The sequence below is a fragment of the Helianthus annuus genome, chromosome 10 (genome assembly GCF_002127325.2).
Source record: "Helianthus annuus cultivar XRQ/B chromosome 10, HanXRQr2.0-SUNRISE, whole genome shotgun sequence".
Classification (NCBI taxonomy): domain Eukaryota; kingdom Viridiplantae; phylum Streptophyta; class Magnoliopsida; order Asterales; family Asteraceae; genus Helianthus; species Helianthus annuus.
The window spans coordinates 83,927,611-83,999,699 of record NC_035442.2 but is presented as its reverse complement, the minus strand read 5'-3'; the positions used below and the strand labels follow the sequence as shown (position 1 = coordinate 83,999,699).

Below are 72,089 nucleotides of genomic sequence, written 5' to 3'. Positions count from 1 at the left end.
AATCAGAATGTCGTCGATGAAAACTATGACGAACTTGTCTAGATAGGGTTTGCACACCCTGTTCATAAGATCCATAAATACGGCAGGCGCATTCGTTAGTCCGAACGGCATGACTAGAAACTCGTAGTGACCATAACGAGTTCTGAAAGCGGTTTTGGAGACATCCTCATCCCGGACTCTCAGCTGATGATATCCTGACCTCAAGTCTATCTTGGAGTAGAAACTCGACCCCTGCAACTGGTCGAATAGGTCGTCTATACGCGGAAGAGGATAACGGTTCTTCACCGTCACCTTGTTGAGTTCACGGTAGTCAATGCACATCCTGAACGTACCATCTTTCTTTTTCACAAATAACACTGGAGCTCCCCATGGCGATGAGCTTGGACGTATGAAGCCCTTTTCCAAGAGCTCTTGTAGCTGCTTTGACAATTCTTCCAACTCTGACGGAGCTAGACGGTATGGTGCGCGAGCTATGGGTGCTGCTCCAGGAGCTAGTTCAATCTGAAACTCGACTTGGCGATGAGGCGGTAACCCAGGCAAATCTTCAGGAAACACCTGAGGGTAATCGCATACAACTGGAATATCCTCCAGCTTCTTTTCCTTTGCTGCTGCGTCAGTAACGAGTGCCAAGATAGCAGTGTGCCCCTTTCGTAAACATTTCTGCGCTTTTAAGAAAGAGATGATGCCAACCACAGCACCACTCCTGTCGCCTCGAACTTCAAGAGTTTCTCTACCAGATCGTGGAATACGAATAACCTTTTCCTTGCACAAAATCTCTGCGTGATGTTGGGACAACCAATCCATACCGATGACGACGTCGAAACTACCCAAAACTATGGGTATAAGATCAATCGAGAAGGTCTGACCAGCTAGAACGATGTTACAACCCTTGATTACATGTGCCGCTTCTACACTTTTACCATTTGCTAGTTCTACGACGTGTTTAGTGTTTAGGGGTGTTGATGTGCGTTTTAACAATTTACTCATTTTCAATGACATATAACTTGTATCAGCACCCGAATCAAATAAGACAGTAACATTGGGATCATTCACTGCGTCACCCCGACCTAGCACAAAAGCACGACCCCGAGCTTCGTTGCCATTGTTGTTGTTGTTTCCCCCGTTATTGTTGTTATTGTTCCCGTTGCCCTGATTGTTGTTGTTGTTGTTCTGGTTCCTGTTTAGCTGAGGGCAGTGTCTCTTGATGTGACCTTCAGCACCACAATTATAGCACCCCTTGTTGCCCTGTTGCTGATTCTGCTGTGCCGGTGGCTGCTGCTGATTCTGATTCGCAGGACGAGGGCTTCTACAGTCTTTGGCCTCGTGACCCATCTTGAGGCATCTTTGACAACGGCCCCTGTTACACTGGCCGCTGTGGTGCCTGTTGCAGTTGTTACACTTTGGGAGGTTCCCACGATATCCGCCCTGCCTGTGACTACCTGAAGAATGCTGGCTGGGACTCTGATAACTGTCAGTCTTTCGCTGCTGGGCCTGAGACTGAACTGAAGCTGATCCCTTGCTGGAATCCCCATCCCATTTTCTCTTGCTGTCACTGGGAGTAGTAGGAGTAGCTGAAGTAGTAGCGGTGGTAGTAGCGCTGATACGTTTAGGCAGTTTGTTCTGATCCACTGCCTGGTCTGTGATGCGGTGAGCGAGGCGTTGAATATCCTGGATGTTATCAAGGTTAGCCGAAGTAACATGGCTCTGGATCTCTGGCGCCAACCCTTTGAGATACAACTCAATGCGCTTAATTGGAGGGTCCACCATGGTTGGACACAGCACGGCCAGTTCGTTTGACCTTTTGGTGTAAGCTTCGATTTCCGATCCAGTCATCTTCAGATGGTACAACTCATCTTCCAACTTATGAATGTCTTCCCGAGTGCAGTACTCTCTCTTGATCAATTCCTTGAAATCATTCCAGGGTGTGGCGTTAGCAGCTGCCAACCCTAAGATCTGAACTTGGGCGTTCCACCAAGTTAGTGCTATTCCTTCTAGCGTGCCAGTGGCGTATTTCACCCTGCGGGCCTCAGGGCATTCACACATCTCGAACACAGACTCGAGCTTTTCAAACCAATGAAGGAGTCCCACTGCCCCCTCGGTGCCACTGAAAGTACTTGGACGACAGTCCATGAAGTTCTTGAAAGTGCAGACAGGTTGCTGCGCGTGTTGACCTATTGTGTACGAATAGGAGAAAGTTAAATACGAGAGTTATCGTAGGATCAAAAGATCCTAGTGTGAGTCTATACTGCAGGGTATACTACCTGCTTGAGCAGCTGCAAGTGCCGCAGCAACTTGAGCTTGAACGAGAGCCTCTAGCTGGGCTTGAGTCATGTTAATTCGTCCAGACATGATCTTCATAGCAAATGCAACATGAGTTAGAAAGGTTTGAGAATAGAGCGATGACAGAAGAGTGTAAGCACATAGGGGTTCTCATGTAACGACGTATAATAAGCAATGTAATCTAGCATACTACGAGCAAGGTTCTAAGCAGTTCTAGCAAGCAGGTAATAAACATAAACCTTATTACCTAGGAGGTCGAGTCTTGCACGTGGAGCGAAGCGTCGTTGTAGATCGTTGAGAGCACTGTTCTGGTTATAGTCTGGTTTTAATAAAAACGTTTTTCCATATTAAAACCAAGTTCTCTATAACCAATGGCTCTGATACCAATCTGTCACACCCCCAAAATTCACACGCGGAGTACCACCGCATGGAGGCGTGACTGACCAGGAGCAAGCCATCAATCATATTGAACATAGCATAATTTAAATAAATAAAATAATTCGTTAAAACCCAACTCAATATAATTGATGTTCTAAACCAAACATAGTATCAATAGCGGAAGCATAATAATGTAATCCCAAGGTAAATCATAAGTTCAAATATTCGAAACGTTAAACATAATATTCGCGATCCATTGCCCACAACGACCCGCTCCTCCAGTGCAAGCTCCAAATGTACCTAAGGTCCTGCAAGGCATGTAGCAGAAGAATCAACAAAATGGTTGAGCGAGTTCACAGTACGTAAATGTATAACAGTATATATATCAGGTAATTCTACTGGGCCGATAGCAAGTTCTATTAGCGGGGGCTTCCCATGTTAGTGAACCACTAGACTATCGGTACTATCCCTGTTCTTCACATCCGAGAACAGTAGCGCGTATGGGGTGTACGTAGGTTTTACGTACGTATCCTTCAAAACCGAGGATAGGAGACGCGGGTGTGTACGCGGGTTTCGCGCACGTATCCTTCGAACCGAGGATAGAAGTAAGCAATGCGTACACGTAGGTTTTACGTGCGTGCCTGACATCCGAGGCAATAATTGGCATAAGTCCACGTAGGTTATACGGAAGTGTCCTGACATCCGAGGACCATGGTAGATAGTCTAGGAAAGCATAGTATGAGTACGTTTTTAGTCATCATCAATCCTTTATCCCATTCCCACCACCCGGGAATCCCATGCCTTAGTAAAAGTGTGAACTCACCTTGGGTTTGCTCGGTATGCTAAGTATGTGCTCAAAGTAAATCAATCACGTCCTAGGGTATGCACGTATACACAATCAGTTTACATCCAAGTTGTTCACATATAGGCATCATTACAGAAGTACTAGCATGTATTCGTTATCACATAAATCATGCACCTCACTTAACAACTGTGAAATAATCCAGTTAGCATTTAACAGAGTTAAGTCATGTTACTGTGCAAAAATAACTAAGTTGGCGAAACAAGGATTTTTTTGGCGAAACACAGGTTGACGAAACACAATGTGTTTCGTCAACTACCCTTTGACGAATCATAACCCTATTTCGTTAAAGACCCTTGGCGAAACACATTTCCCATTTCGTCAACCTCTCCTTGGCGAAACACACTTTCTATTTCGCCAAGACTTCTATTTCGTCAAAGCTCAGTTACGTCAAATGTCAGTTACGTAAGTCATGGGTCAGTTACAACAGAAACCCTAGTTGCCGTCATTCAACATTAGACACAGAATCAAACAGAAATCGTACAGCAATCATCGGATCATCATCTAATCATTATGCATTCGTAATACTAACACCTATCATGATTCTTAGCTTACGCGTATACAAAGCCGATTAACATAGTATATCACATTATCGAACCCTATTAGCATGCCATCGACATTCTGATCTCACTAACAACATTCTAATCGGTTTGACAACATCAACCATTCCGATTAAACACCAAGCACGTTGTTAACATCATTATCATTAATCATAAATCACTAAACCCTAATCATACAAGTTATGCAATCACAGACTATCATGGTATTCACTAGCAAAACATAGGTAATTAAGTACTAGTAACAACTAACCAAGAGTTAAACGAGCAATACGAACGTAACGAGTGGACTCTTGAATGATGAGTTAATCGCTAAAGGGTCTCGGGAACACACACAGTTGCCGTCGCACACAAGGTTGGAGTAGGTCTCTAGGGTTTTCAGATTGCATAAAAATGTGAAACTGAAACCGCTTCACGTTACATAATACAAAACAGTGCATTGGGCCCTAACTGGGCTTCCGGCGAGACTGGGCCGGCGAATCAGGTCTATTTCGTCGAAATTAGGTTTGGCGAAACACACTTGTGTTTCGTCGAGTCCTTGTTGGCGAATCACAACTCTGATTCGTCGAGCTGGTCTGATGGCAAATGAGTCTAAGTGTTTTATATCGATCCATGTTATATACACAACAACAATAAATCACATAAGTGCAAAATCGTATCACGTTTCATTATAACATAACATGTATGGTTGCAATTCAAACAAGCCAACTACTAAACAGTCAAAGTCAATGGTCAAGGTCAACGTGCATTTAAAGCCGAAAGGTCGAGTTGTCACAGTAACGAATCTCGCAATCGTAATCGCTCAAGAGTTCAACCCAGCGTCGTTGCCTCATGTTCAACTCCTTCTGATTAAGAATATGCTGGAGACTTTTGTGGTCTGTGAAAACCACACACTTCGTGCCATAGAGGTAGTGTCTCCAGATTTGAGAGCAAAAACTACAGCACCTAACTCAAGATCATGAGTTGTGTAGTTCTTCTCGTGAACTTTCAATTGTCTAGACGCATATGCTATAACTTTGCCTCGTTGCATGAGAACACAACCAAGCCCTAAGTTGGACGCGTCGCAGTAGACAACGAAATCATCGCTTCCCTCAGGCAAAGATAGAACAGGAGCGTTACACAGCTTCTGTTTCAGCGTTTGGAACGCTTCTTCTTGCTTGGGTCCCCACTCAAAAGGCTTATTCTTCTGTGTCAAAGCAGTGAGTGGAACCACAATCTTAGAGAAGTTCGCAATGAAACAACGATAATATCCAGCGAGACCAAGAAAAGAATGAACTTCTGTGGGTGTCGTAGGTGTATTCCAATCCTTAATAGCTACTATTTTGGATGGATCCACATGGATACCCTGCTTGTTGACTATATGTCCCAAGAACTGAACTTCTTTAAGCCAGAATTCACACTTGGAGAATTTAGCAAAAAGTTGTTCCTTCTTTAGGAGTTCCAGAGTCAAACGAAGGTGTTGCTCGTGATCGGCTCGAGACTTTGAATAAATAAGAATATCGTCGATGAACACAATGATGAACTTGTCTAAATAAGGTTTACAGACCCTATTCATTAAGTCCATGAAAATAGCTGGAGCATTTGTCAAACCAAAGGGCATGACAGTGAACTCATAGTGTCCATATCTTGTGCGGAAAGCAGTTTTGGGAATATCTTCTTCGAATACACGAAGCTGATGATACCCAGAACGCAGGTCGATCTTGGAAAAACAGGTAGCACCTTGCAGCTGATCAAAGAGATCATCGATTCGGGGTAGGGGATATCGATTCTTGATGGTAAGCTTATTAAGCTCATGATAATCGATACACATTCGAAAAGATCCATCTTTCTTTTTCACAAAGAGGACAGGAGCTCCCCAAGGTGAATAACTCGGACGGATGAATCCTTTATCCGATAACTCTTGAAGCTGTTTCGATAGCTCTTGCATCTCAGACGGTGCAAGACGATAAGGTGCTTTCGCAATCGGGTTAGCATTGGGTACAAGGTCTATATGAAACTCGACTTGACGAACTGGAGGCAAACAAGGCAGTTCATCAGGATACACCTCTGGATAATCCCGAACAACCGGAATATCATGAATACTCTTGTTCTTGCCTTTCTCCTCGGTGACATGTGCTAGGAAAGCAACATATCCTTTTCGTAGATAGCTTTGAGCTTTCGTACACGACATGAGTTTCAAACCAGCAGACGGTTTCTTGCCACGAACTTCTAAGACGTCGCCCGAAGAAAGAGGAATACGGACGATCTTATCGAAACAAACCACCTCAGCATGGTGTTTGGTTAACCAATCCATCCCTACGATGATGTCAAAACTCCCAAGTTGCATCGGTGTGAGGTCGATAGGGAAAAGATAGTTATCGAGGTTCAATTGACAACCATGAAGAACAGAATCGAGTACGAGTGGTTTACCAGTAGCAACTTCGACAGATAAGGGCTTCCTCAGTTTAGTTCTAGGTATTGCAAGTAAAGGCTCAAAGGATAACGAAACAAAACTCCTATCAGCACCAGAATCGAAAAGAACAGATGCAAGTTGATTGTTAACAAGGAACGTACCGTTAACAACCTCGTTGTCCGCCCTCGCCTCGTTCGCGTTTAAATTGAATGCTCGTCCACGAGCGAGATTCACATTCGCGTTCGCGTTGACATTCGGATTCGCATTCGCATTCGCGTTTACCAATCTCGGGCAATTGTTGCGGAAATGACCCATTTCTCCGCAATTAAAACATGAACCGGGTGGGAATCTCGCAGCATTCCCTTGAGCTTGTGCTGGAACCTGGGCAGCCTGATTTTGACCAAAACGACAAATGTTGGCCAAATGCCCAAGTCTACCACACGTAGCACACTGTTTACAGGCCTATTGGGCAACATGGTGACCATTACATCGAGTGCAGTGAGGTGCGGTACTAGCATATGCTTTCTTTGCAGGAGGTTGAGTCGGTGGGTTCTGAGCAGTTTGATTGGTGACAACAAAGTTTTGGGAAGCCTTGCGCTTCGTTGACTTTTTCGAAGACTCACCTTGCTTCTTACCCTTACCCTTTTCCTTATCAAAATCAGTTGACTTCTTTATATCACCCTTGCGGGTGAGTTTACCCTTCCTGACTTGAGACTCAGTCAGGGTAGCAGACAACTCGATTACTTAACGAAGGGTAGTAGGATTAACACCGGTCATAATGTCCTGTATGGAATCGGGTAAACCATCGATATACCTCTCAATTGCCTTATCCAACGGGGTAACCATCGTGGGACACAACAAACTGAGCTCCTCAAATCGATCCGTATAAGCACGGTGTTCTCCCCCGACTTGTTTCAAATCATCGAATTCTCGTTCCAAAGCTCGAATCTCGTGACGGGGACAGAACTCTCTCATCATGAGAGCTCGGAGCTCTTCCCAAGTTTGTGCTAGTGCCACTTCGGCACCCCTATCAACCATCACTCCGTTCCACCATGTAAGAGCTCACTTCTCGAACACACTAGATGCAAACTCAACCTTACGCTCAATCAGACACGACACGTGTCTGAATGTGCTCTCGATACTTTCAAACCATTGCAGAAGCGCAGTTGCTCCTTGCGACCCAGAAAACTTAAGAGGCTTCGCAGAATTGAAATTCTTGAAATTACACTGAGCATTATTGTTGTTATTATTGTTGTTATTGTATAACTCGTGGATTTGGGTCACAATTCCTGGAAGCACAGCAGCCATTTGCTGAGAGACAAGGGCTGCGACTTCCTCAGCAGTAAAGGTTTGAGCATCACGTCGAGGAGGCATTGTCTAAAAAGGAAACATGGGAAACGAGTGAGGTCGACAATTGGAGAAACAAAAGAGGTATTGAAAACATCGACAAAACACAAGGAAGGCGATCATTCGTTCGCTACCTCGAACAAACAAACGACACGCGGTGACTAATCAAAGTAAATGGGTCACTATAATGTATCGCGAAGACATGCTCGCCTATAAGTGAACACTCACCCCAAGAGTTCCCAGGTAAGAGTGACTGGTCCGATACTGTGGATTTGTACGAACACTCTAGCCTTAGACAGAAAACTCAGGGTACAGGCATTCACCCTTCCAGTTTGCACGTGTTCACATTATTTAGACCCAAACTTTGACGAGAGTTTGAAAACTTAGAGGGTTCAAAACCTTATAACAAAGGGTTCAAAACCATATAATAGAGGGTTCAAAACCTAGTAATCAATCATCCAAGGATAGATGATTAATTTTCGAAGCGGATTCGTTATTGTGTTCTCGTTGTGGTTATCACCTAAGGATAGGTGACGGTATTGTTTTTAAAAATCTAAACACAAGTAAACTTGTGTTAGGGTCCTAGAAAGTTATAGTCTAGGTCAAAGCATTGCTAATAACCTAATTCCCTATAACCATTGGCTCCGATACTAACTCTTCTGTCACACCCCGACCACGTTAAAACAACAAACTGTGGCGGAAACGTCGGGGAGTGTTGCAACTGAATTATTGTTCCACAACCATGGTAGTTAAAAGTTTCGTTTTATTGAAATATTATGCATTGTACATTGTCTTAAAACCAAACAAACAAACTACACATTGTTTATATCTGTTTTTAAGTCACTAAAGCCTCGTCCGAGTCCTAAGTGACACAAGCTCCCTAGCAAGCAACATCAAGCAATACCATCTGAAACATATGTAAAACTAGAGTCAACAAAGAAATGCTGGCGAGTACATAGGTTTTATGAGAGTATCGGATTCATGGCTCGTTTATATGTTGCAGTACCTCGTTAGACTAAAAGAGTAAAAATACAAACCTCATTTTGAAAAGTGTGTTGCAACATAAATAACCAACTCAAATCAAATTGGTTATAGTTTATAAAATCTCGTAGCCATGATTCTTAACTCAAAAACATTTGTTTTAGTAAAATAACTCGTAAACATCACATAAAAACTTGTTAATAAAACTTGTATGGTTTATATCGTTTCGAAAACCTCGTTGTGTGACATCGTTTCAAAGTCGTTTCCCTAGTGAACTAAATAATGACACGCAATGTAATACGATAGAAGCACTTATATATAAGATGTACCAGTGGCGTATCTACCATGGTTCTATCATACTACACCCGTCCCATTATCTAATCACTACCCAAAACCAATCGTTTAACTCGTTTATCTCGTTTCAAATCGTATTCGTTTTAATAGTGAAACTACTTTTTTGGTCGTCTCGCTAACAACATTCAAACCTTCGTGACTCATCTAACTCGTTTCTCGTATTAACAAACCACCAAAGGGTAAGTTAACAATCATCAGATTCGGTCGTTACCTACATAATCCCCACACATAACCATGGGTGTAGTCTGATAACGGGATTTGTCAGATCCTATGGTACCATAACCTAATACTGGTCGGCTTGATCAATGCTAATGAATGTCATTCGTATGTAATTACAACCAACAAGTCTTGTTCACCTTATTGAAATCGTTATTAGTTTAGTATAAACCATCTTAATCGTTTTTGAAATCATCGTTTAAACCTTGAAATTGTTTTGTACATATGAATCACCCCAAAACAATTGAAAACAGTAAAATAGGGGAACTATGTACTCACATTGAAGTGGAAAGTATCCTCAATCTAGAGAACTCAATAAGCTCAATCAAACCAAGGAAACTCAAGCAGCACCTAATAATCGAATCGCTAGTCAAACAATAGACGCCTAAATCGGAAGATCGGAACGAGTGAGGTCTGGTAAACCAAATGAGTGTAGGAACTCATGTGATATGGTTTAACAAAGCCTACATTCTAAATTGGAACCTAACCTAAGTGCTTACGACCCATCGCGACCCATTAAGGTAGCTTATGCTACTTTAACGCATCGTGCGCGCAAACGCGCGTTCGAGACGTCTAACTAGTCCTATGACAAGTATTATATGCCTAAACATGTTTAAATAGGTTGCATAATCAGCTTAGGTGATAAAAGTTAGGTTACATATGCTTAAAGTCCAATTATGCATGAAAAGGGCGTTTTGGTAATTTACCTAAGGCATATAATCCACCTATCATACAACTACTTAAACTCGGTGACCATAAGGTATAACCTTGGAAGGTTATTCCCTATGCAACTATGGTCACTAAACATGCTTGGTCGGATCCTAAAGATCGACCAAACGTGTCGAGTTCGAAAGTCTAAGCGGTGATTTAGACCGCTTGACTTACGACTCTAAACAAGCACTAACTAAAAGTGACGAGTTAAACATGTCAAAACATGTTTAACCTACTGATTTGGTATCAAAACAAAGTGTTTTGATACCTAATAGTAGTTCCGTTGCAAAATGCGTGCTAAAATGCATTTTGACCGAAACTTTGAGTCGTCACTACACCTAGTCAACGTGGTAATCAGTGGGTATAGTCACTAAGGACTATAACCAACGTGATTACGCTCACGTTGCGAAGTTCAAATGAACTTCTCGTTGACCATCTCGTGGTCAAAGCTGAAAGTCAAACTATATTTGACTTTCAAACTAAGAAAGCAATAAAAAGAATGAAAGAATGCTCACTAAGGGTCCTTGCTATCTTTTCTACAAGAAAACAAACTCCCAAATCAGATGAGAATGCTCCCAAAGCATATTGTAGAGAAGAGAGGAGAGAAATGAGCAATGAAACAATGAAATGGATGGGCTATATATAGTTTTCCGCAAACCGTTAGGATCATTCCTTGGAGAAGAGGGCATGATCCAAGCCCTACAAGTGTTAAGGACTGATTAGGGGACTTGTTCCCCACACAAACCAGCCCCTAGCATTGAAAACTAGAGATCAAAACCAGCAAAAACAAGCTAAATGACCAAATTCAATGTGTGACAACTCGAGTTTCCGAGATTCTACTTTCGTCTAGCTGTTTGCTTACTTGCCTTGTAATTGTACACACTGAATTATATGCGGAGATGTTTGTTTGATATGTTATGTATGATTAGACTGTTTGGTTGCATGAATATTTTTAAACTGTTTAAGAATTGAACAACCCGACGAAACAGAATTGTATCGCCATAAACACACTCGACGAAACAAGTGTGTTTCGCCATAAGCCATTTAGACGAAACAAGAGTTTGTTTCGTCATCCATACCACGACGAAACGGGCGTTTCGCCGAGCCCAGTTTCGCCAAAGCCCAGTTAGGGCCTACGTTACGTAACTATATACCGAGCATTCTGTTTCATTCGTAACACCTTTGGCAAAAAGTTGGAAACCCTAGAGCTCTCTCACTGTTGACGGCAAACCTTGGATCCTTGAAGCCCTCTAGAGTTATTTTCCCCATCCATTACGGTTAGGGTTTAATCCTTGCATGATTGTTAGTTTGGATCTTGCTATATGCTAACCGAAAAACATGATTCATTATGTTATGCAATGCTCGATCTTATGTTTTGAATTCCTTGATTGGTTGTTGATAATGATCATTGTGAACGGTAATGAAACCGGTAATCATGGTCCGAATGATAATGATGAAAAGGATAATCCGTTAGCACATAGGGTTCTCGTTGTTAAATTGAATGGGGTTATAATTCATTGACATAGATTGATTGATAGGGTGGATTCGTGTTCTCATATGCTCGTTATATGAATAAATTGTTAAGAATAATGTTTGGCTCTGTTTGATTGATTGAATATCCATGAATTTCTGATAATGATGATCGATGATGATTGATGACGGCTGTTAGTATAATTAGGGTTTTCCTGCGATGATTGTGTAACTGTTAGAATATGCGACGTAACTGACGTTCTGGACGGAACGCAGCTCTCGGCGAAACAAGTCATGGTGAATCAGATGTGTTTCGCCGAGAGAAACCTCGACGAATCAGATGCGGCGAAACAAGTGTGTTTCGCCGGGGATGTCACGACGAAACAAAGGGGTGTTTCGCCGAAGTAATATAACGACGAAACAGGGTGTTTCGTCAAGGGTTAATCTACACAGTAACTAAGTTAATTCTGTTAGGGGTTAACGGGGTTAGTTAACTGTTGATAAATGATTGGTATGACTTGCATGAACTTGAATATGTGCTATGTGTTATCTGGTAATCACTGATTTAATATCCATTATGATTGTGCTATTACGTGAACTTCGTGAATGTAAACTGATTATGTACACGTGCGTACTCTAGGACTTGACTGATTAACTGTGAGCACATACCTTAGCATACCGAGCAAACCAAGGTGAGTTCACACTCTTACCAAGGCATGGGATTCCCGGGGTAGGGAATGGGATTGCAAGATTATCTGTACTTACGTTTGTTATTGGGAATTATGAATTACTGACCTCGTTAGGGAAAGGTCATCTATAGATACTGCTAGACTAGTGATACATGGGGAAGCCCCTACTACTCTTCGCACACATGCCTGTAATGGCCGCGATACTGAAACTGATCTTCGCACACATGCCTGTAATGGTCGCGATACTGATACTGATCTTCGCACACATGCCTGGAATGGCCGCGATACTGATACTAAACTTCGCACACATGCCTGGAGGGCCGCAATACAAATAAAACTAGTCTACAATACATGGGAAACCCCCACTAATCTTCGCAAACATGCCTGAAGGGCCGCGATGTAATTATAAAAGATACATGGGTTACTAAACAAACAGACGTTTTACGAAATGAACGCTATTACTAAACAACCCACTGTGAACTCGCTCAACTAGTTGTTGACTCTCTGTTACATGCCTTGCAGGTCGTTAGGTACACTTGGAGCTTGCACTGGGAGGCGCGGTCATTGTGGACAAGGATCGTAGATTGCTTTAATTAAACATTATGACATTTCATACTTATACTTATGATTGGGTTTACTTTTATGCTTCCACTAAACATTGATATTATACTTATGTTTTGGACACCTTTCATATTGGTTTGGTTGAATTACATTTACTTTTACTTATTACTTACATGTTCAATATGATTGGTGGTTTGATCCTGGTCAGTCACGCCTCCAAGCAGTGGTACTCCGCGTGTGGATTTTGGGGGTGTGACAGATTGGTATCAGAGCCATTGGTTATAGAGAACTTGGTTTTAATATGGGGAAAACGTTTTTATTAAAACCAGACTATAACCAGTACAGTGCTCAACGATCCACAACGACGCTTCGCTCCACGTGCAAGACTCAACATACTAGGTACTACTATTCATGTTTACATTACCTACTTGCTAGATTACATAGAACTTTGCTCATGGTATGCTTAGATTACATTGCCTACTATTCGTTATTGCTTGAGAACACTTGTGTGCTTACTCTCTTCTGTCATCGCACTGTTTGCGAACCTCTCTCACTTATGTTACATTTGCTATGAAGATCATGGCTGGATGCATTAACTTGACACAAGCCCAGTTGACGGCTCTCATTAACGAACAAGTTGCTGCGGCACTTGCAGCCGCACAAGCAGGAGGTATACCCTGCAGTCGTAACTCACACTAGGATCTTTAGATCCTACACTCCTAGACCAACTCTTGTGTTTAACCTTGTCATGTTCATATATACATAACAGGTCAACACGCTCAGCCACCTGTTTGTACTTTCAAGAATTTCATGGACTGTCGTCCTAGCACGTTCAGTGGCACGGAGGGAGCAGTGGGACTCCTCCATTGGTTTGAAAAGCTCGAGTCGGTGTTTGAGATGTGTGAATGCCCTGAGGCTCGCAGGGTGAAGTACGCCACTGGTACTCTAGAAGGCATTGCGCTGACTTGGTGGAATGCGCAAGTTCAGATTTTAGGGTTGGCAGCTGCTAACGCCACCCCTTGGAATGATTTCAAAGAGCTGATCAAACGGGAATATTGCACACGTGATGACATCCACAAGTTAGAAGTGGAGTTCTTTCATCTGAAAATGACGGGGTCGGAAATTGAGGCATATACTAAACGGTCAAACGAGCTGGCCGTCCTGTGTCCAACTATGGTGGACCCTCCTATCAGGCGTATAGAGTTGTATCTCAAAGGTCTAGCACCAGAAATCCAAAGTCACGTGACATCGGCCAACCATAATAATATCCAGGATGTTCAACGTCTTGCTCATCGCCTCACAGATTAGGCAGTGGAACAGAACAGGCAGCCTAAACGCATCAGTGCTACCGATGCTACTACTTCCGCTACTCCCAGTGACAACAAGCGGAAATGGGATGGGGATTCCAGCAAATGCTTAGCTACAGCTCAGTCTCAGGTTCAGCAGCGCAAGACTGATAACTACCAGAGCCCTGGTCAGCAATCTTCGGGTAATCAAAGGCAGGGTGGATATCGAGGAAACCTTCCAAGGTGCAATACTTGCAACAAGCACCACAACGGCCAGTGCAACAAGGGTCGTTGTCAGCGGTGCCTCAAGATGGGTCATGAGGCAAAAGATTGTAGGAGCTCACGGCCTGCGAATCAGAATCAGCAACAACAACCACATGCTCCACGAAACCAACAGCAGCGAGGCAACAGAGGATGCTATCAATGTGGTGCTGAAGGCCACTTCAAACGTGACTGCCCCCAGTTAAACCAGAACCAGAACAACAACAATAACAATAATCAGGGCAATGGGAACAACGGGGGAAACAATAATGGTAATGAGGCTAGGGGTCGTGCATTTGTGCTGGGGCAGGGTGACGCAAGGAATGATCCTAACGTGGTAATGGGTAAGTTTCTTCTCGACGACTTTTATGTTACTGTGTTATTTGATTCGGGTGCGGATACCAGTTATATGTCTTTGAAAGTTAGTCAAATGTTAAAACCTACACCAACACCCTTAAACACCAAACATGTCGTAGAGTTAGCCAACGGTAAAAGTTTAGAAGCCACACACGTAGTCAAGGGTTGTAACATCGTATTAGCGGGTCAGACTTTCTCCATCGATATCATTCCTATAGTGCTGGGTAGTTTCGACATCGTCATTGGTATGGATTGGTTATCCCAGCAACAAGCAGAGATCTTATGCAAGGAGAAGATCGTTCGTATTCCCCGTTCTGGTAAAGAACCTCTCGAAGTTCAAGGCGACAAGAGTGGTGCCGTGGTTGGCATCATCTCCTTCCTGAAGGCCCAGAAGTGTTTACGAAAGGGCCGCACTGCCATATTGGCACTTGTTACTGATGCATCAACAAAAGAGAAGAGATTAGAGGATATCCCAGTTGTACGTGATTTTCCTCAAGTGTTTCCTGAAGATTTACCTGGGTTACCGCCTCATCGCCAGGTCGAATTCCAGATTGAACTAGCTCCTGGAGCAGCACCAATAGCTCGCGCACCATATCGTTTAGCTCCAACTGAACTGGAAGAACTGTCTAAGCAACTGCAAGAACTGTTGGATAAGGGTTTTATTCGTCCTAGCTCTTCGCCTTGGGGAGCTCCAGTATTATTTGTGAAAAAGAAGGATGGTACCTTCAGGATGTGCATAGATTACCGCGAACTCAACAAGGTGACTGTGAAGAACCGTTATCCTCTTCCACGTATTGATGATTTATTCGACCAGTTGCAAGGGTCAAGCTACTACTCCAAGATTGATCTGAGGTCAGGCTACCACCAACTGAGAGTCCGGGATGAGGACGTCTCCAAAACAGCATTCAGAACTCGCTACGGCCACTACGAGTTTCTAGTCATGCCATTCGGATTAACGAACGCACCTAGGGTTTTCATGGATCTAATGAACAGAGTGTGCAAGCCTTACCTGGACAAGTTTGTGATTGTCTTCAACGACGACATTCTGATCTACTCTAAGAGTCAGGAGGAACACGAGCAACATTTACGACTTATATTGAAGCTCCTTCGGACAGAACAGTTATATGCCAAGTTTTCGAAATGAGACTTCTGGCTTCGTGAAGTCCACTTTCTAGGCCATGTGGTAAACAAGGATGGGATTCATGTTGATCCATCCAAGGTAGACTCAATCAGAAACTGGCCTGCGCCTCGTACACCAACGGAAATACGCCAATTCTTGGGTTTGGCGGGTTATTACAGACGGTTCATCAAAGACTTCTCAAAGATTGCACAGCCGCTTACACTGCTGACACAGAAAGGTGTTACTTATCGTTGGGGTAATACACAGGAAACAGCTTTCCAACACTTAAAGGATAGATTATGCAGCGCACCTATTCTTTCTTTGCCAGAGGGCACAGAAGATTTTGTGGTCTACTGCGACGCGTCGATTCAGGGTCTTGGTTTTGTATTGATGCAAAGGGATAAAGTCATTGCTTACGCCTCGCGCCAACTTAAAGTTCACGAGCGTAACTACACTACACATGATTTAGAGCTGGGAGCGGTTGTTTTCGCGCTCAAGATATGGCGACACTACCTGTACGGTACCAAGTGCACTATCTACACCGATCACAGGAGTCTCGAGCATATCTTCAAGCAGAAGGAATTAAACATGCGACAACGTCGATGGGTCGAGCTACTTAACGATTATGAATGCGCCATCAAGTACCATCCGGGCAAAGCCAATGTTGTGGCTGGCGCCCTCAGTCGAAAGGATACTACGCCTAGACGCGTGCGAGCACTACAACTTACCATCCAGTCTAGCCTTTCGGCACAGATACGTGATGCTCAGGTAGAAGCATTGAAACCAGAAAACGTCAGGGCTGAAGCTCTGCGCGGCTCAAGGCAACGGTTAGAACAGAAGGAAGACGGCGCCTATTATGTAACGGGGCGTATTTGGGTCCCACTATATGGCGGTTTACGAGAACTTGTGATGGATGAAGCACACAAGTCTCACTACTCGGTACATCCAGGTTCGGATAAAATGTACCACGATCTCAGAACTACGTATTGGTGGCCCAGCATGAAGGCCCACATAGCAACTTACGTTAACGAGTGTTTGACCTGTGCGAGGGTCAAGACAGAATATCAGAAACCATCAGGCCTACTTCAGCAACCAAAGATACCACAATGGAAATGGGAAGAAATTTCCATGGATTTTGTTACTGGCCTGCCTAGATCCCAGCGTGGGAACGATACTATTTGGGTGATCGTGGATCGACTCACAAAGTCTGCTCACTTCTTGGCTATCAAGGAAACAGACAAGTTCTCTACATTAGCAGACATTTACTTGAAAGAAGTTGTTTCGAGGCATGGAGTGCCAACCTCTATTATTTCAGATCATGATACACGATTCACTTCAGAACTGTGGCAAGCGATGCATAAATCTTTTGGCTCTCGATTAGACATGAGCACGGCTTATCACCCTCAGACGGACGGGCAGTCTGAGCGTACTATTCAAACTCTTGAAGACATGCTTAGGGCATGTGTTATCGATTTCAGCAACAGCTAGGAAAAACACCTCCCTTTAGTGGAGTTTTCGTACAATAACAGTTACCACACCAGCATACAAGCCGCTCCATTCGAGGCATTATACGGACGTAAATGCCGATCACCTCTCTGTTGGGCAGAGGTGGGGGATAGTCAGATCACAGGTCCAAAAATGGTAGTTAATGCTACTGAATGGATTGCACAGATACGACAACGCATGGCGGCGGCTCGTGACCATCAGAAAAGTTACGCTGATAAGCGCAGGAAACCGCTCGAGTTCCAAGTTGGGGATCGAGTGCTACTCAAAGTCTCACCCTGGAAGGGTGTAGTTCATTTTGGTAAACGAGGCAAACTCAATCCGCGGTATGTTGGACCGTTCGAAATCACCGAAAGAATAGGCAAAGTGGCCTACCGACTGAACCTACCAGCAGAACTCGGTGCAGTTCACAACGTTTTCCACGTGTCGAATCTGAAGAAGTGTCTGTCAGATGAGACCCTCATAGTTCCTTTGAAGGAACTCACTATCGACGAACAGTTACATTTCGTCGAGGAACCTATTGAAATCACGGACCGGGATGTTAAGGTCCTCAAGAACACCAGAATACCACTTGTTCGAATTCGTTGGAACTCCCGTCGTGGCCCAGCGTTCACCTGGGAACGAGAAGATCAAATGAAACTCAAGTATCCCCAGTTGTTCGTAAACAATGCAACTACTACTGAGGCTGAAGCTACTACAGAATTTCGGGACGAAATTCCAAAATCAACGGGGGGATGATGTGACACCCTAGGAAAACCAGTAAACGATACAACTTACCTAGCTTCCTCAGTAACCGCATGCTAAATTTCGGGACGAAATTTCTTTCAAGTTGGGGATAATGTGACAACTCGAGTTTCCGAGATTCTACTTTCGCATTTATTGCACGTTGACCGTCTAGCTTTTTGCTTACTTGCCTTGTTATTGTACACACTGAATTATATGCGGAGATGTTTGTTTGATATGTTATGTATGATTAGACTGTTTGGTTGCATGAATATTTGTAAACTGTTTAAGAATTGAACAACCCGACGAAACAGAATTGTATCGCCATAAACACACCCGACGAAACAAGTGTGCTTCTCCATAAGCCATTTAGACGAAACAAGAGTTTGTTTCGTCATCCATACCACGACGAAACGGGCGTTTCGCCGAGCCCAGTTTCGCCAAAGCCCAGTTAGGGCCCAATACGTTATATAACTATATACCGAGCATTCTGTTTCATTCGTAACACCTTTGGCAAAAAGTTGGAAACCCTTGACCTCTCTCACTGTTGACGGCAAACCTTGGATCCTTGAAGCCCTCTAGAGTTATTTTCCCATCTATTACGGTTAGGGTTTAATCCTTGCATGATTGTTAGTTTGTATCTTGCTATATGCTAACCGAAAAACACGATTCATTATGTTATGCAATGCTCGATCTTATGTTTTGAATTCCTTGATTGGTTGTTGATAATGATCATTGTGAACGGTAATGAAACCGGTAATCATGGTCCGAATGATAATGATGAAAAGGATAATCCGTTAGCACATAGGGTTCTCGTTGTTAAATTGAATGGGGTTATAATTCAATGACATAGATTGATTGATAGGGTGGATTCGTGTTCTCGTATGCTCGTTATATGAATAAATTGTTAAGAATAATGTTTGGCTCTGTATGATTGATTGAATATCCATGAATTTCTGATAATGATGATCGATGATGATTTATGACGGCTGTTAGCATGATTAGGGTTTTCCTGCGATGATTGTGTAACTGTTAGAATATGTGACGTAACTGACGTTCTGGACGGAACGCAGCTATAACAACCTCGGTAAAACCGACACCCTCATAATAGTTCTGACACCCCAATATATCTTGAAATGTATCAATATGTCTTTATATGCACCCCGTAAATGAAAACCGAGCCCAAAATAGATTGTATATAGATAATAAATTAAAAATACTAAAAATTTAAGCTGAGGCGGGCTGCATAGGACCTCACCTCAACTTAACGCGGGCCGCATTAGGATGTAGCCGGACTTCGCTGAAATCATTAGATGATGCGGGCCGCGTACGAGTTCGTTTAAGTTCATGCGGGCCGCGAGCGTCCTAAAATCTGGCAAAGCCCGGTGCGGCCACGTGGCCCAACACACGGCAGGTCTATACGCTGACCCGGCCAAGCTATGCGTTGACCCAGCGTTGACGCGGGCCGCGTGGGGACGCGATTACAGCCCTATATAAAGAGGGCAACGGGCCTTCAGTCTGTTCGCTCATTCCTTTCTTTCAATCTCAATTTCTGTAGTAGTGTTATTATACCCGGGCGTTATACCCCCCTAATTAGCGAGGTTCTGCTACGATGTAAGTATTATAACCCCTGGAGACGTATTAGATACGCTGCCCGATTGATCTAGGGTTCCGTAACGGCTGTCGTGGTTCTGACCGACGTAGTCGTTGGAATGCCGTCTCGGGGAGGGTATTACTAATGTTAAAATGGGTTATTATACTAACACACGTGCATTTGTGTAAATTATAGATATTCACCAGGAAACCCTAAAGAATAACCTAAGACAGCAATATGAGTAATCTCCTTTTTGCAAACTGTTTTTACAAAACCTTAAATACCTTTCCATGCGAATGACAATTATTGAGTATTTGTAAGAATACAATTATTGTGGGTATGTTGGGGTTTTGTATACAAAATTTGTTACAACCTGGTTATGGAGTAACATTTCCACAAGTCAGGTCTGACAGTACCAACGGGTGATAATTGATATAACTTGGAAACATATGTAATTGCGGGATCGCCCTCAATACTGTTCACTGTGAATTTTATTTAAACCTGATTAAACTGGGATTCACTCACCAGTATTTCCCACTGACAAAAATGTTTTTAAAACGCGTTTCAGGTAACAAAATGTGAAAGCCAAGTAGAAGCCAGCTGGACAGCACTGAAGGCTTGGAAAAGTGGCAATAAAGTTACCTAAGAATAAAATGGATGTTTTTATTAAATAAATAGGATTTATTCCTATGAAATGTGTGTATTTAAAACTTGGGTTTTACCCATATGTTTAATGTTATAAAACATGGTGGTTTACTCTGATTAGATATTTCCTAACTACGGTCCTGATGAAAATTTCCGCTGCCAAATTGGATAAATAAACGTGATACCACCGAAACTGGCTCACGGCCGCCCGTTCCTGGGAACTAGGGATCAGGGGCTGTGACAGAAGGTGGTATCAGAGCTATGCCACTGATTCAGCCACATAAGTGTTCTGCTGACATCAAAATTCAAAGTGTTAGGAAATAAATTATGGAAATACATGCATAATTGTATTTACTTGCTATGTGTTATCTGACTATTTGTTAGTTTACAGTATGAGCGACCAAGGACCTTCTGACGCCTATCGTCAACTGTCTGGTTCGCCTAGGAGCGAAGGCACCTCCTCTTCTCAGCCTGCCCTCTCAGGGTATTCTGCTGACACGGAAGAAGGAATCTTTGTGTTTAAGGCTCAATCTGAAGAGCCATTTCCTCAGAAAAAGAGGGGATGGTTCAGTAGGGGAGCGCACGAGCGTAGGAAAAGAATGAAAAAGTTGCAGGAACAGCGAGTGTTAGCCGCAGCAAAAAGAGAGACTGATGCTAATAATCAGGATATGCTCAATAGGGGTATCGCTAATATCCATATTTTAGCAACCACTGCTGCTGACCCAAACCTGGAACAAATGCTAGCACCCCAACCACCAAATCCTGACCAACCCATGGAAGTAGAAAACCAGATAGAAATGCCTGATTACAACCCGGAGGAGATACCTAGGGTACCTGCACCAGATCCCCTAGACCCAAACAACTACGACCCCTGGTGGGACGATGTTAGGGACTACGTGCAACAAAACCCAATACAGGAAAATGTGCCAATACCCAACTTATGAGCTTATCCAGGGTTAGATCCTCAAGATCCCTACAACATTAGTGATGCATATATTAGGGAAATTTTAGAGAATCCATACCTGTACCAGGCCCCTATGCCTCCATATCAGGAACCCGTACCACAAATTCCAAACCCAGTCCTAGAACCTGCACCCCCAATGAGTGCAGAAAATGTCCAAGAACGGTAGTAGTGAGAGAATGCGACAGGTGGGAGAACGCCTCGTATGGAAATACGACGAGCGTAATATGGATTTTTGGATGAATCCATATCAGTGAATGTGATGGCAGGAACGGTAGTAGTAATAATAATATAATAATATAATATAATAATATATGTGTGTATGTGTTAGAAAAAAAACTACGGATGCCTACTATTAGTATTCTAGCTTTACATTTCAGTCGGTATTGTAATTTAAATTTCAGTACTAGTGTGTAATGATGCATACTATATAAATAGAGTAAAAGTCGCAATGCTTGACGCTTTTGGCTAAAAGTGCGTGTCATGTGATTGGTTATATTCAAATATTATTTGTGATATTAATATTTGGTAATTGTTTAAAATTCAAATGGCCGACGAGGGAAATCAAGATAATCTGAATAACAATAACCAGAGTAACATTAACGTGATTAATGAGAATCCGAACAACAATAACAATGGGAACCAAATGGATAATAGTGCCGTTCAACACATAGTGGCACAAGGAATTATAGATGCAATGCCATTTATTATTCAAACGGTTCAAGAGGTAAATAATAAAAGTAAGCATAGTAGTAAACGACCAAGTGAACCGGAACATAGCGTGAACAATGGACTCGTACTTCAAGCGCCCATTCCCAAAAGAAGAAGAACCATGTCATATGGTTGTTCTTACAAAGAATTATGGTCCTGTAAACCAATAGAATTCTCGGGCAATGAAGGACCCATTGCAGCCTTACACTGGATAGAGAAAACTGAGGCTGTTCTGAAAATAAGCAAGTGTGCTGAAGAAGATAAGATAATGTTTGCTTCAAATCTATTTAAAAATGCAGCCCAAGAATGGTGGAACACTATCCTCCAGTCAAGAGGAAGTGATAGGATTTATAACATGGAATGGGAGGAATTTAAGAACATGGTAGAAAGGAAATTCTGCCCTCCCAATGAAAAGGAACAGATAGCAAATAAGTTCCTGAATCTTAGAATGACCGAGGTAGACAGTAAGGGTTACACTACCACATTCTTTGAATATGCTAGGATAGTACCAACCCTTGCATCACCTGAACCGGTATTAATCTCCCGTTACATATGGGGATTAATTGGAGAGATTAGACATGTAGTCAAGGCAGCTAGACCCCAAACCATAGAGGAAGCTGTAGAACTAGCCAATACCTTGACTGATGAACTAGTGAGAACTAGAGAAGAAGACCAGAGGAGAAACCTAACCCAAAGGTTTACTCAAGAATTCCGTTCTGGGAATTCCAACCATAGAAATATAGGTTCTACCTCAGCACCATACTGCAGAAACTGCAAGAAGAAGCATTCTGGAAGATGCTCTACTTACTGCAATTACTGTAAGGTGCCAGGACACAAGGAAGAAAATTGCAGGAGAAAAACCAGTAATGGAATGTGTTACAACTGTGGAGAAAAAGGTCATATTAAGACAAACTGTCCAAAATTGGCTCCAGCCGCAAACAACAAGAATACTAAAAATGCTAGAGCCTTCGTTCTAACTGCAGATGAAGCTAGGATGACTCCGGACGTCATTGCTGGTACGTTTTTAGTTAATGATATTTTTGCTAAAGTATTATTTGACTCTGGTGCAAACCAAAGTTTTATTAATACTTCATTTTGCAAACTCCTAAATCAATCATTAACTAAACTACCACAAGAATGTCTAGTAGAGACAACAAATGGAGAAACCGTTAAGATTTCTGAAGTCTTGCAAGGAGCAAGAATAGAAATTTTTAATCAAAAATTTATTGCAAACCTTTACCCAATGAATCTGGTAGGATTTGATGTCGTATTAGGAATGGATTGGTTAATAGCCAATAAAGCCAATATCTTATGTGATCAAAAGTCAATTCAGGTAAAATCACCAAGAGGTGAAAAGATCACAATTAAAGGAGATAAGCCATCTAGATCCACTAAATTCATCTCTGTGATGAAAACTGCAAGTTATATAAGGAAAGGATCTATAGTGTATTTGATTTCTATAATCACTAACACTAAAGGAAAAGAATTAAAAGATATTCCAGTAGTGTCCCAATTTTCAGATGTCTTTCCAGAAGAATTGCCAGGACTACCGCCAGACAGGGAAGTTGAATTCAGAATTCACCTGTTACCAGGGACTGCACCGATTGCCAAAGCACCTTACCGTTTGGCACCCGCGGAAATGCAAGAACTGAAGAAACAGCTAGACGAATTGTTGGAGAAAGGATTCATACAGCCAAGCTCATCGCCATGGGGAGCGCCGATTTTATTCGTTAAAAAGAAGGACGGATCAATGCGTATGTGCATTGACTACCGTGAATTAAACAAAGTCACGATTAAGAATCGGTATCCATTACCGAGGATCGATGATTTGTTCGATCAACTTCAGGGAGCTCTATTTTTCTCTAAAATCGATTTAAGATCAGGATATCATCAATTAAAGGTACAGGAAGAGGATATTCCTAAAACCGCATTCCAAACAAGGTATGGTCGTTATGAGTTTACTGTCATGCCATTTGGTTTAACCAATGCCCCAGCCGCATTCATGGACATGATGAACCAAATATGTAAACCATATTTGGATAAATTCATAATTGTCTTCATAGATGATATTCTAATTTACTCTAAAAGTAAAGAGGAGCATGCAGAGCACTTGCACTTACTTTTAAGTTTATTGAGAAAGGAGAAACTTTATGCTAAGTTTTCAAAGTGCGAGTTTTGGTTAGAACAGGTACAATTTCTCGGACATTTAGTTAATCATGAAGGAATTCATGTAGATCCAACAAAGATTGAGGCAATTACCAAATGGAAAACCCCTGAGTCACCAACCGAGGTTAGAAGTTTCTTAGGATTGGCCGGTTATTATAGAAGATTTATTCGAGATTTTTCTAGAATAGCCATTCCTTTAACCAAGTTAACCTGTAAATCTGTTAAGTATGAATGGGGACCAAAACAAGAAGAAGCTTTTAGAATCCTTAAGCAAAGATTAACCCATACACCCATACTAGCGTTACCAGAAGGAACTGAAGATTTTGTAGTCTTTTGTGACGCTTCAAAGTTAGGTTATGGATGTGTATTAATGCAACGTCAAAAGGTTATAGCTTATGCCTCTAGACAACTTAAGAGTCATGAAGAAAATTATTCAACCCATGATTTGGAATTAGGAGCTATAATTTTTGCCCTTAAAATTTGGAGACATTATCTTTATGGTAGTAAGTTTACCATATTCACAGATCATAAGAGCTTAAGGTATGTTTTTGGGCAAAAAGAGTTGAATATGAGACAAAGACGTTGGATGGAGTTACTTAGTGATTATGATTGTGATATCCAGTATCATGCAGGAAAAGCCAATGTGGTGGCTGATGCTTTAAGTCGAAAGTATCACGAAAAGCCAAAAAGGGTACGTTCTCTTAAATTAAATCTACAAGTAGATTTAAACAATCAGATTAGAAAAGCACAAGAATCAGTAATCAAGGAGGATACTGAAAAATTAAAAGGAATGATTAAGGAATTAGAACAAGGAACAGATGGAATTTGGAGGTTCCATAAAAAGAGAATGTGGATACCTAAATTAGGAAATTTACGTCACCGTATATTAGAAGAAGCTCATAAGTCTAAATATACGATGCATCCAGGAAGTGATAAAATGTACCAGGATTTAAAGAAAAATTTCTGGTGGATAGGAATGAAAAAGGATGTAGCAGCCTATGTTTCTCAATGTTTAACTTGCTCACAAGTTAAAGCCGAACATCAGAAACCCTCAGGTTTGTTACAACAATTAGAAATACCAGTTTGGAAATGGGAATTGATAACAATGGATTTTGTTACCAAATTACCCAAAGCAAGAAAAGGTAATGATACAATCTGGGTGATTGTAGATAGGCTAACCAAGTCAGCTCATTTCTTACCAATGAAAGAAACCTTTAGTATGGAACAATTAGCCAAATTGTATGTAAATGAAATCGTTTCTTTACATGGCATTCCTTTATCAATTGTTTCTGGTAGGGATAGCCGTTTTACTTCTCATTTTTGATCAAGTTTCCAAAAAGCAATGGGAACTAAGTTGAACTTAAGCACAGCTTATCATCCTCAAACAGACGGGCAAAGTGAAAGGACAATCCAGACGATGGAAGACATGCTTAGAGCTTGTGTAATTGATTTCGGAGGTAATTGGGACGAACACTTACCTTTAATAGAATTTTCTTATAATAATAGTTATCACACAAGTATCAATGCTGCACCATTCGAAGCACTTTATGGACGAAAGTGCAGAACCCCAGTCTGTTGGGCAGAAATTGGGGAAAAGCAACTATCTGGACCCGAGATAGTGTTGGACTCTGTATGCCCAAGACACATATTAAATTGATGTGGCTAATACGTTATGATCCAAGTCGAGTCATACCCAATAACAAGCTAGACAAACACTTACAATATTTATATATGATATGATCAAACACATAAATATCAACACTTAGAATATTTAGAAATTGGTTTTCTAAATAATTGCACTTGACAAACTAATAAATTATATGGATAATTTATTTTGAGAGAATATTTTATTTTGTTATTTAATGGGTTAAATAACATAATAAAAATAGCATAAGTCTTATAACATATGAGGTTATATTTTATAAAAGTTATAAAATACATATGTAAGACTTATATTATTTTATAAAAGAAAATTGATTTTTTTATATAAATAAAGCTAGGCCGCCCCCCCCCCCCCTTCCCAAGACAAAATGGCCAATCAACTTACATGCACTTCTTACAAGTTAGATGGATTATGATTGGGTGTTCTTCCCAAGCAATTTTGGCCAATTAGTTTACATGCAATTGCATGAACCTTGATTGGGGAAGAATGATGGTCCAATGACATTTCATGCAAGTGTCATAACTAGAGGCCTTTTGATTGGGCAAGATGGGTGGCAAGATTCTCTCTCCATCTATAAATACCAAGATGTCAAATGAATGAAGATGGAAGACTTGTGCTTTTCTCTCAAAAAATCGGCCATCATAAGGTGTTCTTAAGGTTTTCAGTTTTTGATTCAAGTGTTGAAATCCTAGCTACAATCGTAGTGTTTGTTTGAAGCTTGGGGTATACAAGCTTGAGGTCTTCTACTCTTGAGGACAACCATTTCAAGAAGCATCATCCTTTTCATCATCCTATTACTCCAAGAAGGTAGTTTTCTAAACACCCTATGGTTGTGTATGATAGTATGCATCTTCACATATGGATCCGGGTTTTGGGATTTTGCATATAAATGGTTTTATATCTTATAAAAGTAACATGTTTTAAACTTTATTTCCGCTGCGTTTTTATTTCATATGGATGAAATTACTTTGATAAACATGTTAAAAGCCCTTCAACGGCATCTAGAGCCGCTTATGTGAGTGCATACTTCAATAGATTAAAAATTTCGGGTTTCGGGTTTGAATAAATCCCTATGGCCGAAAATTTTAACATGGTTAACCCTTTGTTTTTCAAGATTATTTTCTTACATGCATAAGAGAATCTTGAAAAATTTATTTCATATAGATGATTTGTTTGTTTGGACAAAACTTACCTTTTCGGTTTTTTGAACATAACCGAAAATGTTTATAAAAGGGAACCATTTTTTATGCTTCTTGAAATTAATATATATATATATATATTTGGATATATATTTTGGTGCATATGACCTAGCCATGACCTTGTGTTGAATGATTGTGTTGTTATTTATTATTTTAATGGGTTGTAATAATTATTATTTTGTTCTTCCACTAGAAGATATGTAATTTATTTATTTTCATTTGGTATGTAAAATAAATAGATTAGGTGCATTTTATTTTACTAGAAAATGTATTAGGATATATTTTGTAAAAGAAGATGCACACAAAAATGAGCTTTTGGTTTGGACCATAATATTCGGTCCAAAGAACTTCATCGTTCTCAACGGGATTTTAACCCGATAACCAAAACTCATTTTTGGAGTCCAAAGGAGTTTGGAGCTGAATATAAAAGACTTTTGGAAGCTCAAAGAAGGTGGAGAAATCACAACACAAGAAGGAGACTTGAAGCATTTGGATGCGGGATCAAGTGGGAGTTCAACGACACATTGCTTGTGTCATTTTTCACCCTTTAGGAAGGACCTTTTGGCACACTTGTTTCGGCTAACAAGTGTTGTCAAAATAGTTGGCTATGGTTATGCACCTATTGTTATGCTTGTGTGGTTGCTTATTTTGTTGTTTAGATGATATGTCGATATGCATGACTTAACAAACTAATAATCAACAACAAGCGTAAAATTGGTTCTTAACAAAATCATTAAAATGGTTAATAAAAGGTTTTATTAAAAATTAATGATTTTATAATAAAATGGGTTTTATTAAAAAGAACCTTGAAAATTAGTTTTCACTAAAGTACCATTAATTTGAATGCATGCAAATGTATGGTACATAATATTTTCTAACTAGAATTTTGAAATATTGAAAACCCTTTTATAAAACAAGTCAAACACCATCCTTTTATACAACACTCGAAACACTTGGGAACTCTTATTGTGGGATAAAGGTCACCTAACCACATTTGAGGGAACTTGTATGTTCGAGGTGGGTTTACCATGTTTGTGGGATAAAGGTCACCTAACCACTTATGTGTATAAACTCACACGTGTGTGTAAGTTGGACGACTTGATTTGGAAACCATGAACTTAGGGTCACCAAAGCATGGGAACAAAGGTGTTGATGGGATTAAACATGCCAACTAAACATAAAGATGTTTAACCGATCCCATATGACTAGAAATTTCAAAGAGTTGCAATTGTCAAACGTTGACTACCTTGTTAAATTTAAATAGAGGGATAAAGGTCACCTAACCAATATTTAAATGTAACGTTGGATTCTAGATTTTAATTATTAATTGTCTTTAAGACACAAAAGGGTATTAATGATTAAAATATAATAATATCGAAAATACTAAAATTGAACTTGTTAAATTTTGTAGATGGCCGCTAACAATGCAAACCCGATTACCCAAACCGTCCGCAACCTATCACTAAGAACCATCCTTGAAAAGGATCGTCTCAACCATAACAACTTCATGGATTGGTTTCGAAACTTGAGAATCGTTCTCAAGCAAGAGAAGATATCCTATGTGTTGGACGATCCTATTCCTGATGAACCTAACGTCGAAGATGTGGAAGCCTACAACGATTGGGTTAAGTATACCGAGGACTCCATGCAAGCCTCATGCCTCATGTTGGGAACTATGATTCCCAAAATTCAAAAGGATTTTGAACACCACGGGGCATATGACATGATTACCCAGTTAAAGGAAATGTTCCTACAACAAGCAAGGGTTGAACGCTTCGAAACTGTTCGGGCGCTTCATGCATGTCGAATGGAGGAAACCCAATCGGTATCATCTTATGTTCTCAAGATGAAAAGCCACATTGATCGCCTCGAACGGCTGAATTGTCTCGTCTCCAAAGAGTTGGCTACGGATTTGATCCTCAACTCTTTAACAAGGAAATTTGAGAGCTTTGTTATGAATTACAACATGAATGGATGGGACAAGAGCATTGGTGAGCTTCATGCAATGCTTAAAACGGGCGAAGCAAGTATGGGCAAAAAGGCTTTACCCGTCCTAGCGATCAATGAAGGAGGCAACAAGAAGAGGCCCCACCCCGACTCTAAAGCAACCTATGCTAAAAGAAAGGGACACGTCAAGGGAAAGGGAAAAGGAAAAGCTAAAGCAGAACCAGCTAAACCAAAAGAGAAGAAGCAAAAGGTTGTTACGAATGACCCATGTTTTGAATGTGGTGAGATAGGACATTGGAAGAGAAATTGTCCGACCTATCTCAAAGAGTTGAAAAACAAGAGGGATGCAGGGCAAACCTCAGGTACTATCTTTATGATACATGTTGAGCTTAATGTTATTTCTTCTAACACATGGGTACTAGATACCGGATGTGGAACTCATATTTGCAATTCATTGCAGGGGTTCAAAAGAAATAAACATTACAAGAAAGGGGACGCTAGTCTCTTTATGGGCAACGGAGCAAAAGTTGAAGTCGAAGCTCAAGGAGACTACGTTTTAGAACTTCCAAGTGGTTTGGAAGTTATTTTGAAGAATGTTTTATATGCTCCTAGTTTGACTAGGAACATAATTTATGTTTCCCTTTTGAGACAATGTGGTTTTAAATTTGAATTTGTTAACCAAGACATTTATGTTTCTATGAATGATGTGTTTTATTTTAAAGCTATGTCTTTAAATGGTATTTATGAATTAGATCATGATAACGCATCATACGATAGCTCAATGTACCAAGTAACCAACAAGAAACTCAAAATGGATTTGAGTGATTCCTATCTTTGGCATTGTCGCCTTGGACATATAAGCAAGAATCGCATGCATACACTTCAGAAAAATGGTCTTTTAAATACAAATGAAGATAATTCATTTGATGTATGCGAATCTTGTTTACAAGGCAAAATGACCAAGACGCCCTTTAGTGGAACATTTGAAAGGGCTAAGGACTTATTAGGTATCATACATTCAGATGTATGTGGTCCTTTTAAGCCGACTACTAGGAATGGTGAAAGATACTTCATTACCTTTACCGACGACTATAGTCGTTATGGTTATGTGTATTTACTAAAACACAAGGATGAAGCATTTGAAATGTTCAAAGACTTCAAAAGTGAAGTAGAAAATCAACTTAAGAAAACAATCAAAGTCCTTCGCACCGATAGAGGAGGTGAATACTTAAGTGGTGCTTTTCAAGATCATCTTAGGAGTTGTGGGATTATCTCACAACTTACTCCACCTGGAACACCATAACACAATGGTGTGTCCGAAAGGAGAAATCGAACTCTATTAGATATGGTTCGATCTATGATGGCTAGAAGCACATTGCCTCTATCATTTTGGGGTTACGCTTTGCTCTCCGCAGTCCGTATATTAAATATGGCCCCAACCAAGAAAGTCGAAAAGACACCTTTTGAAATATGGCATAGAAACCCTCCATCATTATCATTCTTAAGGGTTTGGGGTTGTGAAGCTTATGTTAAGCAATACACTCCAAATAAATTGGAAGTTCGATCTACTAAGTGTATCTTTGTAGGATATCCTAAAGATGATATAGGATATTATTTCTACGACCTAACCGAGCAAAAGGTATTTGTTGCTCGAAAGGGTAAGTTCTTAGAAGCTAAGTTCCTTATGGAAGGAACCAGTGATAGAACAGTGGAACTTGAGGAGGATCAAGAACCACAAGACGATACACGTTTGGTTGATACTAGCATTCAACAAGAGGTTGTTGAAAATGATCAAGAGGTTGATCAGAACACACAAAATGTTCGCAGATCTGGTAGAATTAGCAATCCACCTGAAAGATATGGATTTTTCATGGATGGATGCTACGTGGTAGATTCAGATGAACCAACCACATACCATGATGCAATGTCAAAATCCGATTGCGACAAATGGCTTGAAGCCATGAACATAGAGATGCAATCCATGTATGACAACCAAGTTTGGGAATTGGTTGTGCCACCACTTAACTCTAAAGTAGTTGGAAGTAAGTGGGTTTTCAAGAAGAAAACAGATATGCATGGTAACTTGGATACTTATAAAGCAAGACTTGTAGCAAAAGGTTTCACTCAAACTCAAGGAATTGATTATGATGAGACCTTCTCGCCTGTGGCGATGCTAAAGTCAATCAGGATATTATTTGCCATAGCTGCATATTATGACTATGAGATCTGGCAATTGGATGTCAAAACGGCTTTTCTTAATGGATATCTTGATGAAGATGTCTATATGGTTCAGCCTGAAGGTTTTGTCGATCCAAAACATCCTGACAAAGTATGCAAGTTAAAGAAATCAATCTATGGATTGAAACAAGCATCTAGAAGTTGGAATCACCGTTTTGATGAAGAAATTAAGAATTTTGGATTCATCAAAAACGGTGATGAAGCTTGTGTGTACAAGAAAGCTAGTGGGAGCATCATCACCTTCTTAGTACTGTATGTCGATGACATTCTACTATTTGGGAATGATATTCCAACCATGGAAGGTGTAAAAGCTTGGCTTGGAAGTTGTTTTTCCATTAAGGATCTTGGTGAAGTAGCCTACATTCTGGGAATAAAGGTCTATAGGGATAGATCAAGGCGCTTGATAGGTTTAAACCAAAGTACATACATTGACAAAGTCTTGAATAGGTTCCAAATGGAGAACTCTAAGAGAGGTTTTGTACCTATTCAAAAGGGGACAATATTGAATACATCTCAATGTCCAAGCTCAAAGGATGAGCAAGAGAAAATGAAAAGAATCCCATATGCGTCAGCTATAGGATCCATCATGTGTGCAATGATATGCACTAGGCCGGACGTCTCATACGCCTTGAGCATGACGAGTAGATACCAACAAAATCCAGGTAACAGTCATTGGATGGCTGTTAAAAGCATATTGAAATATCTTAGGAGGACTAAGGATATGTTCTTAATATATGGATCTGGTGAGGAGGAACTCGTTGTAAAGGGTTACACGGACGCGAGTTTCCAAACCGATCGAAGTGATTCTCGATCGCAATCGGGGTATGTCTTCATTTTAAATGGAGGAGCAGTCTCCTGGAAGAGCTTAAAACAAGACGTGGTAGCATTGTCCACTACAGAATCAGAATACATCGCCGCTTCATTGGCAGCCCAGGAAGCTGCATGGCTGAAGAAATTTATAGCCGACCTAGGGGTGGTCCCTACCATTCAAGATCCCCTAGAGATCTTTTGTGACAACAAGGGTGCGATTGCTCAAATCAAGGAACCTCGTGCGCACCAAAAGACTAGACATATCGAGCGGAGATTCAACTACATAAGGGATGAAGTTGAAAAAGGAAAGATATGTATCCGCCAAGTTCACACCGATCAAAACATTGCGGATCCACTCACGAAGCTCCTTGACAGAGGACAACATGAAGGTCACACATGTTCCTTAGGACTTCGATATTCTAGTGATTGGATTTGATCTAATTTTGTATTTGGATATTGAAACAATTGTTAATTTTAACTCATTTATGGTATTTTGAGTTACGTTTCATGTTAGCATGTTTAAATCCGTGAATAAGTTAATTATTCTAAATGTCCGTAGTCGATCATAATTGTGGGAACAAATATGAATGTAAGACTATTATGAACTTGGATTGGTGGATATTCATTTAGAATGAATATAGAGCAAAGTGTTGCTACCAAAGTTCATAGATATTTGTGGGATACAAATATTGGACTGACTCGCTTTCAAATATTACTACATGGAATCATTTGTGATTGATCATAAGTAAATTTGAGTAAAAGGTGAATATCATAGTATCCTCCGACCTGAGATACATATTGGGTCTTGTATTCACCAAGTATTATACCTTGACCTAGTTCTTAGCTGTCAATTATATGGCAGTACACAAGGCTAAGCTCAGGTGTGGTATAAGGTGATTGTGAGAGACGTATGTAGTCAAGATGGGATTTGTTCCTCTTATTCGTTGAGAGTAAGATGTCTAAGGCCTGATAAAGTTAAATCAACAGAGAGTGATCACTCTATGTCTCTGGATTTAACATGACATCTGTAACGAAAGGATAAATGATAGATACACCTAAATCATGTTCAAGTAAGGGACTTGAAAGGGATGATGTTATTGAATGGCAAATATAGTCATACGTATTGGGGGGTAGTAAACCGTAGTTAGGCGTCATTTACTGCTTGCATCAATCTTCTATGTATCTTGTGCAAGTGGGAGATTGTTGGACTCTGTATGCCCAAGACACATATTAAATTGATGTGGCTAATACGTTATGATCCAAGTCGAGTCATACCCAATAACAAGCTAGACAAACACTTACAATATTTATATATGATATGATCAAACACATAAATATCAACACTTAGAATATTTAGAGATTGGTTTTCTAAATAATTGCACTTGACAAACTAATAAATTATATGGATAATTTATTTTGAGAGAATATTTTATTTTGTTATTTAATGGGTTAAATAACATAATAAAAATAGCATAAGTCTTATAACATATGAGGTTATATTTTATAAAAGTTATAAAATACATATGTAAGACTTATATTATTTTATAAAAGAAAATTGATTTTTTTTATATAAATAAAGCTAGCCCCCCCCCCTTCCCAAGACAAAATGGCCAATCAACTTACATGCACTTCTTACAAGTTAGATGGATTATGATTGGGTGTTCTTCCCAAGCAATTTTGGCCAATTAGTTTACATGCAATTGCTGAACCTTGATTGGGGAAGAATGATGGTCCAATGACATTTCATGCAAGTGTCATAACTAGATGCCTTTTGATTGGGCAAGATGGGTGGCAAGATTCTCTCTCCATCTATAAATACCAAGATGTCAAATGAATGAAGATAGAAGACTTGTGCTTTTCTCTCAAAAAATCTGCCATCATAAGGTGTTCTTAAGGTTTTCGGTTTTTGATTCAAGTGTTGAAATCCTAGCTACAATCGTAGTGTTTGTTGGAAGCTTGGGGTATACAAGCTTGAGGTCTTCTACTCTTGAGGACAACCATTTCAAGAAGCATCATCCTTTTCATCATCCTATTACTCCAAGAAGGTAGTTTTCTAAACACCCATGGTTGTGTATGATAGTATGCATCTTCACATATGGATCCGGGTTTTGGGATTTTGCATATTAATGGTTTTATATCTTATAAAAGTCACATGTTTTAAACTTTATTTCCGCTGCGTTTTTATTTCATATGGATGAAATTACTTTGATAAACATGTTAAAATCCCTTCAGATAGTACAAGAAACAACTGATAAAATCATTCAAGTCAAGGAACGACTAAAAGCAGCACGTGATCGACAAAAGAGCTACGCTGACAACAGACGCAAACCATTAGAATTTCAGGTAGGAGATAAAGTATTATTAAAAGTCTCTCCTTGGAAAGGAGTAGTAAGATTCATTAAAAGAGGAAAGCTAAGTCCCAGGTATATTGGACCTTTTAAGATCATTAAAAGAATAGGTTCAGTAGCTTATCAGCTACAACTGCCAGAGGAAATGGCAGGAATACATGATGTATTTCATGTATCTAATCTCAAAAAGTGCCTAGCTGATGAATCACTCGTAGTACCTCTCAAGGATATAGAGGTAAATGAACAACTCAAATTTGTAGAGAGACCTCTACAGATTGAAGATAGGAAAATTAAGAATCTCAAGCATAAGAGATTAATTCTGGTCAAAGTGAAGTGGGACTCCAAAAGAGGACCTGAATACACATGGGAGCTTGAATCAGAAATGCAAAAGAAATATCCACACTTATTTCAGTAGATCTTGAGGACGAGCTCTAAAACAAGGTGGGGAGGATATAACAACCCTCGGTAAAACCGACACCCTCATAATAGTTCTGACACCCTAATATATTTTGAAATGTATCAATATGTCTTTATATGCACCCCATAAATGAAAACCGAGCCCAAAATAGATTGTATATAGATAATAAATTAAAAACACTAAAAATTTAAGCTGAGGCGGGCCGCATAGGACCTCACCTCAACTTAACGCGGGCCGCATTAGGATGTAACCGGACTCCGCTGAAATCATTAGTTGATGCGGGCCGCGTACGAGTTCGTTTAAGTTCATGCGGGCCGCGAGCGTCCTAAAATCTGGCAAAGCCCTGTGCGGCCACGTGGCCCAACACACGGCAGGTCTATACGCTGACCCAGTCAAGCTACGTGTTGACCCAGCGTTGACGCGGGCCGCGTAAGCTTGGCTTGTTCTTCACGCGGGCCGCGTGGAGACGCGATTACAGCCCTATATAAAGAGGGCAACGGGCCTTCAGTCTGTTCGCTCATTCCTTTCTTTCAATCTCAATTTCTGTAGTAGTGTTATTATACCCGGGTGTTATACCCCCCTAATTAGGAAGGTTCTGCTACGATGTAAGTATTATAACCCCTGGAGACGTATTAGATACGCTGCCCGATTGATCTAGGGTTCCGTAACGGCTGTCATGGTTCTGCCCGACGTAGTCGTTGGAATGCCGTCTCGGGGAGGGTATTACTAATGTTAAAATGGGTTATTATACTAACACACGTGCATTTGTGTAAATTATAGATATTCACCAGGAAACCCTAAAGAATAAGCTAAGACAGCAATGTGAGTAATCTCCTTTTTGCAAACTGTTTTTACAAAACCTTAAATACCTTTCCATGCGAATGACAGTTATTGAGTATTTGTAAGAATACAATTATCGTTGGTATGTTGGGGTTTTGTATACAAAATTTGTTACAACCTGGTTAAGGAGTAACATTTCCACAAGTCAGGTCTGACAGTACCAACGGGTGATAATTGATATAACTTGGAAACAAATGTAATTGCGGGATCGCCCTCAATACTGTTCACTGTGAATTTTATTTAAACCTGATTAAACTGGGATTCACTCACCAGTATTTCCCACTGACAAAAATGTTTTTAAAACGCGTTTCAGGTAACAAAATGTGAAAGTCAAGTAGAAGCCAGCTGGACAGCACTGAAGGCTTGGAAAAGTGGCAATAAAGTTACCTAAGAATAAAATGAATGTTTTTATTAAATAAATAGGATTTATTCCTATGAAATGTGTGTATTGAAAACTTGGGTTTTACCCATATGTTTAATGTTATAAAACATGGTGGTTTACTCTGATTAAATATTTCCTAACTACCGTCTTGATGAAAATTTCCGCTGCCAAATTGGATAAATAAACGTGATACCACCGAAACTGGCTCACGGCCGCCCGTTCCCGGGAACTAGGGATCAGGGGCTGTGACAGCAGCTCTCGGCGAAACAAGTCATGGCGAATCAGATGTGTTTCGCCGAGAGTAACCTCGACGAATCAGATGCGGCGAAACAAGTGTGTTTCGCCGGGGATGTCACGACGAAACAAAGGGGTGTTTCGCCGAAGTGATATAACGCCGAAACAGGGTGTTTCGTTAAGGGTTAATCTACACAGTAACTAAGTTAATTCTGTTAGGGGTTAACGGGGTTAGTTAACTGTTTATAAATGATTGGTATGACTTGCATGAACTTGAATATGTGCTATGTGTTATCTGGTAATCACTGATTTAACATCCATTATGATTGTGCTATTACGTGAACTTCGTGAATGTAAACTGATTATGTACACGTGCGTACTCTAGGACTTTACTGATTAACTGTGAGCACATACCTTAGCATACCGAGCAAACCAAGGTGAGTTCACACTCTTACCAAGGCATGGGATTCCCGGGGTAGGGAATGGGATTGAATGATTATCTGTACTTTCGTTTGTTATTGGGAATTATGAATTACTGACCTCATTAGGGAAAGGTCACCTATAGATACTGCTAGACTAGTGATACATGGGGAAGCCCCCACTACTCTTCGCACACATGCCTGTAATGGCCGCGATACTGATACTGATCTTCGCACACATGCCTGTAATGGTCGCGATACTGATACTGATCTTCGCACACATGCCTGGAATGGCCGCGATACTGATACTGAACTTCGCACACATGCCTGGAGGGCCGCGATACAAATAAAACTAGTCTACAATACATGGGAAACCCCTACTAATCTTCGCAAACATGTCTGGAGGGCCGCGATGTAATTATAAAAGATACATGGGTTACTAAACAAACAAACGTTTTACGAAATGAACGCTATTACTAAACAACCCACTGTGAACTCGCTCAACTAGTTGTTAACTCTCTGTTACATGCCTTGCAGGTCGTTAGGTACACTTGGAGCTTGCACTGGGAGGCGCGGTCGTTGTGGACAAGGATCGTAGATTGCTTTGATTAAACATTATGACATTTCATACTTATACTTATGATTGGGTTTACTTTTATGCTTCCGCTAAACATTGATATTATACTTATGTTTTGGACACCTTTCAAATTGGTTTGGTTGAATTACATTTACTTTTACTTATTACTTACATGTTCAATATGATTGGTGGCTTGATCCTGGTCAGTCACGCCTCCAAGCGGTGGTACTCCGCGTGTGGATTTTGGGGGTGTGACACAATGTAAATGCTTTATTAAACGACTTTCGAATCTTGAAGGTTTTTGTAAAGACTACTTTTAGTGTATTATATAAAGCTTATTTGCTATTAAAAATGGGTATTATAAACTGGGTCTTACAAGTTGGTAATCAGAGCTTAAGGTTGCCAATAAGTGTTCGGTTCAAGCTTGATCAACATCCGGTAAGAGTAATTGCTTAAGTAAAATTTAAGGAGTATAGAAATAATTCACGAACATATATGCATGGAAAAGAGTGTGTAAACACACTCAAACACAAGAAAAGCATGAAACAAGAATAATAGAATCAAGAGTGTGTAAGCACACTCAAACACAAGAAAGGCATGAAACAAGAATGATTGAGTCAAGTTACGAACTTGACCAAATCAAAACAAGTAAAACATGTATTACAAATGAAATGTTTAACAATGTATGTAAACATTTCAGTATCAAAGATGGCAAGCGGAGGTGATGGTGATGCGGTGCCAAGAGTCACCGAACAAATGAGAATAGTGATTGCCGAAGAAGTTGGAAAGGCGATCGAAAACAGTTTGTCGAACTTCATTGATAAAATCCAAAATACGGTTTTATCAGTGGTAGAAGAGAGAATCAAGAAGCTAGAAGATAATTCAAATCTAGCAAAGGAAAAATCTGGGGAACGAAAACCTTGTTCATACAAGGAATTCATAGCTTGTAAACCACCTATTTATAATGGGGAGGTTGATCCAATCGTGTGTCAGCGATGGATAGGCGATATCGAGGGAGTGTTCGAGAGAACCCACTGTGACGAGAATGACTACGTAGCTTATGGCACGGGTCAGTTAAGAGGTCAAGCGAAAGACTGGTGGGATAATAAAAAGAAGGAAATTGGAAGCGAAGCGGCCAAGGCCATGACGTGGGAGGAGTTTAAGACACCGTTTCTTAAACACCATAGCCCCAAAGCGGTTATAAACAAGATCAAGGAAGAGTTCATGCAACTCAGACACAAGGGTGAATCCATAGACAAGATCACGGGGGTGTTTATGGACAAAATGAAATTCTGTGACGATCTGATAACGAATGAAGAACAAAAAGTTTATTACTACCATAACATGCTGAGCGCAGAATATAGGGAGTTCATAACCCCTTCAAAGTATGAGACCCTTACCGAGATTGTCAATGCTGCTCGGGAAAGGGAGATTGAGTTGAAAAAGAGTATAGAGCGGGGTGAACGAAGGGCACAGGATATAAATCCAAGCCCTACCAAGAAAGCAAGAACGAATGAAACGACGAAGAAATCAGATGCGAAGGGCGGTACATCAAGTTGCAAAATCTGCGGCAAGAATCATAAGGGTGAATGTCGCTTCAAAGATAAGCCTTGTCCTATATGTCGAAAAACGGGACATATGGCTATATCATGCCCGGAAAAAGTGACCGTTTGTTACAACTGTTACCGAACGGGTCATAAAAGATCGGAGTGCCCAGAATTGGCGGGAAAGAAAGAAGGGCAAGACTCAAAAGGTGAAGCCGCAAAAGCCAAAGCAAGATCCTTTCAATTGACCGCTGCTGAAGCAAAGGTCGAACCTGACGTGGTCTCAGGTATATTCACTATAAATTCAATTCCCGCACGTGTGTTATTTGATACTGGTGCGAATAAATCCTTTGTTTCATATGGGTTTATTCGACACCCTTCATTTGTTCTAACAAAATTACCTATGCCTTTAGAGGTAGAGATAGGTAATAATAAAAGCTTTATTGTCTGTGATGTATGTGAAAACTGCACGATGAATATTGATGACGAGGAATATGCAATAGACTTGATCCCGATGTCGATGGGAGAATTCCAAGTGGTAGTGGGAATGGATTGGCTATCCCGTTACCACGCAAAAGTGGTTTGTTTCCGAAAGGAAATAAAACTAACGTCTCCTAGCGGAAAGCAAGTTACGATATATAGAGAAAAGAGAGGTAACCCGGTGATGTGCACAATGCTAGAAGCTCGCAAACTCATGAAACATGGATGCAAGGCCTTTATGGTATATGCGAGCGAAACGGAAAAGGAACTCCTCAAAATTGGGGATGTACCGGTCGTGCGAGATTATGAAGACGTGTTTCCGGAAGAACTACCGGGGATACCGCCAGAACGGGAGGTAGAGTTCGGAATCGAGTTGATTCCGGGCACGAAACCCGTGGCCAAGGCGCCATACCGACTTGCACCGTCGGAGTTACAAGAATTGATGTCTCAAATTCAGGAATTTCTTGACAAGGGATTTATCCGACCGAGTGTGTCTCCGTGGGGCGCACCAGTCTTATTCGTGAAAAAGAAAGATGGCAGTATGCGCATGTGTATCGATTACCGGGAGTTAAACAAACTCACGGTGAAGAATCGATACCCACTTCCAAGAATTGACGATTTATTCGACCAACTGCAAGGAGCAAGTTGGTTTTCCAAAATTGATCTCCGATCCGGTTATCACCAATTGAAAGTCAAGGAGGAGGACGTACCCAAAACGGCTTTCCGTACGAGGTACGGGCATTATGAATTCCTCGTAATGCCTTTCGGATTGACCAATGCGCCCGCGGCTTTCATGGACCTCATGAACCGGGTTTGCAAACCCATGCTAGATAAGTCGGTAATTGTATTTATCGACGACATTCTGGTATATTCAAAGAGCGAAGCCGAGCACGTGTGTCATTTGCGGGAAATATTAGACACACTCAGACGAGAGAAGCTGTATGCAAAATTCACGAAGTGTGCTTTCTGGTTACGGGAAGTACAGTTTCTTGGGCATCTTATTAGTGCTGATGGAGTACTAGTAGACCCGTCCAAGATAGAAGTTGTGTCGAAATGGAGCCCTCCAAGAAATCCCTCGGAAATCCGAAGCTTTTTAGGGCTTGCGGGATATTATCGGAGATTCATACAGGATTTCTCCAAAATTGCCTTACCATTGACCAAATTAACTCGTAAGGAGGAAAAGTTCGTGTGGGGCATTAAGCAAGAGGAAGCTTTCCAAACACTCAAGGAAAAGTTGACCCATGCTCCGGTACTGACTTTACCGGAAGGGACTGAAGACATGGAGGTTTACTCGGACGCTTCTCAATTGGGGCTCGGGTGTGTATTAATGCAACGAGGCAAGGTCATCGCCTATGCCTCGAGGCAATTGAAGATTCATGAAAATAAATATCCGGTTCACGACTTAGAATTAGCGGCGGTGGTGTTTGCCTTAAAGATATGGAGACAATACTTGTACGGAGTAAAGTTTACCATCTTTACCGACCATAAAAGTTTGAAATATTTCTTCGACCAGAAGGAATTAAACATGCGGCAAAGACGGTGGTTGGAAACCGTCAAAGACTTCGATTGCGAAATACATTACCACCCCGGTAAGGCCAATGTAGTGGCTGATGCGCTGAGCCGCAAAACAGATTATACCCCGATACGGGTACGATCAATGCAACTGGTTGTGACTTCAAGTTTACTAGAACGAATTCGAGAAGCACAGAATGAAGCTGTAAAGGCGGAAAACTGGAAAAAGGAAAGAATTGTCGGTCAAGTGAAGGACCTTGAGGTGGGCAGTCACGGCCTAAAGACTCGTTTTAATAGAATCTGGGTTCCTAACACATGTGGAGTTAAGAAGCTTCTACTTGATGAAGCTCATAAATCCCGTTATTCCATTCACCCGGGAGCGACCAAAATGTATCATGACTTGAAGCAAAACTATTGGTGGCCCGGAATGAAGCGAGACACTGTGAAATACGTGGAAAAATGCTTGACATGCCTACAAGTCAAGGCGGAACACCAAAAGCCGTATGGTAAGCTCCAACCGTTGGAAATCCCGGTTTGGAAATGGGAGCAAATCACGATGGACCTATTGACCAAGCTACCTAAAACAAGTCGTGGTTTTGATGCTATTTGGGTAGTCGTGGATAGGTTAACTAAAAGCGCCCACTTTATTCCGATTCGTGAAACTTATATGTCTGAGAAAATGTCGGAGGTATACACCAATGAAATCATAGCAAGGCATGGGGTACCGATATCCATTGTGTCAGACAGAGATACTCGGTTTACTTCGAAATTCTGGCATGAATTCCAAGAACAGATGGGAACTAAATTGTTCCTTAGCACTGCTTATCATCCACAAACGGATGGGCAGAGCGAAAGAACAATACAAACATTGGGTGATATGCTGCGGGCTTGCATTATTGATTTTGGGGGTAGTTGGGATGTCCATTTACCCTTGGTCGAATTCGCATATAACAATAGCTATCACGCGAGCATTAAAATGGCTCCGTATGAGCTATTATATGGCAGAAAATGTCGGACCCCAGTATGTTGGGGAGAAGTGGGTCCTCGGGGGCTAGCACCTGCCGATATAATCCGAACTACAAATGCGAAAATCAACATAGTTCGGGCTCACCTGAAAGCGGCTCAAGACCGGCAAAAAGCATATGCGGATAAAAGGAATAGGCCAATTGAATTTCAGGTTGGCGATATGGTCATGCTAAAGGTTTCCCCATGGAAGGGTATTATTAGATTCAGAAAAAGGGGAAAGTTAAGCCCGAGATTCATTGGGCCATTTAGAATCATTGAACGGGTTGGTAAGGTAGCCTATCGACTTGAATTACCCGAAGAGTTGAGTGGAATTCATAGCACATTCCACGTATCACATCTTCGAAAATGTTTGGCCGACGAAACTGCTCATATCCACTACGACGATATCGAAGTGGATAACAGCCTCAACTATGCAGTAAAACCAATTGCGATTTTAGATCGTAAGGAGAAAAGTTTGAGGAACAAAATGATAACCTAAGTCAAGGTCAAATGGGAGCACAGAAAAGGGTCAGACACTACTTGGGAATCCGAAGAAGAAATGCGACGTCTACACCCGACCTTATTTGGTACGTAATTCGGTTTCGGGGACGAAACCCTTTTTAAGGGGGGTGGACTTGTAACACCCCGAAAATATAAATCTTTATATAAGAATTTAAGGATTACATAAACAAGAAATAATCATGTAGAAACTTTAACCTAGTTAAAGTTTACAAGTCTTGAAAATAACCCACACTTGGTTAAAACTCTAGTATTTAAAAAGAAATGGTAGTTAAGGGACTAATCTTGCCAAGAATCAAAAGTTTAAATTATAATTGTAACAAAACTAAACCAAACACACCAAATTGGGTGTCTGGTCGACAGAAGCAAGAAAAAGGGGCGACCCCCATTGTTCCAAAACCCTAAAGTCACAATTTCTTACAATTGGAGGTTCAAATCTTAACCAAAACGAAATCCGAGCTTAGAATTGTGTTCCTCGTCGCAAGAGGATTAAGAGGTATGTAAAATTTTATGAGAATTCATTACTTGAAATCCTCATGAATCTAAGCAAATCTGAAATTGTGTTGATGCATGACAGTAATTAGTTAGACTAAAGATGATATAGTGTCTAGGATTAAAACCTAGATAACTATATATGAAATCATGCCCTAATTCAGGAAAATTCCATGAATCCATGGATGTTAAGTTATGGGTTTTATATGTTGATGATGAACATTAGGATTTTGAGTGTAATCCTAGTATAAATTTCATTATGGGAAGTAACTCCTGTGATATTGATACTAAATGTATGCAAAAATTGCTATTATAGTGAAATTTGATGTTGAATTATAAAGTCATGAACTTGTTTATGAAGATGGGAAAATCTGACCCGCTAGGTGTTCGAAGAAATGCCTAAGTGGGGATTTAAATGTGAAATTTGGATAAAAACGCAGATTTGATAATGGTCCATAACTATGTGATTGTGGTCATAAAAGGAGTTCTAAACATGTTATAAAAACTGAATTTTCTAGGCAAAGAGTCCGGTTCATCTAGCGGACAAGCCGGAGGGAGTTCACGAGGAAAAGACGCGCTCTAAAAAGGTACGAAATTTATTGTTTCGTTACATTATACCTAATTGTTAGTTTATGTAATAAATTCTGAAACATGACAATCAAGATACCAAAATGCCATGAAATTGATTAGTGACCTAAACAAGCGAAATGGGTCAAAACAAGTGACAAATATGGATACTTACATGCCCTGAATGGTGCTTAATTCAGCACCCAAACGGGTCAAAACAAGTCTTGTATTAAACATGAAGCTAGACACTATCACTTAATGCTTGGATATAACCTTTGTGTAAGTCGAAACTTTGACATGCCATGATAGTTGTAAAGTTTAAATTCCTTATATAGGAGTTGTGATCTTGATTGATAATTGTGAATAGTTGCATAGATGACAAATACGAAAGTTTGGATTTATTCATATATATATATCGATGTGGGAGTGTTTCCCCTTTTGGGATAGCAAAAGTGATAACGAGTGATGGTCCTAAATTTGGGTAACTAGCCTTGGGTGGGTAATAAACCTGTTCAAGGTCACTTTGCTGCAAAATGGAACTTGAATGCTCAAGGTCAAAAAGCAAGAAAACAAGTGCAGGGCCCACCGTAAATTACGGTGACACCGTAATTTACGGTGGCTATTAAAATGTTACGGTGAGGATCTACTGATTTACGGTAGGTACCCCAAATGCCCAGAACCCACCGTAATTTACGGTGACACCGTAAATTACGGTGGAGCCTAGTTTTGCTGAAATTTTACTTCTTGATTTGAATGAGTTATCGATCCTAATCCAAATGCGTGAATTCCCATCGTTAATAATACTAATGCCTGTTTAAAAACATTAGTTTTTCAGGTACTCAAGTAAGGATGATGATCAAGCAATCGATTTGGACCGAACACCTAACGTTACGCTTCCGCATTTGAACCTCGTTTTGTTGTTATATAAACTCTAGTAGTTTATGTTGGTACATTGTTAGTAGGTTGAACATGTAAATGCTTTATTAAACGACTTTCGAATCTTGAAGGTTTTTGTAAAGACTACTTTTAGTGTATTATATAAAGCTTATTTGCTATTAAAAATGGGTATTATAAACTGGGTCTTACAAGTTGGTAATCAGAGCTTAAGGTTGCCAATAAGTGTTCGGTTCAAGCTTGATCAACATCCGGTAAGAGTAATTGCTTAAGTAAAATTTAAGGAGTATAGAAATAATTCACGAACATATATGCATGGAAAAGAGTGTGTAAACACACTCAAACACAAGAAAAGCATGAAACAAGAATAATAGAATCAAGAGTGTGTAAGCACACTCAAACACAAGAAAGGCATGAAACAAGAATGATTGAGTCAAGTTACGAACTTGACCAAATCAAAACAAGTAAAACATGTATTACAAATGAAATGTTTAACAATGTATGTAAACATTTCAGTATCAAAGATGGCAAGCGGAGGTGATGGTGATGTGGTGCCAAGAGTCACCGAACAAATGAGAATAGTGATTGCCGAAGAAGTTGGAAAGGCGATCGAAAACAGTTTGTCGAACTTCATTGATAAAATCCAAAATACGGTTTTATCAGTGGTAGAAGAGAGAATCAAGAAGCTAGAAGATAATTCAAATCTAGCAAAGGAAAAATCTGGGGAACGAAAACCTTGTTCATACAAGGAATTCATAGCTTGTAAACCACCTATTTATAATGGGGAGGTTGATCCAATCGTGTGTCAGCGATGGATAGGCGATATCGAGGGAGTGTTCGAGAGAACCCACTGTGACGAGAATGACTACGTAGCTTATGGCACGGGTCAGTTAAGAGGTCAAGCGAAAGACTGGTGGGATAATAAAAAGAAGGAAATTGGAAGCGAAGCGGCCAAGGCCATGACGTGGGAGGAGTTTAAGACACCGTTTCTTAAACACCATAGCCCCAAAGCGGTTATAAACAAGATCAAGGAAGAGTTCATGCAACTCAGACACAAGGGTGAATCCATAGACAAGATCACGGGGGTGTTTATGGACAAAATGAAATTCTGTGACGATCTGATAACGAATGAAGAACAAAAAGTTTATTACTACCATAACATGCTGAGCGCAGAATATAGGGAGTTCATAACCCCTTCAAAGTATGAGACCCTTACCGAGATTGTCAATGCTGCTCGGGAAAGGGAGATTGAGTTGAAAAAGAGTATAGAGCGGGGTGAACGAAGGGCACAGGATATAAATCCAAGCCCTACCAAGAAAGCAAGAACGAATGAAACGACGAAGAAATCAGATGCGAAGGGCGGTACATCAAGTTGCAAAATCTGCGGCAAGAATCATAAGGGTGAATGTCGCTTCAAAGATAAGCCTTGTCCTATATGTCGAAAAACGGGACATATGGCTATATCATGCCCGGAAAAAGTGACCGTTTGTTACAACTGTTACCGAACGGGTCATAAAAGATCGGAGTGCCCAGAATTGGCGGGAAAGAAAGAAGGGCAAGACTCAAAAGGTGAAGCCGCAAAAGCCAAAGCAAGATCCTTTCAATTGACCGCTGCTGAAGCAAAGGTCGAACCTGACGTGGTCTCAGGTATATTCACTATAAATTCAATTCCCGCACGTGTGTTATTTGATACTGGTGCGAATAAATCCTTTGTTTCATATGGGTTTATTCGACACCCTTCATTTGTTCTAACAAAATTACCTATGCCTTTAGAGGTAGAGATAGGTAATAATAAAAGCTTTATTGTCTGTGATGTATGTGAAAACTGCACGATGAATATTGATGACGAGGAATATGCAATAGACTTGATCCCGATGTCGATGGGAGAATTCCAAGTGGTAGTGGGAATGGATTGGCTATCCCGTTACCACGCAAAAGTGGTTTGTTTCCGAAAGGAAATAAAACTAACGTCTCCTAGCGGAAAGCAAGTTACGATATATAGAGAAAAGAGAGGTAACCCGGTGATGTGCACAATGCTAGAAGCTCGCAAACTCATGAAACATGGATGCAAGGCCTTTATGGTATATGCGAGCGAAACGGAAAAGGAACTCCTCAAAATTGGGGATGTACCGGTCGTGCGAGATTATGAAGACGTGTTTCCGGAAGAACTACCGGGGATACCGCCAGAACGGGAGGTAGAGTTCGGAATCGAGTTGATTCCGGGCACGAAACCCGTGGCCAAGGCGCCATACCGACTTGCACCGTCGGAGTTACAAGAATTGATGTCTCAAATTCAGGAATTTCTTGACAAGGGATTTATCCGACCGAGTGTGTCTCCGTGGGGCGCACCAGTCTTATTCGTGAAAAAGAAAGATGGCAGTATGCGCATGTGTATCGATTACCGGGAGTTAAACAAACTCACGGTGAAGAATCGATACCCACTTCCAAGAATTGACGATTTATTCGACCAACTGCAAGGAGCAAGTTGGTTTTCCAAAATTGATCTCCGATCCGGTTATCACCAATTGAAAGTCAAGGAGGAGGACGTACCCAAAACGGCTTTCCGTACGAGGTACGGGCATTATGAATTCCTCGTAATGCCTTTCGGATTGACCAATGCGCCCGCGGCTTTCATGGACCTCATGAACCGGGTTTGCAAACCCATGCTAGATAAGTCGGTAATTGTATTTATCGACGACATTCTGGTATATTCAAAGAGCGAAGCCGAGCACGTGTGTCATTTGCGGGAAATATTAGACACACTCAGACGAGAGAAGCTGTATGCAAAATTCACGAAGTGTGCTTTCTGGTTACGGGAAGTACAGTTTCTTGGGCATCTTATTAGTGCTGATGGAGTACTAGTAGACCCGTCCAAGATAGAAGCTGTGTCGAAATGGAGCCCTCCAAGAAATCCCTCGGAAATCCGAAGCTTTTTAGGGCTTGCGGGATATTATCGGAGATTCATACAGGATTTCTCCAAAATTGCCTTACCATTGACCAAATTAACTCGTAAGGAGGAAAAGTTCGTGTGGGGCATTAAGCAAGAGGAAGCTTTCCAAACACTCAAGGAAAAGTTGACCCATGCTCCGGTACTGACTTTACCGGAAGGGACTGAAGACATGGAGGTTTACTCGGACGCTTCTCAATTGGGGCTCGGGTGTGTATTAATGCAACGAGGCAAGGTCATCGCCTATGCCTCGAGGCAATTGAAGATTCATGAAAATAAATATCCGGTTCACGACTTAGAATTAGCGGCGGTGGTGTTTGCCTTAAAGATATGGAGACATTACTTGTACGGAGTAAAGTTTACCATCTTTACCGACCATAAAAGTTTGAAATATTTCTTCGACCAGAAGGAATTAAACATGCGGCAAAGACGGTGGTTGGAAACCGTCAAAGACTTCGATTGCGAAATACATTACCACCCCGGTAAGGCCAATGTAGTGGCCGATGCGCTGAGCCGCAAAACAGATTATACCCCGATACGGGTACGATCAATGCAACTGGTTGTGACTTCAAGTTTACTAGAACGAATTCGAGAAGCACAGAATGAAGCTGTAAAGGCGGAAAACTGGAAAAAGGAAAGAATTCTCGGTCAAGTGAAGGACCTTGAGGTGGGCAGTCACGGCCTAAAGACTCGTTTTAATAGAATCTGGGTTCCTAACACATGTGGAGTTAAGAAGCTTCTACTTGATGAAGCTCATAAATCCCGTTATTCCATTCACCCGGGAGCGACCAAAATGTATCATGACTTGAAGCAAAACTATTGGTGGCCCGGAATGAAGCGAGACACTGTGAAATACGTGGAAAAATGCTTGACATGCCTACAAGTCAAGGCGGAACACCAAAAGCCGTATGGTAAGCTCCAACCGTTGGAAATCCCGGTTTGGAAATGGGAGCAAATCACGATGGACCTATTGACCAAGCTACCTAAAACAAGTCGTGGTTTTGATGCTATTTGGGTAGTCGTGGATAGGTTAACTAAAAGCGCCCACTTTATTCCGATTCGTGAAACTTATATGTCTGAGAAAATGTCGGAGGTATACACCAATGAAATCATAGCAAGGCATGGGGTACCGATATCCATTGTGTCAGACAGAGATACTCGGTTTACTTCAAAATTCTGGCATGAATTCCAAGAACAGATGGGAACTAAATTGTTCCTTAGCACTGCTTATCATCCACAAACGGATGGGCAGAGCGAAAGAACAATACAAACATTGGGTGATATGCTGCGGGCTTGCATTATTGATTTTGGGGGTAGTTGGGATGTCCATTTACCCTTGGTCGAATTCGCATATAACAATAGCTATCACGCGAGCATTAAAATGGCTCCGTATGAGCTATTATATGGCAGAAAATGTCGGACCCCAGTATGTTGGGGAGAAGTGGGTCCTCGGGGGCTAGCACCTGCCGATATAATCCGAACTACAAATGCGAAAATCAACATAGTTCGGGCTCACCTGAAAGCGGCTCAAGACCGGCAAAAAGCATATGCGGATAAAAGGAATAGGCCAATTGAATTTCAGGTTGGCGATATGGTCATGCTAAAGGTTTCCCCATGGAAGGGTATTATTAGATTCAGAAAAAGGGGAAAGTTAAGCCCGAGATTCATTGGGCCATTTAGAATCATTGAACGGGTTGGTAAGGTAGCCTATCGACTTGAATTACCCGAAGAGTTGAGTGGAATTCATAGCACATTCCACGTATCACATCTTCGAAAATGTTTGGCCGACGAAACTGCTCATATCCACTACGACGATATCGAAGTGGATAACAGCCTCAACTATGCAGTAAAACCAATTGCGATTTTAGATCGTAAGGAGAAAAGTTTGAGGAACAAAATGATAACCTAAGTCAAGGTCAAATGGGAGCACAGAAAAGGGTCAGACACTACTTGGGAATCCGAAGAAGAAATGCGACGTCTACACCCGACCTTATTTGGTACGTAATTCGGTTTCGGGGACGAAACCCTTTTTAAGGGGGGTGGACTTGTAACACCCCGAAAATATAAATCTTTATATAAGAATTTAAGGATTACATAAACAAGAAATAATCATGTAGAAACTTTAACCTAGTTAAAGTTTACAAGTCTTGAAAATAACCCACACTTGGTTAAAACTCTAGTATTTAAAAAGAAATGGTAGTTAAGGGACTAATCTTGCCAAGAATCAAAAGTTTAAATTATAATTGTAACAAAACTAAACCAAACACACCAAATTGGGTGTCTGGTCGACAGAAGCAAGAAAAAGGGGCGACCCCCATTGTTCCAAAACCCTAAAGTCACAATTTCTTACAATTGGAGGTTCAAATCTTAACCAAAACGAAATCCGAGCTTAGAATTGTGTTCCTCATCGCAAGAGGATTAAGAGGTATGTAAAATTTTATGAGAATTCATTACTTGAAATCCTCATGAATCTAAGCAAATCTGAAATTTTGTTGATGCATGACAGTAATTAGTTAGACTAAAGATGATATAGTGTCTAGGATTAAAACCTAGATAACTATATATGAAATCATGCCCTAATTCAGGAAAATTCCATGAATCCATGGATGTTAAGTTATGGGTTTTATATGTTGATGATGAACATTAGGATTTTGAGTGTAATCCTAGTATAAATTTCATTATGGGAAGTAACTCCTGTGATATTGATACTAAATGTATGCAAAAATTGCTATTATAGTGAAATTTGATGTTGAATTATAAAGTCATGAACTTGTTTATGAAGATGGGAAAATCTGACCCGCTAGGTGTTCGAAGAAATGCCTAAGTGGGGATTTAAATGTGAAATTTGGATAAAAACGCAGATTTGATAATGGTCCATAACTATGTGATTGTGGTCATAAAAGGAGTTCTAAACATGTTATAAAAACTGAATTTTCTAGGCAAAGAGTCCGGTTCATCTAGCGGACAAGCCGGAGGGAGTTCACGAGGAAAAGACGCGCTCTAAAAAGGTACGAAATTTATTGTTTCGTTACATTATACCTAATTGTTAGTTTATGTAATAAATTCTGAAACATGACAATCAAGATACCAAAATGCCATGAAATTGATTAGTGACCTAAACAAGCGAAATGGGTCAAAACAAGTGACAAACATGGATACTTACATGCCCTGAATGGTGCTTAATTCAGCACCCAAACGGGTCAAAACAAGTCTTGTATTAAACATGAAGCTAGACACTATCACTTAATGCTTGGATATAACCTTTGTGTAAGTCGAAACTTTGACATGCCATGATAGTTGTAAAGTTTAAATTCCTTATATAGGAGTTGTGATCTTGATTGATAATTGTGAATAGTTGCATAGATGACAAATACGAAAGTTTGGATTTATTCATATATATATATCGATGTGGGAGTGTTTCCCCTTTTGGGATAGCAAAAGTGATAACGAGTGATGGTCCTAAATTTGGGTAACTAGCCTTGGGTGGGTAATAAACCTGTTCAAGGTCACTTTGCTGCAAAATGGAACTTGAATGCTCAAGGTCAAAAAGCAAGAAAACAAGTGCAGGGCCCACCGTAAATTACGGTGACACCGTAATTTACGGTGGCTATTAAAATGTTACGGTGAGGATCTACTGATTTACGATAGGTACCCCAAATGCCCAGAACCCACCGTAATTTACGGTGACACCGTAAATTACGGTGGAGCCTAGTTTTGCTGAAATTTTACTTCTTGATTTGAATGAGTTATCGATCCTAATCCAAATGCGTGAATTCCCATCGTTAATAATACTAATGCCTGTTTAAAAACATTAGTTTTTCAGGTACTCAAGTAAGGATGATGATCAAGCAATCGATTCGGACCGAACACCTAACGTTACGCTTCCGCATTTGAACCTCGTTTTGTTGTTATATAAACTCTAGTAGTTTATGTTGGTACATTGTTAGTAGGTTGAACATGTAAATGCTTTATTAAACGACTTTCGAATCTTGAAGGTTTTTGTAAAGACTACTTTTAGTGTATTATATAAAGCTTATTTGCTATTAAAAATGGGTATTATAAACTGGGTCTTACAAGTTGGTAATCAGAGCTTAAGGTTGCCAATAAGTGTTCGGTTCAAGCTTGATCAACATCCGGTAAGAGTAATTGCTTAAGTAAAATTTAAGGAGTATAGAAATAATTCACGAACATATATGCATGGAAAAGAGTGTGTAAACACACTCAAACACAAGAAAAGCATGAAACAAGAATAATAGAATCAAGAGTGTGTAAGCACACTCAAACACAAGAAAGGCATGAAACAAGAATGATTGAGTCAAGTTACGAACTTGACCAAATCAAAACAAGTAAAACATGTATTACAAATGAAATGTTTAACAATGTATGTAAACATTTCAGTATCAAAGATGGCAAGCGGAGGTGATGGTGATGCGGTGCCAAGAGTCACCGAACAAATGAGAATAGTGATTGCCGAAGAAGTTGGAAAGGCGATCGAAAACAGTTTGTCGAACTTCATTGATAAAATCCAAAATACGGTTTTATCAGTGGTAGAAGAGAGAATCAAGAAGCTAGAAGATAATTCAAATCTAGCAAAGGAAAAATCTGGGGAACGAAAACCTTGTTCATACAAGGAATTCATAGCTTGTAAACCACCTATTTATAATGGGGAGGTTGATCCAATCGTGTGTCAGCGATGGATAGGCGATATCGAGGGAGTGTTCGAGAGAACCCACTGTGACGAGAATGACTACGTAGCTTATGGCACGGGTCAGTTAAGAGGTCAAGCGAAAGACTGGTGGGATAATAAAAAGAAGGAAATTGGAAGCGAAGCGGCCAAGGCCATGACGTGGGAGGAGTTTAAGACACCGTTTCTTAAACACCATAGCCCCAAAGCGGTTATAAACAAGATCAAGGAAGAGTTCATGCAACTCAGACACAAGGGTGAATCCATAGACAAGATCACGGGGGTGTTTATGGACAAAATGAAATTCTGTGACGATCTGATAACGAATGAAGAACAAAAAGTTTATTACTACCATAACATGCTGAGCGCAGAATATAGGGAGTTCATAACCCCTTCAAAGTATGAGACCCTTACCGAGATTGTCAATGCTGCTCGGGAAAGGGAGATTGAGTTGAAAAAGAGTATAGAGCGGGGTGAACGAAGGGCACAGGATATAAATCCAAGCCCTACCAAGAAAGCAAGAACAAATGAAACGACGAAGAAATCAGATGCGAAGGGCGGTACATCAAGTTGCAAAATCTGCGGCAAGAATCATAAGGGTGAATGTCGCTTCAAAGATAAGCCTTGTCCTATATGTCGAAAAACGGGACATATGGCTATATCATGCCCGGAAAAAGTGACCGTTTGTTACAACTGTTACCGAACGGGTCATAAAAGATCGGAGTGCCCAGAATTGGCGGGAAAGAAAGAAGGGCAAGACTCAAAAGGTGAAGCCGCAAAAGCCAAAGCAAGATCCTTTCAATTGACCGCTGCTGAAGCAAAGGTCGAACCTGACGTGGTCTCAGGTATATTCACTATAAATTCAATTCCCGCACGTGTGTTATTTGATACTGGTGCGAATAAATCCTTTGTTTCATATGGGTTTATTCGACACCCTTCATTTGTTCTAACAAAATTACCTATGCCTTTAGAGGTAGAGATAGGTAATAATAAAAGCTTTATTGTCTGTGATGTATGTGAAAACTGCACGATGAATATTGATGACGAGGAATATGCAATAGACTTGATCCCGATGTCGATGGGAGAATTCCAAGTGGTAGTGGGAATGGATTGGCTATCCCGTTACCACGCAAAAGTGGTTTGTTTCCGAAAGGAAATAAAACTAACGTCTCCTAGCGGAAAGCAAGTTACGATATATGGAGAAAAGAGAGGTAACCCGGTGATGTGCACAATGCTAGAAGCTCGCAAACTCATGAAACATGGATGCAAGGCCTTTATGGTATATGCGAGCGAAACGGAAAAGGAACTCCTCAAAATTGGGGATGTACCGGTCGTGCGAGATTATGAAGACGTGTTTCCGGAAGAACTACCGGGGATACCGCCAGAACGGGAGGTAGAGTTCGGAATCGAGTTGATTCCGGGCACGAAACCCGTGGCCAAGGCGCCATACCGACTTGCACCGTCGGAGTTACAAGAATTGATGTCTCAAATTCAGGAATTTCTTGACAAGGGATTTATCCGACCGAGTGTGTCTCCGTGGGGCGCACCAGTCTTATTCGTGAAAAAGAAAGATGGCAGTATGCGCATGTGTATCGATTACCGGGAGTTAAACAAACTCACGGTGAAGAATCGATACCCACTTCCAAGAATTGACGATTTATTCGACCAACTGCAAGGAGCAAGTTGGTTTTCCAAAATTGATCTCCGATCCGGTTATCACCAATTGAAAGTCAAGGAGGAGGACGTACCCAAAACGACTTTCCGTACGAGGTACGGGCATTATGAATTCCTCGTAATGCCTTTCGGATTGACCAATGCGCCCACGGCTTTCATGGACCTCATGAACCGGGTTTGCAAACCCATGCTAGATAAGTCGGTAATTGTATTTATCGACGACATTCTGGTATATTCAAAGAGCGAAGCCGAGCACGTGTGTCATTTGCGGGAAATATTAGACACACTCAGACGAGAGAAGCTGTATGCAAAATTCACGAAGTGTGCTTTCTGGTTACGGGAAGTACAGTTTCTTGGGCATCTTATTAGTGCTGATGGAGTACTAGTAGACCCGTCCAAGATAGAAGCTATGTCGAAATGGAGCCCTCCAAGAAATCCCTCGGAAATCCGAAGCTTTTTAGGGCTTGCGGGATATTATCGGAGATTCATACAGGATTTCTCCAAAATTGCCTTACCATTGACCAAATTAACTCGTAAGGAGGAAAAGTTCGTGTGGGGCATTAAGCAAGAGGAAGCTTTCCAAACACTCAAGGAAAAGTTGACCCATGCTCCGGTACTGACTTTACCGGAAGGGACTGAAGACATGGAGGTTTACTCGGACGCTTCTCAATTGGGGCTCGGGTGTGTATTAATGCAACGAGGCAAGGTCATCGCCTATGCCTCGAGGCAATTGAAGATTCATGAAAATAAATATCCGGTTCACGACTTAGAATTAGCGGCGGTGGTGTTTGCCTTAAAGATATGGAGACATTACTTGTATGGAGTAAAGTTTACCATCTTTACCGACCATAAAAGTTTGAAATATTTCTTCGACCAGAAGGAATTAAACATGCGGCAAAGACGGTGGTTGGAAACCGTCAAAGACTTCGATTGCGAAATACATTACCACCCCGGTAAGGCCAATGTAGTGGCCGATGCGCTGAGCCGCAAAACAGATTATACCCCGATACGGGTACGATCAATGCAACTGGTTGTGACTTCAAGTTTACTAGAACGAATTCGAGAAGCACAGAATGAAGCTGTAAAGGCGGAAAACTGGAAAAAGGAAAGAATTATCGGTCAAGTGAAGGACCTTGAGGTGGGCAGTCACGGCCTAAAGACTCGTTTTAATAGAATCTGGGTTCCTAACACATGTGGAGTTAAGAAGCTTCTACTTGATGAAGCTCATAAATCCCGTTATTCCATTCACCCGGGAGCGACCAAAATGTATCATGACTTGAAGCAAAACTATTGGTGGCCCGGAATGAAGCGAGACACTGTGAAATACGTGGAAAAATGCTTGACATGCCTACAAGTCAAGGCGGAACACCAAAAGCCGTATGGTAAGCTCCAACCGTTGGAAATCCCGGTTTGGAAATGGGAGCAAATCACGATGGACCTATTGACCAAGCTACCTAAAACAAGTCGTGGTTTTGATGCTATTTGGGTAGTCGTGGATAGGTTAACTAAAAGCGCCCACTTTATTCCGATTCGTGAAACTTATATGTCTGAGAAAATGTCGGAGGTATACACCAATGAAATCATAGCAAGGCATGGGGTACCGATATCCATTGTGTCAGACAGAGATACTCGGTTTACTTCAAAATTCTGGCATGAATTCCAAGAACAGATGGGAACTAAATTGTTCCTTAGCACTGCTTATCATCCACAAACGGATGGGCAGAGCGAAAGAACAATACAAACATTGGGTGATATGCTGCGGGCTTGCATTATTGATTTTGGGGGTAGTTGGGATGTCCATTTACCCTTGGTCGAATTCGCATATAACAATAGCTATCACGCGAGCATTAAAATGGCTCCGTATGAGCTATTATATGGCAGAAAATGTCGGACCCCAGTATGTTGGGGAGAAGTGGGTCCTCGGGGGCTAGCACCTGCCGATATAATCCGAACTACAAATGCGAAAATCAACATAGTTCGGGCTCACCTGAAAGCGGCTCAAGACCGGCAAAAAGCATATGCGGATAAAAGGAATAGGCCAATTGAATTTCAGGTTGGCGATATGGTCATGCTAAAGGTTTCCCCATGGAAGGGTATTATTAGATTCAGAAAAAGGGGAAAGTTAAGCCCGAGATTCATTGGGCCATTTAGAATCATTGAACGGGTTGGTAAGGTAGCCTATCGACTTGAATTACCCGAAGAGTTGAGTGGAATTCATAGCACATTCCACGTATCACATCTTCGAAAATGTTTGGCCGACGAAACTGCTCATATCCACTACGACGATATCGAAGTGGATAACAGCCTCAACTATGCAGTAAAACCAATTGCGATTTTAGATCGTAAGGAGAAAAGTTTGAGGAACAAAATGATAACCTAAGTCAAGGTCAAATGGGAGCACAGAAAAGGGTCAGACACTACTTGGGAATCCGAAGAAGAAATGCGACGTCTACACCCGACCTTATTTGGTACGTAATTCGGTTTCGGGGACGAAACCCTTTTTAAGGGGGGTGGACTTGTAACACCCCGAAAATATAAATCTTTATATAAGAATTTAAGGATTACATAAACAAGAAATAATCATGTAGAAACTTTAACCTAGTTAAAGTTTACAAGTCTTGAAAATAACCCACACTTGGTTAAAACTCTAGTATTTAAAAAGAAATGGTAGTTAAGGGACTAATCTTGCCAAGAATCAAAAGTTTAAATTATAATTGTAACAAAACTAAACCAAACACACCAAATTGGGTGTCTGGTCGACAGAAGCAAGAAAAAGGGGCGACCCCCATTGTTCCAAAACCCTAAAGTCACAATTTCTTACAATTGGAGGTTCAAATCTTAACCAAAACGAAATCCGAGCTTAGAATTGTGTTCCTCATCGCAAGAGGATTAAGAGGTATGTAAAATTTTATGAGAATTCATTACTTGAAATCCTCATGAATCTAAGCAAATCTGAAATTTTGTTGATGCATGACAGTAATTAGTTAGACTAAAGATGATATAGTGTCTAGGATTAAAACCTAGATAACTATATATGAAATCATGCCCTAATTCAGGAAAATTCCATGAATCCATGGATGTTAAGTTATGGGTTTTATATGTTGATGATGAACATTAGGATTTTGAGTGTAATCCTAGTATAAATTTCATTATGGGAAGTAACTCCTGTGATATTGATACTAAATGTATGCAAAAATTGCTATTATAGTGAAATTTGATGTTGAATTATAAAGTCATGAACTTGTTTATGAAGATGGGAAAATCTGACCCGCTAGGTGTTCGAAGAAATGCCTAAGTGGGGATTTAAATGTGAAATTTGGATAAAAACGCAGATTTGATAATGGTCCATAACTATGTGATTGTGGTCATAAAAGGAGTTCTAAACATGTTATAAAAACTGAATTTTCTAGGCAAAGAGTCCGGTTCATCTAGCGGACAAGCCGGAGGGAGTTCACGAGGAAAAGACGCGCTCTAAAAAGGTACGAAATTTATTGTTTCGTTACATTATACCTAATTGTTAGTTTATGTAATAAATTCTGAAACATGACAATCAAGATACCAAAATGCCATGAAATTGATTAGTGACCTAAACAAGCGAAATGGGTCAAAACAAGTGACAAACATGGATACTTACATGCCCTGAATGGTGCTTAATTCAGCACCCAAACGGGTCAAAACAAGTCTTGTATTAAACATGAAGCTAGACACTATCACTTAATGCTTGGATATAACCTTTGTGTAAGTCGAAACTTTGACATGCCATGATAGTTGTAAAGTTTAAATTCCTTATATAGGAGTTGTGATCTTGATTGATAATTGTGAATAGTTGCATAGATGACAAATACGAAAGTTTGGATTTATTCATATATATATATCGATGTGGGAGTGTTTCCCCTTTTGGGATAGCAAAAGTGATAACGAGTGATGGTCCTAAATTTGGGTAACTAGCCTTGGGTGGGTAATAAACCTGTTCAAGGTCACTTTGCTGCAAAATGGAACTTGAATGCTCAAGGTCAAAAAGCAAGAAAACAAGTGCAGGGCCCACCGTAAATTACGGTGACACCGTAATTTACGGTGGCTATTAAAATGTTACGGTGAGGATCTACTGATTTACGGTAGGTACCCCAAATGCCCAGAACCCACCGTAATTTACGGTGACACCGTAAATTACGGTGGAGCCTAGTTTTGCTGAAATTTTACTTCTTGATTTGAATGAGTTATCGATCCTAATCCAAATGCGTGAATTCCCATCGTTAATAATACTAATGCCTGTTTAAAAACATTAGTTTTTCAGGTACTCAAGTGAAGGATGATGATCAAGCAATCGATTCGGACCGAACACCTAACGTTACACTTCCGCATTTGAACCTCGTTTTGTTGTTATATAAACTCTAGTAGTTTATGTTGGTACATTGTTAGTAGGTTGAACATGTAAATGTTTTATTAAACGACTTTCGAATCTTGAAGGTTTTTGTAAAGACTACTTTTAGTGTATTATATAAAGCTTATTTGCTATTAAAAATGGGTATTATAAACTGGGTCTTACACAATATATACATCAAGAACAAAGCTTACATGATGACATATCAGTGTCATCAGTCTCTTTTTCTTGAATATTTGTCCATCTCATTCAGCAAAAGCTTATAGAGATACCTACCTCAGAGAAGAATCCATTCAGTGAAATTTCATTCAGTACAATACTCAATATAGAATAAACGAGGTTTCCCATTTGTGGTTTTTTTAACTATTTTTTGGCATTTTAAAGTGAGTGGTTTCTAGGAAACATGGTTGTTTTTGGGTGTGATCAATTGATTGTGCAGAGACGTCTCTCTTATAGGATGTTTTTGGCACATAGTTTAGGTAGGATTTTATTATAATAAATGTAACACCTCGTAAATTCGTGTCCAATAATGTGTTGACACGTGTCCCGAATCTTAAACATGCTTAAAAGTTGGCTAAGAGGGACTAATTTTGTCAAAATTCAAAACTATGAATGTGAAGGGACTAAAAGTGTCAACATGCTGAAACTAAGCCTCTCAGTGACCTTATACGGTGTCCGTATTCTCATATGAGCCACTTGTTGGACGAGAGGAGTCGTTTGCATAATTGTTTGATAGTTGCGTAATTGTTTGAAAGTTTGCGCGACGAAGGGTTAAAAGCGTCAACATGTTAATTCTTAGCTCTGAGTGACCTTTTAACAAACCCGGAGCTTTATGATGTTCAATCATACTCCCGGGAATGCCTAATATTAGCAAATTAGGGCTTTGATGCCGTTAAACGATAAAACGCGCAAGTTCGCGAATTAAAGGGGTTAAAAGCGTCAACATGTTAATTGTTACCTCTGTATGACCTTTTAACGAACCGAGAGCTTCATGATGTTTGATCATACTCTCGGGAATGCCTAATGTTGGCCAATTAGGGTTTTGTGCCATAAAATGATAAAATATGCAAGTTTGCAAGTTAAGGGGGTTAAAAGCATCAACATGTTAATTTATACCTCTGAGTGACCTTTTAACGAACCGAGAGTCTTATGATGCTTGGTCATACTCTTGGGTGTGCCTAATGTTGGCCAAGGATGGTTTTTTATCATAAAAACAACAATACATGAGCGTTTGGAAGTACAGGGGCCAAAAGTGACAACAAATGAAACTTTTCTATACTGACCAAAGGCTTATGGACCACAGGGACAGACCCATACGGTCCGTATGGGGTACTTATAGGTCAAGTTTGGCCTTGTTCCCCACTCTAAGCTTCCAAAAACCTTCAAAACGATTCTAGGGGCTTGTTCCTTGTTTTGTACATATACTAGGGCACTTGTAATCATCTTAGAAGGCCCCTAAACACCTGGCAATCATCCAAGAACCCTCCAACAACTATAAATAGGTGTGGTTTTTCATTTCAAAACTTGCACCATTTCTTGTTTCTTCTATATCTCTCAAAATTGGAAGTTCCTGAGCAATTGGGAGCATCCTCTGAGTTTTATTAAGCCTCTAGGACCACTTGTTAATGTTCCTTTCATGGCTTATTCAGTTTATAGGCGTTTAAAGCCGAAAAGTCAAGTGTTTACAATAAACGCGTTGACTTTCAGTTAGACCTTAAATGGTCAAGCCATTGTTCGCAACGAACATGGCTACGTGATCGTAATTAGGTAGGTATTAATCCCTCAAAAGGGCACCTCCTAAGAATCACGTTTGCTTGGTCAATTGACGAGTCAACGTATTGACATTTTAAAAAGTCAATGGGTCAGATTTCAAAATAATTGTGATCTTAGTTTAAGAGTGTTTTAAAATATGTTTTATCACTTCAACAACTTAATAATTATCGTTTTGTGGTTTTGGTTGGAAGTTTATTTGAATTTATGGAATGTATCATATCACTTTATTTCAATATTCGTTAATAGTTGGTATTAATATTATAGATTATATGTATTTTTTAATATTATTTAATATACTAATTTATACAAATATCCAATAACAATTTATTCCATGTTAAAAAAAATTAAGCTATTTTTAGCTAAGCTAAATACACAGTTAACCACCCATAACCGACCCGCTATAACCATCAAAACCGAATAACCATAACCACCATAACCGATCGGTTATGGTTATGGTTATCCATTAACCGACATTGCGGTTATGGTTATGGTATTAGGTCAAAACCGACCCAAACCGACCCATGCACACCCCTAGGTACCGGTACCGAATTTACCGGACCGGGTACTTTTTCGGTACCAATTCGGTATTGACTTTTGACATTTTCGATACCGGTTCGATACAGGTATTTACCGGTTTTTACCCTCAAATACCGGTACCGAACCATACCGGACCGGGCATATTCAGTACCGGTACCCACTTTTGGGGATTTTCGGTACCGTTCTTTCGGTATCGGTACCGGTTCGGTACCGGACGGTACCGAGCTCATCCCTAGTTCTAACTAGGTTTGACAGGTTGGAAACTTCTAATCTTCGTGAGTTCTTTATAGTGGTCCAATCTGTAAAACTAAACAACACCATTAGGCTCGTCACGAGAATGAGAGGTTGAGATTCTTCTTGTAACTACCCTCTAACGTTAGAATAAGAAATCTCTTTAGTGAGTAAACGTGGGAGTGTAAGCAAGAAGAATGAAGTAGTTTCATCTAAATGAGAGTCTGATATTTACAGCCGGGATGATGAGAAGGTATTGGGCAAGACGTTTCTTTTGGAATATCCTTTTTGCCCCCTTCCTGTTGACCATTAGTGGAGGCAGAGGAGGGTGTGTATTCACGGAATGTCATAGGACGTCGCTATCGGGATGTCGTTATGGTCTCCTCTATGATAACCGCTAGGGGAAATTAGGGAGACTAGAAATCCGTGGAACGTGATTGGCGACGTCGCCATCAACTGTCCTTTTGGTCCCTCATGCGATAACCCCTAGTGGAGATCAAAGAAATAGTGATTCCTAGAACGTCATTGGCTACACGCCATTTTCAGGATGCAATTTTTGTCTCCCCTATCCTAGTGTGTCTGACGTTTATCTTTACTAACTGCTTGGGTTGCGGGTTGAATTTGGGGACGTGTGAGAGGTCCGGCCCATATCTCTTGGGTTACCAAATATAATTGTTTAGGGTGGGCGGTATCGTCTCGGGGAGTTTGATCGGGGAGGGGGGTTGCCGAGCGGGGAGGAGGAGAGAAGTGGTGTGGGCGGTGAGTATTCACCGAATGTGAAGAAGAGGTGAAGGAGGAGAGAGAGGGGACTTGACCATTATTCAACCAATCATTTTTTTTTTAAATTGAGTGGGTGTTTGAACCATTGCCAGTGATTTAGTGCAAAATGAGGAGTGAAATGGAGACTTGACATGGCATGATATTATTGGCTAGAGAATAACTCAAACACCCTAAGTGATTGAACGATACCCTCCACCCTTAACATTGTAGATATGGTTTCTAAGATCATGCGTAGTCGTTGGGGTGAATAATGCCTCACCCTTGGGCAATTTGCGCCATGTGGCAGCCCAGTCAACAATGGGGCGTTTTTTCTAAAATGGGTGGAGTGGGGATATGGACATTATGTTAAAAGGGGTGTAAAGAATTAAAAAAATAAAATAAAACCATAAAAAAACATTGATTGGTTAAAGAAGAAAAGGGTTAGATGTGATTGGCATCCCCCTTCCAGCCCAGTTGGTTTCCCCTTGTGGTGGTTGGGCCGGCTTCCTCCTTTCCTTGTGAGGTCGCCGGTTCGACTCCCGGCTGCGGCATATTGAGGGGGGGGCGTCCCTATGATGGATCATTCCTACTGAGGCATGGTTCGATCCGGAGGGCAACCCGGTTTTCACCCAGCTATTACCCCAGCGGTTTTACCCGTGTGGGGGCAGTATGGTTTCCGGGCGAAGGTCAGCTTACGAGGCGGCCGAGGCCTGATAGAACATCGCGTCCGCAGGGCGGGGCTGACGGGGGATTGTCTTTGACAAGAACCCGGTGACCAATAGGTCCAGTACATAGAAAGTCACCCTTCAAAAAAAGATGTGATTGGCCCATCAAATAGGGCTTGGGCGTGCTTTTAAAAACGCCTAGAACAAAAAACCACAAAACACGCCCATGGGGATGGCCTTGCCGGCGTTTTGGGGCGTGGAAGAGAGCAAAAACGCCCACAAAACTGCCCAGTAGCTATGTTCTAAGATATTATTAAGATCTGTCGGCTTGTTCTTAAATGTTTTGGCATGTAGAAACGCCAAAAATGGGGAGATAAAAGAGACTCCACCACCCGGCCAGATCTAATGACTAGTTAAACAAACAGACCACCCACCACACACAGTAGACAGACACTCTCCTCTTCCTCCATCCAGAGCCTTAATTACACCATTTTATTTATTATCGTTGATTTGATTCTCTTTCTTTCTTTTTTATTTACAAAATCTGCTGCAGTCGGTGCACGTTAGGTGTGCCATTTGCCCCACCTCCCCTCCCCTCCCCTGTTTTTCTTCTTTCTTTCTCAATTCATTCACTCCCTCGGATTTTGAAAGGAGATCTGGGTTTGGGAGAAACCTGAAGATCCGACCAAAAGAAAAGAAAAGAAAACCCTAATCTGGTTAAGTCGATGATGGGTAGCAATAGTTTGGTTTGCCAAATACTTGGAGTTGCATCCATCCTTGTATTTGTTTACTTGTCTTTTGGGGATTTGTTGAGTGTAAATTACAAAAATGACCCCAAGTTGAGTTTTGTGGAGAGGAATGGGACTAATTTTGTTGTGGATGGGAAAGTGTTCTATGTGAATGGATGGAATTCATATTGGTTTATGGAGCATGCTGTTGTTGATCATAGCCGCCCAAGGATCAGGGAGATGCTTCAGGCTGCAACCAAAATGGGCCTCACTGTATGCAGAACTTGGGCTTTTAATGACGGTGACTATAATGCCCTTCAGGTTGTTCCTGGACAGTTTGATGAGAGAGTTTTCAAGGTAAACAAACAAACAAACACATTCATCATTCTTCTTCTTCTTGTTTTGTTGGGAAATGTTGATAAAATTTAGAGTTTGCTGCTGCTGCAGGCCTTAGATTATGTGATTGCTAAAGCAAGCAAGACAAGTTGGAATCAGGCTTTTGTTTAGTTTGGTTAATAATCTCCAAGCATATGGCGGCAAGACTAAGTATGTGAAATGGGCATGGGATGAAGGTGTCGGCTTGAGTGCCTCCAATGACTCCTTTGATCCATCAATTCGCCTTTATTTTAAGAATTATGTCAAGGTTACTTACTTTCCCCTTCCCTATTGTCCTTCCTTTACATTTTTAAATCTGCTCATCTGCTTTGCTTTGCTTTGTAGACCATCTTGACTAGAAAGAACACCATCACTGGAGTCGTGTACCGTGATGATCCCACCATTTTTGGGTGGGAGTTGATCAACGAGCCCCGTTGCATTACTGATGCATCCGGTGATACTCTACAAGTAACTCGTCACTTTTACGCCTTTGTTCTTCAATTTTATAATTACCTCATATAAGTAATTACAACATAAAATCGGCTCATTTATTAGCCAATGTGTAGTGGTCACCCCCTTTACCCCAACATAACCCCTCATATCATATGTGTGTAGTGGTCCAGTGGATGTAGACCCATTCAGTTATATATATATATATATATATATATATATATATATATATATATATATATATATATATATATATAGGACAAAGATCCGTTAGGAACCACCCTTTATTTCGAGAACCGCGAGAACCAGTGTGAACACAAACAGTAATACCTAAAAAAATCTAAAAAACACCCAAAAATTTTTTTTTTTATTTTTTTACTATTTTTTATATAAAAATCGCTACTTTTAGTATCCAAAAAAAAAAAAATTTTTAATTTTTTTTTTTTTTTAAATTTTTTTTGGCTACTAAAAGTAGCGATTTGAACATAAAAAATAGTAAAAAAATAAAAAAAATTTAGATTTTTTTAGATTTTTTAGGTTTTTTGGGGGGTTTAGTTTTTAGCATTTTAGCTTGGGGGGGTGGGGGGGGGGGGGGTTTAGGTTTTTAGGGGGGGGGGGGGGGTTAGGTTTTTTGGGGTGGGGGGGGGGGGGCTGGGGGGGTTTAGGTTTTTGGGGGGTGGGGTTAGGTTTTTTTTAGGGTTTTTTTTAGGTTTTTTTAGCTATTTTAGCTTGTGTTCACATTGGTTCTCGCGGTTCTCGCAATAAAGGTGGTTCTCGCATGAACCTTACCCTATATATATATAAAAAACCTAACCCCCACCCCCCAAAAACCTAAACCCCCCACCCCCCCCCCCCCCCAAAAAAAAAAAAAAAAACCTAACCCCCCCCCCCACCTCACCCCCCCCCTCAAAACCTAAACCCCCCTCCCCCACCCCCCAAAAACCTAAACCCCCCCACCCCCCAAGCTAAAATGCTAAAAACTAAACCCCCCCCCCCCCCAAAAAACCTAAAAAATAAAAAAAAAATTAAAAAAAAATCTAAATTTTTTTTTATTTTTTTACTATTTTTTATGTTCAAATCGCTACTTTTAGTAGCCAAAAAAAAATTTTTTTTTTAAAAAAAAACATTTAAAAAAAAAATTTTTTTTTTTTTTTGGATACTAAAAGTAACGATTTTTATATAAAAAATAGTAAAAAAATAAAAAAAAAATTTTTGGGTGTTTTTTAGATTTTTTTAGGTATTACTGTTTGTGTTCACACTGGTTCTCGCAATAAAGGGTGGTTCCTAACGGATCTTTGTCCTATATATATATATATATATATATATATATATATATATATATATATATATATATATATAGGGGAAGGATGTATAGAAAACCCACTTTAATTTAGAAAACCCGGGAAACTCAAAGCTCCCGATGTTTTTTTTTCTTGAAAAAATTTACACATGTTATATACATGTTTTTAAGGGTTTTGGGCAAAAAAAAAATCAAAAAAGCGCCGAGTAGATATTTTTAAAAAAAATAAACAAGTTTTGGTGTAACACATGTTACAAATATGTCAGATGAATGTAACATGTGTTACGCCAAAACTTGTTTATTTTTTTTTTTAAATATCTACTTGGCGTTTTTTTGATTTTTTTTGCCCAAAACCCTTAAAAACATGTATATAACATATGTAAATTTTTTCAAGAAAAAAAAAACATCGGGAGCTTTGAGTTTCCCGGGTTTTCTAAATTAAAGTGGGTTTTCTATACATACTTCCCCTATATATATATCCCTATATATATATATATATATACTAGGTTAGAAACCCGTGTATTACACGGGTTGACAAACCTATAAATTCAGTAAAAGAATATAATATAATATATTTGAAGTTAAGCTGATACAACCTACATCATTATTTATTATTTGAATTGCAAATTATAATAATATAAAAATGTATCTATAAAAGTATATAAATATTTATTTTCAAAAATAGGTAAAAGTATGAGATCCAAAAAAAAAAAAAAAAAAAAAAACCCCTCTATCCTTCACTGGATTTCTCCATCCTAACCAAAATAGTATTTATCATATTCTTTCTTTATTATGACCATCCAAGAACGACCCCATGTTGCTTTTTTTTTACCAACTAAATAGAACTTTATTAACCAAGAAAAAAAAGGCAAAAAACAGCCTTAGCAAGATACTAAGACACCAAGCACACAAACACCAGAGAACAAAACATCCGCAAGGCAATTGGGAAACAAAACTATACATAGCAATTAAAAACAAAAGCCTTCAAAATTACTCCAACTCTCCAGGTGTAATCTAGCAATCTTGGACCTCTTTACCATCCACCGAATTGTGTTCTCTTTAACCTCATCAACAACTTATTGCTCAAATATATATTTCTTGATTTAAAAACCTTCTCGTTTCTACAAAGCCAAATCCTCCATGTCAACATAAGGAAAATTGCGTAAACCACTTGCTTTTCCTTACTCGTCATATCCAAATTCTGACGCTACTCACGCATATGAGCAACTGAATCGGACCAGTCTGGAGTGGGGATTTAGCCCTGTCGTTTTTAACTATACCGAGCTTGATGTTTGTTTGATTTTAACAAACATACCGCAACACACGGTTGGCAGTGACTGAAAATTAAATTCATAAACTTTATTCAAATTTAAACGACATAAAAATAGCAAAATAGAGTTAATGTTTTTGAATATATTGATAAGAAGTAGGATCAAGCAAGAATTCAAATAATTTACATCCCATTTTTATATAATTGTTGTCACTTGATGATGACATAAACAAAAATATGAGATGATTATCGAAAAATAATACGTAGACATAACTGAACTAATATATATGTTAAGGCAATGGTAATCTATATTATAGCTTCATTGTAGTATTCAATCAAATCAAGAAAGATAGAGAGTCAAATTCTTTAAAAGTCCATACCTGATTAATTAAGCTGAAAAGAAAGAGGCTCACGTAAAGTTGACCCACAACAAACTTTATTAGCATGACTTCAACAAATCATAGCATAAAGTTATGGGCAAAGAAATGCCAAGTAACCCTAGTAAATCTTGTGCACTTCCCCACACAAGAGATCCAACTTGATCCTTTATAAGTCTTTCTCCTTGCAAATATACAATGCTCGGTTGTACGTAATACATAAGCTTATGAAATTCGTCAGTGGTTGCATTAAATCAAATAAAATGTTAATAACATAGGAGCAATTGCTATATCAGAACCTCCATAGCCGGAAAACATGAACCTAACTCCATTTTCAACCTTAATAAAACATAAACTAACCTGAAAGAAGTCAGTGAGCAGCTATAGATGAAGTCAATGTCGCACTTCCATGGATTTTTTTATCACTGTCGTTGGGTTCATTGTTATTATTCTCATCGAAAAACGCCCAAAGTGGAGAGAACAATTGTTCAGTTTCCGATAGAATAAACGAACGCCGGATGATCTGAAGAGAATCTCTGACTGAAAGTCCAGGAACCCTCAAGGTCGAGATCCATAGTCATAGAGAATCCAGGGGAGAAGTTCAATTTGCGACTTGACTTCTAGGTCAGGTATAGATATATGAAGGGTAAAAGCCCAATTGAAGATTAATCGGAGTTTAAATAGGATATTATTTTGATTTTATATTTTCTTATTTAGTTTATATAATTATTTTAAACAAATCTACAACTTCTAATATCAATTCTCTCCAAAATGCTGGTTTGTGAAGGGTGCCACATGGCAACTCAAAATCTTTATTTTTTTTAGAGAAAAATGCCCGTGGTTTCGTCTTTTTTCACCTATAGTCCCCAACTTTCTAAAATTACCTGAATAGTCCCCAAGTTTTCAATTTTTGTTCCCGGATAGTCCCTGAAACGGATGGGAGTTAGTTTTTGGTGTTAAGTAGGTGTGAAATTACTAAAATACCCTTAATATAAAACAAACTAAATTAAAGCGGGACCCATCATTTTCTTAAAATATAAAACTTAACCCTTCACCCTACCCTCTTCCCGTCTCCCATCAACCACCGCCTCCACCCTCCACCATGACCGCCTCCATGGCTCCACCCTTCCCCATCACCCCTAACACCCTCCACCATCACCGTAGATGCGACGACAGTTGATGACAGTCGTTCCATTCTTGATCAGAGAAAACTGGCTCGTGAAGCACGAGCAAAAAGGAAACAATACGCCGGAAATTATGAACGAATGGCGTGGAGCAAAGTGATTACACGTTGCCGAAAAATACGACAGTTGAAATTTTACCGATTGAATCAGCGAGAGATTGTTTTAGGCGGTTTAATACGACAGTTGAAAACAATACGCCAGAAATTTACACGTTGCCGACAAATACGACAGTTGAAAACAATACACCGGAAATTATGATTGGCTGATGCTTTATTTGTAGGTTTGGTTGAAACCAAGTTGAATTGTCATTCATTATCATTGAAAATCCCAACGATCAGGATGAGCAAATTTCAGGGTATGAATTTGATCCCCTGTTTTATTATATTTCATGTTTTTTTAAGTTTTTCTCAGTTGACACACTTTTACTAACTTACTAATTTTTTGTAACTAAAACAGAGGACTGATCTTTGTACACATATGGGTAGATAGATAGATAGATGATGGTTGGAAGATCTATTGTTTGCAGGTTTAGATCTCTCAATGTTGAAAACCAACTTCAATTGCCTATCACTGAAAACCCCAACGATCAAGAAGAGCAAATTACAGGGTATAACTTGTGAGTTTTTTACCCTGTTTTTTTTCAGATTTCATTTAGGAGTGTTAACTAGCCGAGACTATTCAATTAGGTGGATGTTTTGAGAGATATATATATATAAAGTGGTGGTCGGAATGGTGGGTGTATCGATGAAAGTGGTTTTCTGGTGGTGTAGATCGGAGATGGGGTGGTGGAAGGTGGTAGACGGTGGGGGTGAGGGAGATACTATGAAGAAGATAAACTGGAGTAGGGGTGGGCCCCAGTTGAATTTATAAATAATAAATTGATTTTGGCAATGTTTTAATTTATTATATTTTATATTAAGGGTATTATGGCCATTTCACATCCAGTTAACACCAAAAACTAACCCCCATCCGTTTCAGGGACCATCCGGGAACGAAAGTTGAAAACTTGGGGACTATTCAGGTAATTTTAGAAAGTTGGGGACTATAGGTGAAAAAATGCGAAACCACAGGGACTATCCGGGCATTTTTCTCTATTTATTAGGTAGTATAGATATGTGTGTGTGTGTGTGAGAGAGAGAGAGAGAGAGAGATAGCAAGAAACCAAAACAATAACCCCGCTATCACCATCACGCCCTTCATGGATGGAGCCCCATAACGCCTAGGGGGCGGTGTTCTGGGCGCTATGGGGCTTTATAGCCCAAGATGGCGCTTGCACGAGCAGCCACTACACATGGCTTAGCAGTAAAGGAGTCACCTCTGTTTTTTTTTTTTTTTTTTTTTTGAACCTATGAATTTCCGTTGTAGTAACTACAAATTGTGTGGTTGTAATTGCAGGATTGGATAGAAGAGATGTCTTCATTTGTTAAGTCAATTCATAGGAAACACATGTTGACCATTGGCCTTGAAGGGTTTTACGGCCCTAATAGTCCTAAGAAAGATACAGTCAATCCTGAATTTTGGGCTGCTGATCTTGGAGCTGATTTTATACGTAACTCTGCACCGTCAACCGTCGACTTTGCGTCTGTTCATATTTATCCTGACCATTGGTAGGTAACCTTTACCTATTGTTTATCTTATCACTTTTAGAAACTTACTCATGATATACATAGGTTTAAAAAGAAGAGCCTTGAAGGAAAACTAATGTTTGTGGCTAAATGGATGCGCTCTCACATCGAAGATGGTGATCCAGTGCTGAAGAAACCTGTGATGTTTACAGAATTTGGTTTATCAGATCTAAACAAAGGTTTTGACCCTTTGCAACGAGACCGAATCTACAAAACTGTTTTTGATGTGATCTATGAATCTGCAAAGAAAAAGGGGGCCGGGGGAGGATCGTTTGCGTGGCAGTTCTTTGTTGAGGGAATGGAAGATTATAATGATGATTTCGGGATAGTGCCGTGGAAGAGAGCTTCGACTTACGAGATTATAATCCAGCATACGTGCAGGTTAGCTAAAGCTCATGGGACGATTGCATCGCAAAAAGAAAACTTGAAGCACCTTTGTAATCAGCGATGAATGAATGAAAGAAATAAATCGTTTTCATTGCTTTTGTTACATGGGGGTTGATTGTGGGGGATGGTGATGTTTACTTTTATGTAAACCTTGTGTTTGTTCCCGTCATATATATACACACATCAAGACGTTATGTAACCATACAATTCATTCTTTCTCTTTTAATTATATAAGGTTATGTGAGTAAAATGTGTGATTCTTCACTCAAAGATGACTCTTTCTTTGTGCTATCAATGTAATAGCTTAGATCGGATGGTCTGTGTTTTTCAGCTATCTTGGGTTTGGAGACTCCGATGGTCTGTTTTTAAGCTATCTTGGGTTTGGAGACCTTTTCAAACACTTTCTGAATGTTGATCCTTCCTTGTAGATAGAGATGGGCATAATAATCGGTTTCAAAACCGACCCGATAGACCCGACCTGGAACCGTATCCAGTTCCTACCCGCTTTATTGAAGAATCGGTTCCGGGTTCAAAAAACCCGTAGGTTCTTACCCAGTTCCACCTTTTTTAAAAAATTGGTCTGTACCCGTGAAGGGGTATGGTCCCAGATCTCGCGTCAGCATCGACCGCGAGTGACCATTACCCTTATCAAAACCCCCACTAGCTAACAACCTACTTGTGCCCATGCGAGAACGCGTCGGCACAAGGGTTGAATCCAATCTATCTAGTAACGAAGGAGGACTTGCATGGAACATGAGAACGGTAGAGTGATGCGACATAGCATCACATCTGGTGTATGAAAACGGAAGTATTCACAGCGATGCGGCATCGCACCGCATCCAGTGAACACTTCTATCAATACAAGAAAGCCTTACCTTAGGCATAGAAGAAGATGAACGTAACGGTGCGGCTGACACCGCACCATATGGGCATTTTCGTCACGACAAGGGATGCAGGCGAATAGTCTCCGCGGACGACGATGCGGCTAGCACCGCATCTCGCGTATTCCTTGATCACAAGTAGGAGACGCGGTAACTTCAGATGTTACCGCACGTAGCGATGCGGCTTGCACCGCATCCTATGCACTCAACAAGTGGGACTGACACCACAGTGCAAGTGGCACCAATGGCAGTTACCTGTCAGAGCTACGTAAGCAATGGACTGACGTGGCGTAACCTCCACAACCGACAAGCCTGACACACCTGCAAAGGTGCAGCACGTCGTCAGTCCATCCATCATCATCCTCCTTCACTCCTCGGCTATAAATACCAACCCCAAACCAGGTTTGAGGTATCTCTTCACAACTCTCTCACTACTACTACTATCTTACTTTGCTTCCCAAGCAAACTACTGATTCTCACGCCGGAGAGTGGTAACAAGGAGCACCCCCCCACCCCATCCTCCTTGTTACGAGTCACGGCTTGTTTCCTTGTGCAGGAGATCAACCACCGGTGATCCAGCCAGCGATCCTCGAGAGGAAGGGATTAACCCTTCTTGACGAGACCAGTGTGTTAACCCTGCCCGGTTAACCATTGTTTCATCATTGGCGCCCACCGCTACTCTTAGCATTTTCTAAACCATCCTTTTCCCTCTCTCATGATCATGACTGATCACCAAAACAACACTGCGGATAACCAAAATCCTCCATTCCCACCTCCGGTAGGGGTCAATGCCTCGACCTCCCAACCCGGACACATCGGCACGTCCACACAAAGGAGTCCCTCCTTTATGTTTGAACATGACTTATCACAGTTCGCATCTGTGATCCCACCAGGCATGACCGTTCATACCTGGTACGAGCAGCAGGCAGCCCTGCTGACCGCAGCATACAACCGCGCTTGTACGGAAGCGAATATACAAGCTGGGCCTACCCCAGCACCGCACACCCCTGCTGAGCGTATTTTACAATACGACGGCAGGATACATTCACGCCTGGCTTCAAGAAGCCGACGTGATGACCGCGGATCGTCTTACTGTTCGGTCCACACCCTCAACGAGGACGATTCCTCATACGGGTCCCATACCAGAGGACCAGTGCATACGCGCCTTGGCCCCCATGGCGAAGACAGGAGGCGGTCAACCTCCCGACGCGGCCCAGGCATTCAGAGACGATTGGGCCCACAACCATACACCGAAGGGTACGGTCATACCGACCCTGACGACTGTACCTACCGCGGGGATTCACATGACACCAGCAGCAGACCGGGAGGACGCAACTATGTTCCTCCCAGTCACCCCCGCAACACATACCTCAGGGCGGCTAAGCGCCCTGCGAACGAGCCATACAGGCCAAAGGCAGCGGCCGAAAATTCCAAGTTCGGCACGCGGATTGCCAACGCCCATGTCACCACGACAAAGTTCCCATTCAACGTTGGGAAATACAGTGGTTCGACCGACCCGGACGACCACATGAACATCTTCATGGGCGCGGGCATCAACGGCCAGTGGGATGAACCCACCTGGTGTAATTTCTTCCCCCAGACCCTTACGGGCCTGGCCAGGGCATGGTTCGATTCTTTGCCAGTGGGA

General features: G+C 40.6%; 2 protein-coding genes across 2 annotated transcripts; both read left to right on the top strand.

Annotated features, from left to right (window-relative positions):
* The first annotated feature begins 62,592 nt into the window (after positions 1–62,592).
* Positions 62,593–69,625, top strand: LOC110881203 (mannan endo-1,4-beta-mannosidase 2-like). Its single transcript, XM_035978224.1, has 4 exons — positions 62,593–62,949; positions 63,065–63,235; positions 63,313–63,435; positions 68,944–69,625. Exons 1-4 carry the CDS (start codon positions 62,593–62,595, stop codon positions 69,157–69,159), a joined length of 867 nt encoding a protein of 288 aa, XP_035834117.1. The 3' UTR covers positions 69,160–69,625.
* On the top strand, positions 69,250–69,624 carry LOC118482647 (mannan endo-1,4-beta-mannosidase 2-like). The gene has a single exon (XM_035978223.1). It carries the CDS (start codon positions 69,250–69,252, stop codon positions 69,622–69,624), a length of 375 nt encoding a protein of 124 aa, XP_035834116.1.
* Positions 69,626–72,089: the final 2,464 nt, after the last annotated feature.

Coding starts and splice junctions, on each gene's coding strand:
- LOC118482647 (XM_035978223.1), top strand. CDS start 69,250: ATGTTTGTGGCTAAATGGATGCGCTCTCACATCGAAGATGGTGATCCA.
- LOC110881203 (XM_035978224.1), top strand. CDS start 62,593: ATGGGTAGCAATAGTTTGGTTTGCCAAATACTTGGAGTTGCATCCATC. Junction 62,950..63,064: donor TTGATGAGAGAGTTTTCAAG/GTAAACAAACAA, acceptor TGATTGCTAAAG/CAAGCAAGACAAGTTGGAAT. Junction 63,236..63,312: donor ATTTTAAGAATTATGTCAAG/GTTACTTACTTT, acceptor TTTGCTTTGTAG/ACCATCTTGACTAGAAAGAA.